Source organism: Bubalus kerabau, chromosome 23, assembly GCF_029407905.1.
Source record: "Bubalus kerabau isolate K-KA32 ecotype Philippines breed swamp buffalo chromosome 23, PCC_UOA_SB_1v2, whole genome shotgun sequence".
Taxonomy (NCBI): Eukaryota; Metazoa; Chordata; class Mammalia; order Artiodactyla; family Bovidae; genus Bubalus; species Bubalus kerabau.
Genome location: NC_073646.1, coordinates 40,089,979 through 40,155,223, shown reverse-complemented (window position 1 = coordinate 40,155,223; position 65,245 = coordinate 40,089,979). Strand labels below are relative to the sequence as shown.

General features: G+C 53.5%; 1 protein-coding gene and 1 pseudogene across 1 annotated transcript; both read right to left on the bottom strand.

Moving 5' to 3' along the window:
- Positions 1–14,681: 14,681 nt before the first annotated feature.
- Positions 14,682–36,873, bottom strand: MMD2 (monocyte to macrophage differentiation associated 2). The gene is made up of 7 exons (XM_055561901.1): positions 36,842–36,873; positions 29,570–29,651; positions 27,332–27,492; positions 23,744–23,818; positions 18,604–18,705; positions 17,439–17,508; positions 14,682–14,885 (listed from the first exon to the last, which is right to left on the bottom strand). The coding sequence occupies exons 1-7, from the start codon at positions 36,871–36,873 to the stop codon at positions 14,682–14,684; spliced, it is 726 nt and encodes a 241-aa protein (XP_055417876.1).
- A 20,373-nt stretch (positions 36,874–57,246) lies between these two features.
- Positions 57,247–58,112, bottom strand: LOC129638030 (FUN14 domain-containing protein 2-like; annotated as a pseudogene).
- Positions 58,113–65,245: the final 7,133 nt, after the last annotated feature.

Here is a 65,245-nt window from a genome sequence, read left to right as displayed (position 1 = left end):
CTGGGGGTTATAGCTTCAACATACGGATTTTTTTTTTTTTTTAATGTTTTTTTTTTCTTTGGCTGCACTGGGTCTTCATTGCCCTTGGGCGGGCTTTCTCTAGTTGTGTGAGCAGGAGTTACTCTCTAGTTGGAGTGTACAGGCTTCCCACTGTGGTGGCTTCTCTTGTTGCGGCGTGCGGAATCTTCCGGGACCTAGGATCAATCCAATCCACACACACAGGCGGATTCTTAACCACTGGGCCACCAGGGAAGTCCTCAACGTATGGATTTGAAAGGAACACAATTCAGTTCCTCAGACAGTCTTCATCATCTGGCTAATTTCTACTCATCCTTTAAGACTCAGAGTGGGTGTTACTTATGTAGTTGCTTCCCCCACGGTGGTCCCCAGTGACTCACACTTTCTGGTTTCACACCCCAGGGTAGTCCCCTCCCAGGCTGAAACAGATCGGAGCTGTGTAAACAGTAAGATGTTACCAAAGTGACAGTGTGACTTCCGGGGCTAAATTATAAAAGCTGTGGCTTCCGCCCTTGCTCTCTCCAGGATCATTCCCTCTGGAGGAAGAACATTCAAGCAACCCTGGAGGGGTCCACGTAGCGAGAAAACCAATGCCTCCCGTCAAGACAGCACCAACTTGCCACCCGCACGAGCCATCCTGGATGTGGGTCCCCCAGCCCCAGGAACCTCCATGGCTGCCACCCCAACCAACACCCTGACCGCATCTATTGAGGGACCCTCAGCCAGAAGTGGCTCAGACAGTAGAGAATCTGCCTGCAATGCAGGAGACTTGGGTTCGATCCCTGTGTTGGGAAGATCCCCTGGACGAGAAATTGGCTACCCACCCCGGTGTTCTTGCCTGGAGAATCCCATGGACAGAGGAGCCTGGTGGGCTGCAGTCCATGGGGTCGCAAAGAGTCGGACACGACTGAGGGACTAACACAGCCAGAATCACCCAGCAAAGCTGCTTCCAAATTCCCAGCCCTCAGAAACTACCTGAGATGAGGAATGTTTACTCCTGACTCATGCCCCTAAGTTTTGGGGCCATGGTTATGCAGCAATAGATCAATAGATCAATGAGTGCCCCTTATCCAGAAAGGCCTCCCTGCCCCCAGACCTGGCTGCACGCCCCTCCTCTGTGCCCCTACAGACTTTTTTTTTTGGCCTTGCCACTCGGCTGGTGGGATCCTAGTTCCCAACCAGGGATTGAATCTGGGCCCTCGGCAGTGAGAGCACGGAGTCCTAACCGCCGGACCCACGGGGGAATTCCCTCCCACAGACTTTTGTTTTCTACCTTTTTATTCACCAAGTCCATGTTATATCAAACCACGTTCCTTAAATGCAAATCAGAGATTTCTCCTCCCCGTGCTGCGGTCCTCGAATCACTTCCCTTCAAGCTTTAAGTCCACGCCCTCCTCCAGGGGGGCCCTGCTGACCGCTCCACCTGCTCTCTCCCTCCACCACGGAGCTCCAGCGACGCCAAGCTTCTGTCTTCAAACACACCAAGCTCACTCCCTCTTCTGAAGCCTTTCCCCTTGCTGCGTCCTCTTCCCCAAACGCTCTTCCTGCTCTGCTGGCACGATGCCATCTTTCTCTCCCCGAAACCCAGCTCTGGAACTTCTCCAGTGGTCCAGCGGTTACGACTCCTCACTTCCACTGCAGGGGCCATGGGTTCGAGCCCTGGTCAGGGAACTAAGACCCCACATACCACATGGTGCAGCCAAAGCAAACACATCTGTCATATCCTGACCATTCTCATAGTGGTCACCCCCATGCTCGTTCTCTGCCTCACAACCTGCTTAATTCATAGGCCTTTATCACCATTTGCTTGTGTATTGGACACACACTGGGATTTGAGTTCTGTAAAGGCCAGCTCCTCAGCTGTCTTCTTTACTGCTACACATGGCACAGAGTAAGTGAAAAAGTGCTGGTCGCTAAGTCACGTCTGACTCTTTGTGACCCCATGGACTGTAGCCCGCCAGGCTCCTCTGTCCATGGAATTTCCCAGGCAAGAATACTGGAGTGGGTTGTCATTTCCTTCTCCAGGGGATCTTCCACGGATTGAACTCACCTTTCTGGCATTGGCAGGTGGATTCTTTACCATCTGAGCCACCAGGGACATCCCAGATTTCGGGCCGCATGAATATTTGTTAAATGAATAAGCAAGGGAATGAACAGATTTCGACCCAGTCTCAACCTCTCACCCCCGCCCTCAACTGGAAGCTTCTCAAGGGCAAGTGCTGAATTTTATTCATCTTTGTATTCCTTCTGGGAAATTCACTCACCAATTCAGAATAAGGGCTTCCCAGGTGGTACAGTGGTAAAGAATCCACCTGCCAATGCAAGAGATGCAGGTTTGATCCCTGGGTCAGGAAGATCCCTTGGAGAAGGGAATGGCAACCCACTCCAGTATTCTTGGCTGGATAACTCCATGGGCAGAGGAGCCTGGCGGGCCACAGTCCATGGGGTCACAAAGAGTCAGATGCAACTAAGGGATTAACACTTGTATTCCTGCAACTGCCACCATGGGCCGGTGAACAAAATTTTGAACTGTAAGGTTAAACGGAGCGGTGAGCCGCCCTTTGTGGCCACCAGAGGGCAGCAGAGTCCTGGGACTCAATTTAGGAAAAACCAAAAGGTGCCCAAAGGAAAAAACATCTTGTTAAGGTCAAAGGGCAGGTTCAGGGGCCCAGAAAGACTGGGCTCTCTAGAGGCCAGGAGAGCGGGAAGGAGGCAGCAGGCCCAGGGAGGAAGTTACCTCTCCATCCCTAGAAGGGGCTGGAGAAACGAGCGATTTCGGGCTCAGGTTCCATCCCCCATGAGCTGAGCACCACGACCCGCAACTGCAGAGTTTGGGGCTCCCTGTAGACTCAGCAGCCGACAGCTCTGCAGTTATTTGTCTTCCCACATCCTCTGCTAAACAGCTTTCGGCTGACAACTAGTACCCCCGGCGCTGGTAAGGTACGGATGCCAGGACTTAGGCGCTGGGTCCTTGCTCCCTTTAATCAACAGAAGCTGGAAAGAGGCCAGACAAGCAGTTCAGGTGAGGGAGGCTATCCCGGGATCCGTGCACAAAGGAGAGAACACGAGTAACTGGGTGCCCTCGCTCGCTCCAGGGCGTGTGGGCTGCTTCCTTAAAGGGGGTGAGGGTCAGGGAGCATCAGCGCATCTGGCGGGAGGAGCCGCTTGGTGGTCTGCCCATCCCCTTGGTGGTGCTGCACGTGGGGATCAAGCCAAGGACCCTGCTTTTGCTCCCAGCACCTCAGATGTGGCAGTTGGTTTGTAGCCTTTTTGTATCTTATTGTTCCTAATTTGCCCCATCTCCACATGCCTGCAGTTATTTTTAGCCCCTTTTATTTTATTTTAATTTCCTCGCTTGAGGAGATGTTTGTCCAAGGGCAAGCACTGCAGTTAAGGGTCCCAGGTCCCAGTGGAGCTCAGCGGGCTGTCAGGAGTAGAGTAATGTCTGGAGTAACAGGACTACGAAAGTAAAAGACGCCTGCTCCTTGGAAGAAAGGCTATGACAAACCTAGACGTATTCAGATCAGATCAGATCAGTTGCTCAGTCGTGTCCGACTCTTTGTGACCCCATGAATCGCAGCACGCCAGGCCTCCCTGTCCATCACCAACTCCCGGAGTTCACTCAGACTCACGTCCATCGAGTCAGTGATGCCATCCAGCCATCTCATCCTCTGTCGTCCCCTTCTCCTCCTGCCCCCAATTCCTCCCAGCATCAGAGTCTTTTCCAATGAGTCAACTCTTCGCATGAGGTGGCCAAAGGACTGGAGTTTCAGCTTTAGCATCATTCCCTCCAAAGAAATCCCAGGGTTGATCTCCTTCAGAATGGACTGGTTGGATCTCCTTGCAGTCCAAGGGACTCTCAAGAGTCTTCTCCAACACCATAGTTCAAAAGCATCAATTCTTCGGCACTCAGCCTCTTCGAGACATCACTTTGCCAACAAAGGTCCATCTAATCAAAGCTATGGTTTTTCCAGTCATGTATGGATGTGAGAGTTGAACCATAAAGAAGGCTGAGCACCAAAGAATTGATACTTTCGAACTGTGCTGGAGAAGACTCTTTAGAGTCCCTTGGACTGCAAGGAGATCAAACCAGTCAATCCTAAGGGAAATCAATCCGAATATTCATTAGAAAGACTGATGCTGAAGCTGAAGCTCAATGCTTTGGCCACCTGATGGGAAGAACAGACTCACTGGGAAAAAAACCCTGATGCCGGGAAAGATTGAGGGCAGGAGAAGGGGGTGACAGAGAATGAGATGGTTGGATGGCATCACTGACTCAATGGACATAAAGTTTGAGCAAACTCTGGGAGAGAGTGAAGGACAGGGAAGTCTGGCATGCCACAGTCCATGGGTCACAAAGAATCAGACACGGCTGAGCGACCGAATGACACCCAGAGGCCTACAGAATAATGTGAGGGCACCACAGCTACAGAGGAATGTGTAGGGCACCAGGACCACAGAGATACAGTACTTGATGCTATTCAGTTTGAAGTCTGTGCATATGTTCTGATGTAGACATCCAACATTCGGTGCTAGGGATCTGTACCTCAGGTGAGCTATTTAGTTGGGAAATAGCACCTCAGAGTCATTAGCATAACCCACTGTATCGCACAGGGAATATCTTGTAATAACCTATAATAGAAGAGAATGTTAAACAGGGAAAAAAAAAAAAAATATATATATATATATATATGGGCTTCCCACGTGGTGCTGGTGGTAAAGAGCCTGCCTGCCAAGGTAGGAAACAAAAGAGACAGGGGTTTGATCCCTGGGTCGGGAAGATCCCCTGGAGGAGGGCACGGCAACCCACTCCAGTATTCTTGCCTGGAGAATCCCATGGACAGAGGAGCCTGGCAGATTATAGTCTACAGGGTGGAAGAGTCAGACCCCACTGGAGCGACTGAGCTCATGTGCGTGTGTATAAAATTATATCACTTTGCCATATAACTGCAACTAACACAACATTGTAAATCAACTATATTTCAATAAAAGTCTTTAATTAAAACAATAATAATAAATTTCAAAAGTCATTAGCATGCTGATAGGAAATGAAGCCTGGGCAGTGTTTATTTGGAACAAACAGTAACACGAAAATTCCAATTGCTAAATCGTGTCTGACTCTTTCAACCCCATGGACTGCAGCATGCCAGGCTTCCCTATCCTTCACTGTCATCCCAGAGCTTGCTCAAACTCATGTCCATTGAGTCAGTGATGCCATCCAACCATCTCAGCCTCTGTCGCCCCCTTCTCCTTCTGCCCTCAATCTTTCCTGGCATAAGGGTCTTTTCCAATGAGTTGGCTCTTCGCATCAGGTGGCCAAAGTATTGGAGCTGCACCCTAAGCATCAGTCCTTCCAAGTAAAGCAGATCACGTCAAATTACTTTGGAGTGTTGGGTCTGTCATAAAGAAACTGGAATCATACTAACTGTCAAAGATTTTAGGCTGGGGGGGTGCTTTAAGAAATCCTCTACCCCAGTGATTATTAAACTGCTCATGCAGTGACGTCTCTGGAAGTTCTAGCGCTCTTGGGACTGGGAGTATGTCTCAGACCACATAGGAATCAGGATTAATTTCCTTAGCCAAAAATGTGACCTCGTGATAAACACAAGACCTGAGCACCTGTGGCCTCTAGAGGGCATACTGTTGAGCCAAAATACTTGCTTGGGTCTGACATTTCCATGAAGATTAATTTTTTATTGCTTACTTGATTTGATGTTGCCTGGGAACATTTTGGGAGAGGTACCGTGACAGGCCTGGGACCCAAGACCCCTTTCTTGCACTTGGACCTACAATATACAAGAAAATCATAATGAACCAAAAATAACTGCGTGCATGCACAGTTGGGGCAAATTCTGGATGAAAGGTACGAAAAGACCAAGACAGCCTCGCTGCTTCCTTCCCAGGGAAATCACAGTGAAGGCTGTGGCCCACATTCTCCCGCTCCGTCTGCTTCCTGACCCGCCTGGTGCTTCCCACTGTAGGCCTGCCTGGCGGTGCACACCCCCTTCCCTTGGGGTCTGTGAATAACTGTCTTTTCAGTGGCAGTCATCTCCTGATCCGTTGGTCTCACCATCCCTGAATAATAATAAAATTTACTTTAAAAAATATATATTTTGGCCACACCACTCAGCATCTGGGATCTTAGTTCCCCGACCAGGGATTAAACCTGTCCCCCTCTGCCTCCCCCGGACTGCCAGGGAAGTCCCACAATCTACCTTTTAAAGCAAGGTGTTTGGCCAGCCTCCCCAGCTGACTCTCCCCACCAGCTGAAGCCGATTCTGAATTCCTGACCAACAGGAGCCAAAAGAGAGATTGATGCTTATTTGCTGTTTTAAGACTGCATCCCAGGATAACTTGTTATACAGCAATACACAGTTTTTCCTTTATATTTTTCTAAATATTCCAAGTTTACTACAATGAACAGCTTTTATATATATAAAAAAAAAAACCTTTTGACCAATGTTATTTTCAAAAAGACAACTGAGCAAGCATGAGGCATCTTGAATTTTTATTAAGTTCTTTCTACTCCACTGGAAACGACCACATTCGCCAGCAGGATGATTCTTCTTAATACAAATGTTTATCCAATAACGAGTTAATACAAAACGACAGTTTCACAACGACAGAAAAGGTCCAGAACCAGCAGGACTGTTGTTAAAAGTCACGCCACACATGCGCCAATCCCAAACACTGTAGACGTGACAGATCCATAAAACGAACAGGAAAGACCATCGGAGCTCCTGTTCACCGCTGCAGCCCCAACCCCACCCCCGAGAAAGCGCTCAACAAGCCGCAGGGTCTACACCTGCACACAAGTGGGCGGATTCCTCGTGAAACCTGGCGATATAAACACGACTGCTGGGCGAGCCATTCCCCAGAGTCAGAGCCCGAAATTTGAAATTGTTTCCAGAGGCAAAGCTGCTCCTCCAAAACTCTGGATCCCAAATCTCTGGATTCCCCCTCTCCCTCCCGCCTTCCCAACCCTTCCTGGTCTGCAACCACTCAGCTCCAAGGGCCCCTGAACGTGGGAACATCACCAGGACAAGAGACTCCCAAAGTCTGACGCTGTATTTCCCTCAAGGGGGTCAGGGTTGGCAGTAACCAGATCCTCAGAGCTTCCCACAGGGCCCTGGGACACCCAGGCTCCCGAGGCATGGCACCATGCTGACCCCTGCCAACCACAGCCAACTGGCACGAAGCCCCTAACACCAAGGCCCAGGGCTTTTCAGAGAGTGCGCCAAGAGCAGTTCCCAGAACTGAGGATGCAGGCCCACCGGTGGGCCACAGAATCATTCCAACTTGAAAACAATGCCATAGGGTAAGACACAGCCGGGGGTCGGAGTAGGTGAGGGGATGCCAGTGCGCCCCGCCGGCAGGTCCCGTTTCAGGGCGGGGTTACAGACAACCGGAGTCGCCGTGTAAAACGCATTTCTTATGGTGGGTATTAAGAAGGCTTGGAAAACACAAACGCCAGCTAATCCCTGCACCCTGCAGCCTGACTCCTCACCATCGCATGGGGCCAACCCCAGGATGCACAGGTCACCCTCCCGAAATGGGCTGCCGGACCACCGCTGGGATGGGCACCTCCCCTCTGACCAGCACGACGAGTGTAAACGTCGGTTCGAAAGCCCATCGTGAGGCCAGGTTTGCAGAGAGAAGGTGGGGGCGCGGTGTGGGCAGAGATTCCGAGAGGACCTGAAATGGATTCATCAGTCACGGCTGTGCTGGGCCCAGCAGACCCCAAACCCTCACCCCACAGGCCAGGTGGATGAGAGCAGTCGCTTCTCCACGCGTGGACCCATTCGAGTGTGTGTACTCGCTGCCTTTACCTTGTGGTGCTGGTGGGAAAGCCGTCGGCTGGACACGCGCGCCTTAAGAAGACAAGCACCACTCGGGAGCAGGAAATACCCGCGGTCTCACCCTCAGACCTGCCGAGGCGCGGGCAAAACTGATGGAATTCGGGGATTCAGCAGCCAGATCAGGAGCAGTGTGGCCCCAGAAGGACATCAAGAAGACGCCCTCACCTGCTGCCCAGAGCTCAGCCCTCGGCAGCAAGACAGCCCAGGCCCTCGGGAGGAGGAAGGAAGCCTTGGCCTGGGGCCACGCCCCGGATTCTGCCCGCTGGGCTGCCCCGGGCAAATCACTCGGCCTCTCTGAGGAGCCTCAGTCTCCCCAAGTAAGACGCACAAACAGCAGTTTTGTCTTGCCAGGCTTTGTGGGGAGAAATACCTGAGAACACGGATGAGAATAAGCACCGTCTGTAACTGTGTGTGACTGTGTGCTCAGATGCTCAGTCATGCCCCACTCTTGATGGCCTCCTGGGCTGTAGCCCACCGGGCTCCTCTGTCCATGGGATTCTTCCGGCAAGAATACCGGAGCAGGTTGCCTTTTCCTCCTCCAGCGGATCTTCCCAACCCAGGGATCGAATTGATGTCTCTTATGTCTCCTGCACTGGCAGGCGGGTTCTTTACCGCTGCAACACCTGGGAAGCCCCCCAGCTGTGTGTACCTGACCTGCTAATCATGAAGAGGGAATGGAACATGGAAGAGCCTGCCCGGGGTGCGGGGTGCGGGCTATGGCCCGCTGGTAAACAAGCTCCCCAAAAGGCAGAGCTCTGATGTGCGGGCTTTGCCAATTTCCACAGTTGTAGCTACTCCACTCTGGCCAGATTCACACTAGCCGTGGTTTAAGGCCTTTCCAAAGTTTCCTGAAAACTTGACAACTGGTCTCCATAGCACCACACATGTGCAGAGCACACCAGCAAGGGCTTCTCCCCTCCCACCAGCAGCTGACAGCGTCAGCCAGGGTCAGCACGCACGCCCAGCAACGTGCCCGCCACAGCCCGCCAGCCTCTCCCTCTCGTGAGCCTCCAGACCACCTGTTGTTGTTCAGTCTCTCAGTCGTGTCCCACTCCTTGCAACCCCATGGACTGCAGCACGCCAGGCTTCCCTGTTCTTCACTATCTCCCAAAGCTTGCTCAAACTCATGTCCATTTAGTCGGTGATGCCGTCCAACCATCTCAGCCTCCGTCGCCCCTTCTCCTCCCGCCCTCACTCTACAGGTCACCTGCAGGTGCTCCCCTCCCCCTCCATGCTCACACCTCACGCCTCACCGGCTGACTTTTCCAAACTGCCCAGATAATCCCGCTCTCTGGCAGCATCCAGGCAGGAGGTCCCCGGAAGCCCGGACTCCTTCAGGGGTGAGGACGGTGGCCAGTTGTAGGAACAATCCACCCAATGTCCATTGGAATGGTGGTGGCCAGGATGGGGCACCCACATAGCAGGAAGCAGATTCCACCTACCATCTGCATGGCCGACAGCAGACACACTACATACGAGGGAAAACTTGATGGCAAAAGATCCTCATTACAGATCAATCTATGCTTGTCTCCTGAATTAAAAGAATGATTAAAGAAACTGGTACATCCATTTAATGGAGGCCTTTAAAAGAATGTTTACAAGGCGCTTGAAATTAGGAGAAATAGAAGTCTTTTTTTTTTTTTTAAGTAGGCTGTAAAGGTGTCTATGGCAAAAGAAAGGGAAAGGGAAGTCGCTCAGTCGTGTCCGACTCTTAGCGACCCCATGGACTACAGCCTACCAGGCTCCTCCATCCATGGGCTTTTCCAGGCAAGAGTACTGGAGTGGGGTGCCATTGCCTTCTCCGATGGCAAGAGAAGAAAACGTCAAAATTTAAAAGTACGCATCAGGGGACTTGGTGGCGGTCCAAAGGTTAGGACTCCGCACTTTCACTGCAGAAGGGCCTGGGTTTAATTTCTTGTCAGGGAACCAAGATCCCGCAAGTCTCCCAGCCAAAATGAACAAAAAACAGTACCCACTGAGTGAGGAGAATAGAAAGAAAAAAATTAGGAGTGGTTATCTGAGGCGTGTGTGTGTGTGTGTGTGCATGTGTGTGTGTGTGTGTGTGTTAATTGCTTGGTAGTGTCCAACTCCTTGTGACCCAATGGACTGTAGGCTCCTCCGTCCATGGAATTCTCCAGGCAAGAATATTGGAGTGAGTTGCCATTCCCTTCTCCAGGGGATCTTTCTGACCCAGGGATTGAACCACAGTCTCCTGCATTGCAGGCAGGTTCTTTACGGTCTGAGCCACCGGGGTTATCTGAAGTAGATGCTGGCAAATATTTTCTACCTTTCTAGCATTTTCTGAACATGTTATAGTAAGCATTTATTATTATAATGAAAACATAAGAAAACAACCCCCCAAGGGAATTCCCTGGCGGTCCGGTGGTTAGGACTCCCAAGCTTCCACTGCCGTGGGCCCAGGCTTAATCCCTGATTGTGGAACTAAGATCCCACAAGCTCTGGTGCAGCCAAAAAAAAAGAAAGCAAGTCACCCCCTCCCAGTCACGAGGACACACCGTGCCTCCACCCACAGGCATCTCAGGGCCCCTCCAGATGCCATCCCGACACATGCAGACCTTGTTTCCTGTGGGGTCCTGTCTCCCTTATCCTGGGGTACCAGGGCCCCAGGCCGACTTGGGGCAGAGGCAAAGCTCGTCACAAACCTGAGTTGGAAAACAACAGCCCCGAGGTGTCTTCTGATGAGCAGAGACACGAGAGGAAAGGCAGGGCAGTGTCCCCGCAGACCCTGGTCATGAGCCTGCCCCATCCGGCCCCAGACACAAAGGGGCCAAGACTCACACAGAACTCCTTGCCCAGTCTTCCAGCTCAGGGAGGAAGAGGAGACCACACCAGACCACGCTCACCATCCCCCGTTCCTTCCGCACATTTGTCTGAGCGTTGGCAGGCGAGTTTTTTACCACCGAGCCATCAAGAAAGCCTTTCATAATGATACTATGACAGTATCTGCCTCTTTCCCTCACTTGTACCCACACCTGTAACCCGTGGGTGCTCCTGAGCCGCTCCGCCCGTGTGGGAGTGGCTGCTGGGGCTTCCCCGGGCTCCTTCCGCACCCCACAGAGCCGTCCCCAGAGCCTGCATCTCAGCATCTGATCACACAGTTTGCGGTGGCACGTCTGACAGGTCCTTTTCTGACCAGGTCACCAGGCCCAGCTCAGCCTCTGAGCTCCACCTGCCTGTCTCAGCACGTGCGGGGACTGTGGGCAGCCTGAGCACCACCCTGCCTTGTTCCTGACGGAGGCCTGGGTCCGGCTGCAGGGGCTCGAGCAGGGTTACAGGAAAACCTTCAGAGTGCTTCAGCTTTCGCAAATACAGAAAGCAGAGCTGGGAAGAGTTGAAACCCCCCCAGAAGTCCCGGGACTGCAACCTTCTAAATGACTCCTCTGTGCGGGGCATCCACCCACAGCCAAGGTGGCTTTAGGGCTTCAGATCCAGGCCCACTGACAAGTCCCATCTCTGTCGGCCCCCCTCCACTCCCGGTGCTTTCCTAGGATTCTTCCCCAGCCTGACCCAGAGGCTTATGGAAAGGCGGATACTCAGCCCTGCTCCCGCTGTACATGCAATTGTAACTGGAAATCAAGACAGAAAGGTAGCTCTGGTCTGTGACAATGACTGAAACCCTCCCCTGGGCTGAGGGGACAACCCTGGGTGAGCTCTGCTCTGGGTCTTCAGGGAAACCCCGCCAACCGGCGGCCAGGCCTCCACCAGCAAGCACACCTGCTCGGGTTTGTCGTGACGATCGCCAGTGGACTAACTGAGCAGGTGGTCAACAGCAGGCTGGTCCACCGGCGTGGGATGCCATGGGGGGCACGCTGTTGAAATGTGAGCCCCAGCACCCCCACCCGGCTCCTGCCTTCCTCCCTAACCTTCGCACCAGCTCCACCTCGCGCCCTGCTCTGGCAGTGCCCACCTAACTCAGGAGTGCTCACTGAAGTGCCCCGAATGCCCAACAGGCCACTCTGCTGCCAACTGCTCACTCTCCCGGCTCCTTGGGACACAATAGCTGTCTTGCTGGGTCATCCTGGCATAGGATGGCCTCAAAGGAGGACAGGATGAGGGAGCTGGCGGGCATCTGAATTTCCAGTGTCCTGACCACCCCGCCCTTCACCCCCGGGCACAGCCTAGGATGCTACCGGGACAGAGTCTTACCTCACGAGGGACTAAGGAATGTCTTTTCCCTGCCTTCAATGTTTGTGGTATATGTGAAGGAATGCCAGGGTCTTGGGTTAAATGGCATCCTGGGAAATTCACTCTCAGATTGATGCTGGGGAAGAAAGTTCACGGGAAGCCAGTCCTGAACGGGAGTTGGGGGTGGGGCAGCGTGGTCAAGGCTGCACAAACAGCCTCCATTGTGCTCACCAGCCCGTCCGTAGTCAGACATTCCGCCATTGGTGGGTCATTCCTTTGGGCGGCACAGGCTTTGCCACACCTCTCATTATCATCACTGGGGATTGCTTTCCAACTCAGGGAGCTAATGAGGATACCAGGCCGAAGTGTTTGACATTCAGCCTCCTGCTGAATCTTCAAACAACCCTGCGAGGTGTCACCTTACCACACTCATCGTACAGCAGAGGACACTGAGGCACAGAGAGGTTGAGGAGTTAGCCCAAGCCTTCCCAAAGAGGTGGGAGGATGCTGGAATTGGTCCTGAGTCTGGCAAGACACAGCCCCTCCCTCCAGGAGCATGTGTGTTGGGCAGCAGGCACAAGTACCAGGGGATGAAGGAACACGGGTGGGCAGGTGAGCATGAGGGGTGTTGGGAAGCAGAGTGGGGGGAGCCCCTAAATCAGAGGAGGATCAGAAGTTCTTCTGTGCTAATGCCCGAGTGGGGCTTTGAAGGATGTGTAGGAGTTGGGTGGGTGAGTGGGTAAACAGAGTCCCCATCAGAGGAACAGGCACCTCAAAAGGTGTGGAGATAAAGGAGCAGGCTGTCTAGGGAGAAATGTCATACCCAATACCCAGGAGAAGCATGAGGAAACGCAGGCATCACAAGAGCTCTGCAGGGGCTCGGGGACAGTACAGGGAGTCCCGGGTCAGCGTCTTGAGCACTCAGCACTGGCCCGGCCACCGGGCTTCAGTCCCCATCAGCCGCTCAATGACGGGACTGTCGTCTCGGCCTGCCATGGAGCCATGCTTCGGGAGTTTTCCTAAACAGCATCCCAGGACCCACGTGGTCCCTCCCCCACCTCAGACCCCAGCAGAGGTCGGGTCACAGGGTCCCTGCCCTCAACCAGGGCGAACCTGCCCTCCCCCTCAAAGTTTCTCCTCCCCTCATCTCCAACCGTGACCCCCAACTGATAGGAAATCCTTGGAGAGCTCACAGGGCAGGTTTGCACAAACACACACACACACACCCAGGCAAGAGGACAAAAATTCCCAAGCTCAGAAACCCGCCCGCCTGAAGATGTGTCAGAGGACTTAATATCGTCTCGAATGTGCGGTTCCAGATGCCAGAGCCCTGAAACACCCTGGAATGTGCGAGAACTCGGCGTAAGGCACCCTGTCGCTGCCCACTTGACCCTGGCTGGGAGTCTCAGAGTGAAGTCTGTCTAACGAGACGCAGATCCTGATGCAGTCTGAAACGCCAGGTCAGACCCCGCAGGCAGCCTGTCCCGAGCGCTGGCCCAGCCCTGCGAGAGGGCTGAGGACATTGGCTGAGGGTTGGTTAGTCAGGCTTCCGCCCCTGGAAGCCTCCTGGTCTTGGGACTGCTGTAGGCTTCGGAGGTTGGGGGTGTCCCGGACACCCTGCCCAGATCCTCATCAAACGACCAGAGGCCTTCCCTCCAGGACTCATCCAAGGAGCCTCCAAGGGCGGCTGACCGGCACTCATTGAGAATCTGAATCACAAACCCTAAATCTGGAGCGAGCAAACCGAGTTCCTGGGGTCTGCTTGCCCCCCACCACCCCACCACAATGAATGGCTCTCGTAATGTCTCTGGGTTTGTCAGCAAGAGAAGAAACGGCCAAGGGACAGGAGGCGCGTCCCCCGCCACTCGCCCTCTGTGCTGAGAACGCACTGCAGCGCAGTAGGATGGTGGGCTGCTCTGGGTGCACCTCAGTCTCCCCCCAATGGCCCCCAACTGCCCTTGCCAGGGAACCAAGCCTGGTCCCCAACATGGAGACGCTGAAGTGCTCTGGCCACAACCCCACTGCAGAGCGCACAGGGTTGGCAAGGCAAAGAGGGGGGCCCTCATAAGTACCAACTCAATTGGCAGTGGCTGCCCAGAGAAGTCGTGGAAAGAATTCTGAAACCGCACCGTGCGGCAGCTGATTGGGGATGCCTGCCACGGTCACAGATTCTCACCATTCCTGATCTACAAGCTGGGGGACGTCCCCCCGTGAGCAGGGGATAATTCCCCAGCCAGGACTTTGGTAGCAGAGGAGGCCCAGGCCACCCGGGGTATCAGTAACACCAGACTCCCTGATAGACTTCTCAGGGCCTTGAGAAGCACGTGTGGGCCCGTCATTCCTCAACTGGCCAGGATCTCGTCTGCCCCTTTTTCTGACGATGTGAATGTTGGTTGCTTTAGGAAATGTCTGTCTAGAATAGGAACGCACTGCAGGGTCCATTTCTCCTCTGAGAGAGTGACTAAATGCCTTCTCTCTCACCTAGAGCCCAAGGGATGGTCTGGCTTATTACCAGAAGTGATCTTAGACCCACTGAAAGCTCGACCCATGGGAGGGCAGACGGGCCTGGGCGCTGTGCTCTGGGCTCAGGGTTGCAGGAACACTCCCCATGATGCTCTGCTCCAAAGGCCTACATGTCCCCACGCAGGCTGGGCCGCCTCACTTGGACACCTTGGCCTGCAGGGTGCTGGGCAGATACAAGTACCTCCAGATGGCATAGTAGTGGGTGCCAGCACCGAATGCCACAAAGAGATGCCAGATGGCATGGGCAAAGGGGATCCTCCCGTCACTCTTGAAGAACACCATGCCCAAGCAGTAGAAGACCCCTCCGGTCACCAGCTCCCAGATGCCCTCGGTGTTGGGCTGTCGGCAAGGACAAGGGTGAGCACACGTCAGATGAGCGGCCAGCAAGACCAAAACCACCCAGCCACCCCCCACCACCCCGGACAAGAAGACACGTGGATGGCGGGGCCGCCCGGAGTCCCAGGAACGGCATCTCAACCCACCGATGTCATCAACTCTCCACCCCACCCCGCCCCACCGATTCATTCTCGTGTGTAACACATTTCTGTCACAATCTCAAAGGATATGTCGAAGCTTTTTATCTGTCCTAAAAAGCAAACATCAAAGAAGGGAAAGCGAGACACACGCAGATACTTGTACAACCAAGTTCACTGCAACAGTATTTACAGCAGCCAAAAGCGGGGAGGCCACCCAGGCGTCCGCCAGGAGGAGAACGCACACGCAAAATGGCATCTGTGTTAGTTTACACGATGGAGTATTACTCAGTCTTGAAAAAGGAGGAAACTCTGACGCATGATACAACACAGAAGAGACCTCAAGGACGCTGTGCAAAGTGAAATAAACCAGACACAGAAGGACAGCAACCATAGGCCTTGATGCCCTGAATGAGTCAAATTCATGGTTGGAAAGCACAGTGGCCATCTGGCTGCCAGGGGCTGGGTTGGGGGGAACAGGTAGGGAGTGAGGTTTAGTGGGGACAGTGTGGGAAGACGAGACAGTCCCGTGGGTGGACGGTGGTGATGCTCCACAACAAGACGCGTGAACTTCATGCCCGTGAACTGTGCACTTAAAGACGGCTAAAACCATAAACTGCATGTGTATTTTATCACAGTTCTTAAAAAGTAGTATGCATCCATGGGATGGATGTGAGAGTGGACTATAAAGAAAGCTGAGCGCCGAAGAACTGACGCTTTTGAACTGTGGTGTTGGAGAAGACTCTCGAGAGTCCCTTGGACTGCAAGGAGATCCAACCAGTCCATCCTAAAGGAGATCAGTCCTGGGTGTTCCTTGGAAGGACTGATGCTGAAACTCCAATCCTTTGGCCACCTGATGCAAAGAACTGACTCACTGCAAAAGACCCTGATGCTGGGAAAGATTGAACGCGGGAGGAGAAGGGGACAACAGAGGATGAGATGGTTGGACAGCATCACCAACACAATGGACATGAGTTTGAGTGAACTCCGGGAGTTGGTGATGGACAGGGAAGCCTAGCGTGCTGCAGTCCATGGGGTCACAAAGAGTCGGACATGACTGAGCAACTGAACTGAACTGAACTGATCCATGGTGGATTGCGGCATTCACGGCCCTCGGAGGCGAGCACAAGTGACACCTGGGTGGTTGTTACAGGGGCTCAAGGGGAACAGGAGGGACGGGGAGTAAGAACTTACCGCCCCGTCTCATGGGCCCCCTTCCCACAGGTCTCACTGCTCACCACCAATAACCATGTCTGATGGTATCCTTCCAGACTCGTCTATATGCACGCAATACACGGTATGCACTTCATAAGCATGTACGTGCCCAGAGCGACGGGTCACTTAAGATAAGGGGGCTCGGGCCACGCCTGTCATCCTGATACATCACTTCCACGATGCAGTCTCATGGGGATTCATCTACCTCCCCATGTGGGGACCCACCTCAGTCTTCGGAACAGCTGGGGAGCTTTTCACTGGAGGTATGTACAAGCACGCACCCAGCCTTCCAGAGGGTGACGCCTGACTATTAAAGATGTAGCACAGTAACACTTCTCAGCACAGACTGCTTGCCATATCCCGTCCTAAGGGCCTTACGTGAGTTATCCAATGCCATCTTCAGAACAATCTCCAGAGGCAGGTGCGGCTCTATGGCACAGGCCCTCGACATCACGCCAAGTGAGACAAGCGTGTTATAGAACAGTTTGTACAGCGTGATCCCATTTTTTTGTAAAAGATGAACAAACAAGGCATCATGTCTGCAGACCCACAGAGACTTGCCTGTTAGCCATCCTTAATGGTTTGCTGTGTATCTTTTCCGTTTCTCATGAAGAGGCATTAGATAACTCACGTTACGGACTCAATGGACATAAATTACCAACTCAATGGACATGAATTTGAGCAAACTCCGGGAGACAGTGAAGAACTGGGAAGTCTGGTGTGCTGCAATCCATGGGGGTCACTTAGCGACTGAACAACAACAAACTCACGTTTTCACAGGGAAAATGTTGAGTAGGAACGCTAAGGGGGCTGTCACAAGCTGGAGACTCGGCTCCGCCTCCATGGCCACCTGCGTTATTATTATTATAGATTTAATTTAGCCAGCAGGTACTTACTCTGTTGCGGGCACCCTTCTAGTCCCTGTCCCTGAGTTTTCTTACCTGATCCCTAAATAAGCAGGAAAACCTGGAGCCCAGAGGGACTAATGAACCCGCTGAGGTGAAGCAGAGAGAGGAGGCGCCCTGGAACCGAGGAGCTGAGCCCAGGGTGACCTGCACGTCTCCTGCCTTGGCGGGAGAGTCACGTGGACCCCCGGCCTGAGATCACCATCTGCCGGAGCAGAAGCCTCAGCCTCACCATCTCTAGTACCACTCTGGGCCCCCTCCAGCCAGACGTGAGACCCACACCTGGTGGGGTGACTTACCATGGAAAGGACGACCAGGGCGGGGAAGAAGCCCATGATGACATAGCAGAGCAGCTCCACGAGCTTGTACCTGCCAGGAAGACAGGGCGTCAAGGCCTTGGGACGGCCTCCCCCTGAGCATCACCTCCCCCATTCGGGTTGGGGGGGGCACCCCCAGCCGGAAGAGTAACGGAAGGGAACTCTGCCCTCTGCCCAGCACCCCTGAGCTCGGATTTGACCCAGCTGCACCCAGCAAGTGCTAGCAGAGCTGGGTGGCCGTGGGCGGGTCCCTTTCCCTCTCTGAGGCTAGGTTTCCACACCTGTGAACTGACATTCGAGGGTGGCAAATGCTGGGTGGGCATAGCATGCCTGGGTGCTCCTCCCTTGCTCAACCCAGGGCAGGCATTACTGTTCCATCCCAGCACCTTTCACCACAAGGCTCGAGCAATCGCTCTCCATCCATCCGAGCGGCGGCACCAACTGATACCCGTCCGCTGTCCTCGGACAGTCCGGGGTCTGTGGCTGCCTCTGACTTCTCCAGCTCTGTTTCCTTCCCCCTCGTCCTCACTTCCCTGCTGTCTCTCAGCAGGATGGAAGCGGGTGGGCGGCCCTGAGACCCTCTCCTTCTCACCTGCTGACCCAGCTTAAAGAAGACCCCATTCACCGGGTCGAAGCACCAACAATGGCCTTTTTTTTTTTAACTCCTCACATTGACCCTATGGACCGTGCATGTGGTGACTGCCGATGGGCCTGGACACAGGGGTGCCAGGCGCGGCTGTGCCCACATGCTTCGGGGGACATGCTGAGGGCTCGTCCTGCCAGGGGCAGGGCGGAGGCCCTGATGGAGGCACCCCGCCCCCTGAGACCCCGCCCCCTCCCCACCCCGCCCCTGAGACCCCGCCCCCTCCCCACCCCGCCCCTGAGACCCCGCCCCCTCCCCACCCCGCCCCTGAGACCCCGCCCCCTGAGACCCCGCCCCCTCCCCACCCCGCCCCCTGAGACCCCGCCCCCTCCCCACCCCGCCCCGGAGACTCCGCCCCCTCCCCACCCCGCCCCCCTGAGACCCCGCCCCCTCCCCACCCCGCCCCTGAGACTCCGCCCCCTCCCCACCCCGCCCCCTGAGACCCCGCCCCCTCCCCACCCCGCCCCCTGAGACCCCGCCCCCTCTCCCCCAGCCCCGGCTTACCGCTCATGAAAGAAGAAGACATAGATTGTGCCGACCGAGGCCATGATCCAGACCAGCCATCGCATATGGGAGGCCCAGGGGCCCAGCTCGCGGAGGTTCAGCCTGGGAGGCAGGACGGGAGGGCACAGGGGCCTGAGGGGGTGGGGGCGGGCCTGGGACCTCGCCTTCCACGGCCAGCCCCTCCCAGGGACACGGACCCCACAGAAGCCCTGTCCCCTGTGGCTCCACGTCTGGGATGTGGCCTCTCACGGAGGACACGTGAAGAGACAGAAAGAGAAACCGAAACTGTATGCAATTATTCGAGCCAAGTCAGCAAAACTGAGGATGTCCCAGCATGAAGGAAAAGGGCATCTCAAACCAGTGGGCTTTTCCTGGCGCCCGGGCTTAGTTGCCCCAGGGCAAGCGGTATCTTCCCGGAGCAGGGATCGAACCCATGTCCCCTGCACTGGCAGGCGGACTCCTACCCACCGAACCACCAGGGGGGTCCTGCCTGCTGGGTGACAGCTGAGCTGGGACTTGTGAACTCCTCCCTCCGCAGCCAGCACAGCGTGGGGTTCAGCAGTAGATGGGACTTTGCAGGAGGAACTCCTTCCTTCCTTCCCCACTCCTGAGACTCTCTCCCCAGGCTCCCAGAAAAGTGGGTTTTTCTCTCCGCTGCTCGAGCCAGGTGGTGTCTCCTGGGCCACGTGCCTGCAGGACCCAGCCTTTGGTTCCAGCTGTTGGCTTGGGTCAGCAGCCCCCCACCTTTGAGGGACCAGGGGCAGGTCTCATGGAGGACAGTTTTTCCATGCGCTGGGGAGGGGATGGTTTCGTGATGATTCAAGCACATTACCTTCATTATACACTTTATTTTTTATTATTATTATTACATCAGCTTCACCTCAGGTCATCAGGCATTAGAGCTCGGAGGTTGGGGACCCCTGGCCTGGGAAACGGCTGTGGAGCCAGGGGCCCCGGACAATGCAGGCCTGTGCCCCAGGCCAGGGGGCTGGTCCTGCACCCTCTCTCCAGCCCCACATGCATGCATTCCGGCCTCCAGCCTGTGCCGCTGTCTGTACAACCTGACTGCACAGAAACACGCCAGATTCCTGCAGAAGGGGCTCTGGTTCCGGAAGACGGTGACTTTTCTTTTGTCCTCCTCAATATTTATGACTCGATTATTAACGGTTTTCTGAAGCACTGGGGAAAGGAAAGTTCTGTGTCACCCCGACCCAGCCAGTTTTCTCGATCATTCATGACACGGTCCTCCCTGCCTGGTTAATCGCATGAATGGCGTCTGTGTGCGGGTCACCGTCATCCCTCTTCACGACAGCTGGGGGAGGGGGTACTATCGCTGCCTCCCTTTTAAAGGCCAGGAGACTGAGGCTCGGACAAACTCGGGAGTTATCCCAGGATCCGTGGCTCCGGAAAGGCTGATCAGGACCAGGGCCTCGTGCGGTCTGATGCCACGACTGTTCTCTTTCAGCAATGCCGGAGCCTTGCAACCACCTTTTAGACCCTTTCTTTAAGTAAAGGTGACATGCTGGAATCTTATATGTAAGCTTAATCTATCAAAAATGAAAATAAAGGGGCTTCCCTGGTGGCTCAGCGGTAAAGACGCTGCCTGCCAGTGCGGAAGACGCGGGTTCGATCCCTGGTCTGGGAAGATAGCACGTGTCTCGGAGCAACTAAGCCTGTGTGCCGCAACTACTGAGCCTGTGCTCGAGAGCCCGGGAGCTGCACCCGCTGAAGCCTGAGCACCCTCGAGCCCGTGCTCCACAAGAGGAGCCGCTGCGAGAAGGAGCCCCGCACGCAGCAACCAGAGAAAACCTGCACAGCAACCAAGACCCACCACAGCCAAAAGTAAATAAAAAGGAGCTTTTAAAGAACGAAAATAAAAACCAAAACACGGAGTTTTTTCAGATTGAGGCAGGGATGGGGTCATTCCCATCCCCAGAGTCATTCACGCCTCCACCCCCTCAACCAACGCACCACGAAGAAAAATACCCACAAATCACTCCACAAACCCTTGTCTCCTGTCTCCCTTCACCCATGCACCCGGGTGTCCAGGTAGAATACTGTCATCACCTCTGATCCTCTCTCAACCCCACATCCAGTCCACCGCCAAGTTCTGCTGACCCTTCCCCGCGGACACAGCTCGCAAACCTGGCTTCACAGCTTAGACCACAGTGGTGGTTCCATCTCTGTGTCTGTGTCGGGACAAAGTCCACATCCTCCGGGAGACGCTAAGTCCCACAAGGACAGAGAGCCTGTGTCTCTGTTCACAGCCACATCCTCAGACACCAGCACTCGATGGGCACAGAGCCGGTGCCCAGACCGTCAGCATCAGGGATAAAGAACAGAAACCCAGGCACTGAATCAGCCAAGGCAGGGGGACATTCAGAGGGCGGTTCCAGAAATCTAAGTCAAGGATAGTTACTGCAGCTGAGCACAAAACCTAGCTTTACTCTAATTGGCAACATCCAAAAAAGAAACTAGAGATCACCCTACTCCTGAGAACTGCAGGTGGTGCCTGGGGGTGACCTGGGGCCAGTGGGAGGCACCCTCCCATCGTTTCTGCCTTCTCTCCCCTGCTCTCTGCATCTCCAGGGGCCCCCACCTACCCACTCGAACAGCAGCCCCTCACCCAGGACTGACTGTTCTTTTCAGGGTCTCCCTACACCAGCCCACCGGGCACCTGATGACCAGAAGCATCCTGGTTTACACGTCCCCTCCTCCCACAAAGCTCAGCTGGGCATGGGCTGCCTCTGATTACGTCCCCAGGCTGATAGCAGTGAGGGCCAATTTCCTGGAGGAAGCCAGAAACCCTGGTATTCCTCCCCACCTTCAGTCACTCAGTTTCCACTTCGTTTCCTGTAAATACATCTTCCATCCATCCATCCATCCTCTCAACTCCAAGGCCAGTGCCAGGGCCCCGGCCACAACCATCTCTCTCCCAGCTCCTTGCATCAGCCTCCTAGCACCTCCTTGCTCCCAAGGCATCATCCTTCGGTCCAAAAGATAAAACCAACGACTTCCCTGATGGTCCAGTGGTTAAGACTTTGCCTTCCGATGTAGGGGGGAGCAGATTCAATCCCTGATCAGGGAGCTGAGAAACCAAATGACTCACAGCCAAAAAAACAAAAGGTGAAACAAAAGCAATGTTGTAACAAATTCAATAAAGACTTTTAAAATGGTCCACAGAAAAAAAAAACAAAAATAAAACCAAGTGAATATCCTGCTTCAAGCCCCACCCACCCCTCAGTTCACTGCAACACCCACAAGAGAACGACCAGAGGACCCACCGTGGAGCCATAATCTCCCCAAACTTGGAAACCCTGCAAAGTGCCTGTCACAGGAGATGGACGCCTCTGGTTCATTCATCTAGAACGCTGTCCAGCAAGGAGACTGGACTGCGACTCCTGCAACCATGACTCCGTGACCCTCACCACACAATGCTGCGCAAAAGCGTGACCCGAAAGAATGATGATTCCATTCACGTGAAAGAAGACATCGGGCAAAGCTGCCCCAAGACGGCCAACCACGGGATGTGGACACCACCCCCAGGAGCCGCAGACTGGGGAGGGGCTGGACACGCGGCTTCTCCACCCAGGGGGCCGGCTGTGGGATGTAGGAATTCCCTGTGTGGACCCCCCAGGCACGTCTCAACAAAACATGTTCCAAAGGCAGTTGCCTTCGTGTGCACCAACTAAACCCACTTATTAGCTGACATAATGAAAAAGAACACTCCATTTACAATAGCCAAAGATTGGAATTCCCTGGGCAAGACTGGGACAAAGCTTTCTGTGGCTCCCACGCCTTGGAGGCCAACGCGCACAGGCTCCAGGGCGGGCCGGCTTCCGTAGTTGTGGCTCCTGGGCTCCAGAGAGCGGGTTCAGCAGCTGTAGTGCATGAGCGCAGCCACACTGCAAAATATGAGACCTGCCCGGACCAGGGATTGAACCCACATCCCCTGCACTGGCAGGCGGCTTCTCAACCACCTAGACCACCAGGGAGGTCCCTGCCGGGGGGTTTAAACCAGTACAATCTGTGCAAGGTGCCTCGGCAACAGTTAGCCAAAGAACTAAGGCCCACTCCTGCCACCGAGCCTCCAAGTTTGGCGTTTACCCCACAAAGATCAGGCTTGGCTTAAGAACCTAGGGCTTCTGTAGCTCAAAACAGGTTGGCTCAGCGGTTTCACCTGTTTCCAGCAACCAAACCAGGCACAAGGTGATGCATGATCCGTCAGCAAGGACCCTCACTGCAGGCCTGTGCGTTACAGCAAAGGAAGGGGAGGCCTGACGTCGTAAACACTCATAAATAGGGGCGGCCAGGGAATGTTATGCTGCTGTAAAAACGGAATGGGGACATCCTCAAGGTACTAATATGAAAAGAGGTCCCCCAGAACATGACTAAGAGAATGAAGGCTGACTTCAGCGTCTATACACTATCCTTCCTTTTCTACTCAAGTAGGAAAGGTGGCTCAGACGGTAAAGAATCCACCCCCAACGTGGGAGACCCGGGCTCGATCCCTGGGTGGGGAAGATCCCCTGGAGGAGGGCATGGCTACCCACTCCAGTATCTTGCCTGGAGAATCCCCATGGACAGCGGAGCCTGGTGGGCTGCAGTCTGTGGGGTCACAAAGAGTCAGACACAGCTGAGCAACTGAGCATGAACGCAGCAAAGTATAGGGACTTCCCTGGCGGTCCACTGGTTAAGATGTCACCTTCTGATGCAGGGGATGTCGGTTGGATCCCGGGTCTGAAAGCTAGGATCCCACATGCCTCGTGGCCAAAAAAACAAAAGGTAAAACAGAAGCAATACTGTAACAAGATCAATAAAGGCTTTAGGAAAGTGTAAGTGCGAATATATGTGTATTTGCATATATGCATATGCATATATGCAAATGCATGTCTATACATATACACATACATACACATTTGCTCTTTTCTACACAAAATCACCCTGGAAGGATACACAGGAAGCTGGCGCTAAGTCATTGCTTCTAGGAAGGAGAATGCGTGGAGGGTGTCCTTTTACCTACATTCTTGTGCTGAGGTCACAGATCACCCAGCCAAACATGCAGGGAAATTCAAAGAAGGGAAGGAGAGGAAGCCAGCCCCAGCCCCCACCTCGCTCGGGGACCCTCAGCGACACTCACCAGGGCGCGTAGGAGGCCGCTATGAAGAAATAGATGACCATGCGGTCCGACATGTGCAGACAATGCTCTACCGTCCTGCAGCAGAGAAGGCGGGTTACAGGGCCCAACCTGGACAAATGGGCTTTGGGGACGGGGGCTTGGGCACAGGGCTAATGAGCCTCCATCCAGCCACGACCCCTCGGGCCTCAGTGTCTCCCCATCTGTGAGTGACCAAGGCAGTGGTTTTCCAGCCAGGCTCCCTGTCAGCCCCGGGGCTGAATGGAGAAACCTCGGGGCTCCCGTCAAGGACCCTCCTCCCCCTGACATCCTACTTCTCTAACCAAAGCAACTCTGCATTCTGTTTTACATTCTGGGCTTTTCGAAAGATTTCAAATGATAAAAAATTCAGTAGCTTAAAAAAACACAGACTCACAATAGACAGAGAGAATCACAGTCTGCAAAATACAGACTCAGATACAGAGAAGAAATGAGCGGTCACCAGTGGGGAGAGGGAAGAGGAGGGGGCAAGACAGGGAAGGCGATGAAGAGATACAAACTGTTACGTTTAAAACAAGCTACAAGGGGAGTTCCCCCTTGGTCCAGTGGGTAGGACTGGGTGCTTTCACTGCGGTGGCCTGGGTTCAATCCCTGGTCAGGGAACTAAGATCCCGCATGCCTTGAGATGCGGCTAAATAAATAAATATCGAGTAATAAAACACAATAAAATAAGCTACAAGGACGTATTATACAATACGGGGAATATAGCCAGTGTTTTGCAGTAACTATAAATGGAATATAATCTTTAAAAAATTGTGAGTCACTAATTGTACACTTGTAACTTATGTGGTACATCAATTATACTTCAATTAAACAGTGAAAAAAATTCAACTATACTCAATATTTTTAATAACCTAGATGGGAAAAGAATCTGAAAAAGTATATGTCTGTGTGTGTGTGTGTGTAACTGAATCACTTTGCCGTACATCTGAAACTACACAAGATTGTAAACCAACTACACTTCAGTTAGAAAAAATAAAAGTGAACTAAAAAATACATACTCAATAGAAGCACAGCAAGCAGAAGAAAACATGGAAAATTAAACATGTATTAATTTTATTTCAGTCTCTTTTCATTCATCCAGCAAACCTAGGTGCCCCTGAAGACCCTCTAGGTTCTGGTATTCCGGTTCAGGTCCAAGTTCTGGAGCCAGAAGGCCAAGGTTCAGAACCCAACCCTACCACGGAGGAACGATGACCCTGAGCAAGAACTTGCCCTCCCGGGTCTCAGCTCCCTCATCTGTGAAACAGGGAGGAGTACTGGCATCCTACCACGGGGTGAGGGTGAAGAGGGTCAGGACTCAGCACCACGCAAAACAGGAAGTGCTCATAGACGTCACCTGCTTCCATTATGGCCTCACCTTCAAGAGCAGGCTACACTCCTTAACACGTCTGGCCAGCGTGCTGCAGCCTCCAAAACGGTCCCCAAGGAGCCCCGCCTCCTGGTCCCCACACCCTCGTGCGGCCCTTCCCACAACGAGCACAGCAAACGCGTGGAGCCGACACGAGGTTGCTGACCACCTCCCCCTTGTTCTCTTGGATCATTAACTACGGAATCACAGGGCCGTGGAGAGGTCCCTGCTGCTGCTAAGTCACTTCAGTCGTGTCCGACTCTGCAACCCCAGAGACGGCAGCCTACCAGGCTCCCCTGTCCCTGTGATTCTCCAGGCAAGAACACTGGAGTGGGTTGCCATTTCCTTCTCCAGTGCATGAAAGTGAAAAATGAAAGAAGTCGCTCAGTTGTGTCTGACTCGTAGCAACCCCATGAACTGCAGCCTACCAGGCTCCTCCATCTATGGGATTTTCCAGGCAAGAGTACTGGAGTGGGGTGCCATTGCCTTCTCCGGAGAGGTCCCAGTAGGTAACTAATACAAACTGTGATTCAGTGTGGCCACTGCGGCCCTCATTAAACGTGGCCAGCGTTTCTATCTGACACTGGGCTAACTGCATGTCTCCCTAGAAATACAGGGAGTAACAACAGCTGACAGGTACAGAGCACATTCTGTAATCAGAGCCGTGCAAAGCTCTTAAGCATGGCCTCTTTAACCCCACCTAGGGGGGCAGGGGCCGCGATTTCATCCACCACGTCACACTGTAGGGCAGCACGGTCCCACCGCTGACAAGTGGGCCCCCACCCAGGGACTGGTGTCTTTAGAAGGAAAAGGAGAGGGGGCCTGGGACACACAGAGGCACAGAAGGAGGCCTATGGAGAGAGGCGGAGACTGGAGTGACGCTGCCACAAGCCGGGGAACCGGGGAGCCACCAGAAGCTGGAGGAGGAAACACAGGGTCCTCCCCTGGAGACGTGGCCCCACTGACTCGCTCATCTCAGACTCTGGCCTCCTAGACGTGGGCGGCTAAGCTCCTGTTGTTTCAGGATGCTCCGTGCGTGGGAGTTTGTTACAGCAGCCACAGGACTCTCATACAGTGGGGTCCACCAGGACCCACGGAAAGAATGGGGACAGGACCGGTGGGATACAGCGGAGTCGCAGGGCTTCTGGGGGGCGGGAGGGGCACGGGCCATGGGGCCCAGCGATCACTGCAGCTGCTGCAACAGACCGGAGAGCCCCCTCGCTCTGTGGGGGCCCTGGAGTCCTGCAATCAGTTCTGGTTCGGCCACGACCAGCGAGGTAACCTTAAGCATGTCCCGTCACCTTCCAAATTCAGAGTCGTTGTCCACAAAAACCGGGATTCTGTAAGCTGCCCCGTGGATGAGCCCCGGGATGTCTCAAAGAAGCCGGTGACAAAGGGCAGAAGCACCCCAAGTGTCCGTAACAGCTGAATGGATCAACAAAGTGCAGTCCAACCGCACAATGAGACATGCTTCAGCCTTGAGAAGGAAGGCCATTCTGACACGTGCTGTGGCGAGGGTGAGCTCTAGGACGCTGTGCTCACAAAGGGCAAGCAGTATATGACCCACTTACACGGGGTGCACAGAGCAGACAACTCATAGAGACAGAAAGTAGAAGGGCGGTGCCGGGGGCGGGAGGAGATGGGGCGTTAGTCTTTAATGGAGACAGGGCCTCGGTTTGGGAAGATGAAAATATTCAGCAGATGGATGGTGGTGATGTTCGTAGAGCAGCGTTAATGTGCTTAATGCCACTGGAGGTGCGCTTGGAAACGGTCAAGATGCTAGACTTTACACCGTGCTTATTTACCACAAACCAAACCAAAATTAAAATCCAGGATGCTAATGCCTACACTGCAGAATTCTTGAAGAGATCCAAAGTGGCAGCTGCAGAGAGCCCGGAACCTAGGGGTGCCCAGAAACGGGCGTTACGCGACAGTTACAGGCCAACCTGGGAGTGAGGGGCTTGCTCTTCCGGCTGCTCATAGTGCAGCAAACGAGTATTCTGAGGGCGAGGGGGTCCCCCGGGGGGACTCAACCCCGCCGCCCTGAAGCAAAGGTGGCACTAGGCCTTCCATCCTGGGCCCCCTCTCTGCTCAGCCAAGCACAGCCCGAGGCATCTTGCCCCACCTCGGCCCGCCGTGGGCCCCAGCCCTGGTGACCCCGCCGCGCGCATGCCCCCACCCGTGGGCTGGGCAGCAGACACCTGAGGTGGCTCTTCTTCCAGGAGATGGTGTGGAACATGGTGGACACCACGAAGAGCCCGCAGAGCCCGAGGCCGTAGATCCAGGCGGAGATGGCCTCCCAGTCGTCGTCCGACAGGAAGTAGAGGTTGGAGCTGCCGAGAATGCTGGGGATGATCCAGAGCTGGAGGCAGGGAGGGGGCGGTGCTGCAAGGCCGGCCTCTGGAACAGGGGCCAGGCAAGTGCAGAGCCCCCGGGAGACCCCCATGCGTCTTCTCCAGACCTGCACTGCCCGACAGAACTCCCCGTGGTGGAGGGAAGGTTCCAGACCTGCGCTGCCCGATGGAACTCCCTACAGTGGTGGAAACATTCTAGACCTGTGCTGCCCCACAGAACTCCCGTGGTGGAGGGAAGGTTCCAGACCTGCACTGCCCGATGGAACTCCCATGGTGGAGGGAAGGGTCTAGACCTGCGCTGCCCCACAGAATTCCCATGGTGGAGGGAAGGGTCTAGACTTGTGCTGCCCCACAGAACTCCTGTGGTGGAGGGAAGGGTCTAGACCTGCGCTGCCCCACAGAACTCCTGTGGTGGAGGGAAGGGTCTAGACCTGCGCCATCCAGGATGGAAGCCTCCAAGCCCACACAGCTACCGAGCACATGAAATGTGGCTTATACCACTAAGGACTTGCCGTTTTCATTTTCTGTCACCTTAACTGGCTTCAACTTTGAATCCAACAGCCACACCAGGACAGTGGCAACCATACTGGATAGCATAGCTCTAGACAATGTAGCGGTAAAACAGGAAGCCAAGATCTCCTGTCTTCAGGACGCGTCTCTGGCCGCTGCCCCCATCCTGCATGTCTGCTGCTAACCCAGCCTTGAGCACCCTAGGCTCCCATGATGCTTCACACTGCCACATTGATGCCCACGGGGTTCTCCCTGAAGACATCCCTCCCCACAATGTCTGCCTGGAAAACTTACTCTTCAAATCTTGGTTTATCCATTGGTTCCTCTGAGAAATCTCAGAGTTCTCCAAAGCACTGGGCAGGCGGTGGGGAGTACAGGGTCTCCAAAAGAGTTTGTCTGATTCTGTGTGTTAGGAGCACTTATTTTGGAGACAGACTCTACAGCAGCTCCAGCCGACAAAACTACTTAATACAATGCAGGTGGCACAGCAAATTTTATTTTTAATTATTTTTTAACTTATTTATGTGGTGTGCAGAGTCTTAGTCATGGCCCTTGGTGTCTTCAGTCCTCATTGCAGTGCGCAGGATCTGTAGCTGCAGCCTGCAAACTCTGAGTGGTGGCATGTGGGACCTTGTTCCCTGACCAGGGATCGAGCCCGGGGCCCCCTGTGCTGGGAGCACACAGTCTTAGCCACCAGACCACCAGGGAAGTCCCAGCACAGGTAATTTTAGATTCTCCAGTAGCCACATTTTAAAAATGAAAAAATACATTTATTAATATATTTGCTTTATTAATATATTAATTGATATATTTATTAATAAATACATAATTTATGTAAATTATATTTAAATATATTTTAATATATTATTAATGTATTAATTATTACTATGTTTGACTTTATTAATATATTTTGCTTAGTCTGATATATCCAAAGTATCCTTTCAACACATCATTAATATAAAAAGAACTAAGATATCTTGCATTCTTTTTTTCACACTGAATCTTCAAAATGTGCCATGTAGTCTGCACTCCCAGCACACCTCAGTTCAGACGTGCCGTATTTCAGCTGCACGAGGCCAGTGGCTACGAAGCTGGACAGCGTAGGTCCGGATCTTCATAAGATCCTCAAAGGGGCCCAAAGGCTTAAGGACCACTGCCCAGAGCAGGATTTCGTGGGGGAGATGGCAAGTATTCCAGGCCCCGGGAACAGCATGTGCAAAGACACTGGGTCATGCCTTCTAGTTTGGAAACAGTGGGTGGAATTCAGGGTGCTGGCGCCTGGGGGCAAGATCACGGCACGGGGAGGTGGGCCGACATTCAGGCTAAGACCTGTATCTGGGAGCTTCTACCGAGCCCGGACGGTGCACCAGGTACTACTAGGGAGCCACTGAAGGTTCTTAAGGCCAACGAGAGGCACGCTCAGAGCCACAGTCCCATTTACCCACATGACCTTCCCTCGGGATCCCCCTGAGGGGCAGGCCCCTCAGGTCACCGCCGCGGGATGAGAACACTGACTCCAAGGGCAACAGGCTGCCTCCCGGCCCCTCCTGTGCCGCTCAGCCCCCCGAGACTCACAGCGTGGGTGGCACAGTTGGCAGCATGCTCATACTCCGTGGGCTGGTACCTCTTGTGGGCGGGAACCCGGTGGTTCATGAACCTGGGGGGAGACACACAATCCCCGGCAGCTGGGTGGAGGCAGCCGGCAGCAGCCCTGGTCACAGAGCCCAGGGGCCCTCGGCCCTGCTGGTGGGAGGGCCCGCCTCCGCTCCGCTCCCCTCCCCTCCCCTCACTCTCTCTATTACACCTTTTTTGGACTATCCAGCATTTTGAGCCAAATCCCCAAAGTTACATTTGCTAAATGTCAGGTTGCAGGGAATCCCCTGACAGTCCAGTGATTAGAACTCTGCTCTCACTGCCAACAGCCCAGGTTCAATCCATGGTCAGGGAACTAAGACCCTGCAAGTTGTGAAGTATGGCTAAAATATTAATAAATAAGTAAATCCTGAGGCGTAGCATGCTCTTTCATTTCCTATTTTTAATTTTCTTTATGTGTCACAGATACACGGTCTATAGCTCCCCAGGGTGCAGTTCCATGGATTTTACACAGACACACACCCACGTGACCACCACCCAGAGCACCCAGAGCTCCTTTCCCAGGCCCTAGAAAGTGCCTTCAGGCCCCTTCCCCGGGGCACCCCCCTCAAGGAGCCCGCCCCCGACACACACACTGCCACTGTAGACTAGTCTCGTGGGTCCTGATTTTCCCATCGTGGGATCCCACAGCACACTCCCTGTGGGTCTGGCTCCTTGCGCTCAGCGAGACTTTTGTCAGATGCAATAATTGGTTGCTTTCATTGCAATAGACTATTTTGCCAGGTGAGCAAACCACAATTCATTTATCCCATCTACTGGAGGTGGACGTTCCAACTTGAGGCTGTTATGGTAACTCTGCTGTGAGTGTTCATGGTAGGGAACATATGCACTCATTTCTGCTGGGCATTGATCCACAGGTGGAACGGCCAGGTGACTTTATCTTGACAGTAAACATTCCTTTTTAAAAAACTTTTTTTTGGCCACATGCGGGATCTTACTTCCCCAACCAGGGATCAAACCCGTGGCCCCTGCAGTGACCGTGCAGAGTCCTAATCATCGCACCACCAGGAAAAGTGAAAGTGAAAGTCACTCAGTCCTGTCCGACTCTTTGCGACCCCATGGACTACACAGTCTGTGGAATTCTCCAGGCCAGAATACTGGAGTGGGTAGCCATTCCCTTCTCCAGGGGATCTTCCTAACCCAGGGATAGAACCCAGGTCTCCCAGAAGTTCCAACGAGAAACATTCCTGATGTTCTGGTGTCTTTAGAGAATCTTCCAAGCCCCAGCCCCGCCTCTGCCCCAGTCTCTCTCCTCCTCCTCACAGGAGCTCCACCGGCCCACAGAGCCATCACGACCCCTGCTTTCCGGAGGGGACGCCCCAGGGCAGAGTCAGGAAGCGACATCACCCAGGTGGACGGGACGGTGCACCTGAGCGACAGGACTCCCTGCAGGCGTCTCCAGGCCAGGCTGGCCGGGGGGTGGGGACTGGGGGATGAGAGCTGCTGGCAGGACCTCACCGGCTCAGAGTCGGGCAAGTGGGCGGTTCCCCTTGGACTCTGCCAAGAATCATCCACCAGGGGGGTTAAACTCCACTTAAACACTGAAAACAACCCCCCGCCCCAGGAACCCGATTATTACTAGAAAGAGCCACCAACATGAGAAACGAGGGTATGGTTCAGAACAAAGGGCTCAGTGCAGAAAGGTGCACAGAGCATTTATAAAGCACTACTGTGCGCTGTGTCCACGCTAGGTGTGGGACACTGCCCTGGGTCCAGCGGTTAAGACTGTGCTCCCAATGCGTGCTGCGTGCGGTCCACTTAGCATTTGCTGAGTACCTCCTGTATGCTGGATCTACACCACTAAAGCAAATAAAACAACAAAAAAGAGCGTTATAACAGCTGAATTGAGTCCTCCCAAAATTCCTGTGCTAAAGTCCTGACCCCCCAGGACCTCGGAATCTGACTTATTTGTAAAGAGCTGCAGATGTAATCAGCTGAGATGAGGTCACACTGAGGGGGGTGAGCCCCTCATCCAACATGACAGGTGTCCTTGTAAGCAGAGGAGAGCCACAGAGAGCAGACAGGGCGGAGACAGGCCTGGGGCAGCGTCACGCTGAACGCGCCGGCAGCCGGCAGCAGCTGGGAGGGAGGCCCGGAGCAGGTGCATCCGCAAGCCTCCAGAGGGAGCCAAACCGGGGCCCGATTCCCATTGCTTTAAGCCATTAACTGTGTGGACTTCCCTGGCGGCCCACTGGTTAAGACTCTGCTTCCGCTGCAGGAGGCACAGGTTCGATGCCTGGTTGGGGAACTAAGATCACGGATATAGCGCAACGTGGCAAAAAAAATAATAAAACAATTAAGCCACAAAGTGTGTGTTCATCCGTTCCCAGAGACACGAACCCAGGGACACACGGTGTTCCCTTTGACAGATTCTGCCCCAGAGCCCCCCAGAGAGGCGGTGATAGTCTACACCCCGCTCTGATTGGGCTGGGGGCCGGGACTCCGAGGCGAGCCCTGAAGGGGAGAGCTGACACCTTTCTCCTGAGCGGGAAACCAAGTCTCCCCCACCTATAGCCGGGACTGCCCTCTCCCCTGCCCCTTTAACAAACACCGAGCCCCCCGCGGTGCCAGCCACTTGGTCCGAGGGTGATGTCACGGTTGCCAGGGCGACCAGGATGGGGCAGTTTATTTATTTATTTCTGGGCTCCACAAAACTTTCCTTGTCTTTCACCCGGGGCTGCCGCTATTGAATGCGGTCGGGAGAGTGGAGAGGGGCCAGGGGCAAAGACCCAAGAAACAGAGTTCCCACAGCCCGCAAGAATCAAGAACGTTTCTTTAACTCCTTGTGGCATTCTTTTTCTTCCTTCATAAACCTCCAGGCAGGCATTTTGAAGAGGACAATGCACTCACTGTTTCTTTTTAATTTTCCTTTCCATTTATGTTCAGTAAAATTTCCCCTTTTCGCAGCACGTCTTTATATAAGTTTAGGTAAATGGAGAGAGTTGTATAACCACTACCATAACGAAGAGAAATCAAGAGAAAGAAAAGGTCCATCACCCATCCCCCCGAACGCCCTCCTGCCTCCGGTTGCCCCGTCCCTTTCTGCAGCCCTGTAGCCGCTGCTCTGCTCTCTGACCCCTCATAGCTTTCCCATTTCCAGAACCTCATACACATGGGATCGTACAGAAGCCCTGCAGACATTTATTTATTTATTTTACTGTCTAAAAAGAATTGATTGCCTAAAGTCAAGTGTATTCTTAGATGAAAAGAAACTGTGCTTGGAATGCCAAACAGAGATTTACTTCTTTTCTGCTTAAACTGTATCTAAGACAAAGTTGTTTCCTATGAAGAGCAAATGGTCCCTCTAACACTATTATTCTCGGCCATCCCCTTCCAGCCTCTCTTCCTCTTTTCCCCTGGACCCTCCTAACATTACTATTCTCGGCCACCCCTTCCAGCCTCTCTTCCTCTTTCCCCAGCACAGTCTTTTGAGTTTGGCTTTCTTCACTCAGCTTAAAGCAGGTTGGCTTCATCCATGCTGTTGCCTGGGTCAGTGGTTCCTTCCTTTTCATTGCTGAGAACTAGTCCTTCGCATGGACGTGCCATGGCTTGTCTGTTTCCCCAGTACGGGGACGAGGGAGTCATTTTTAACAGCTGAAATGCAGAGAGAAAATTTAGAATGCTCTGGAACAGAGCTGGCAGCCTTCAAGACTGTAGGAAATTTCAGAGTCAGCATTTCTAGCTAGTTGCTGCTGGTTCAAATAAAGGAGGGAAATGGACCTTCTGCCTCCTTTCTGGAGAACAGAGTCCACATTCTGGGGCCAGCCCGGCCACTTAGATGACCACGTGGCCACAGCATTTCATGGGAGTAGGGAGCCTACCTCCTTGTGGAGGGCTCCCAAACTGAGCTGCCAGGAGACCGGGACAGAGGTCAACTCCCACCCTGAGCCGGTGGGAGCGGGGCTTTGGAGCCAGATACACAGCTGGGTGGAAAGTCCCTGCATGGTCACGTCGCTGCCATTTGACACGGGAAACATCTTAGCATCTCTGGGCTGCCACACAACCTCCTCATGTGTCCATAGCACACCACCGCAGGCCCCTCAAATGTACGTTCTTCTTGAATGTAAAATACCTTCGTTCCATCCCAACAACCCCAAAAGTATCAACTCAACCCAGCATTACCTCTAAAGCCCAAAATTCAAAGTTTCATCGAAACGTCATCTAGGGGCTTCCCTGACGGCTCAGTGGTAGAGAAAACGCCTGCAATGCAGGAGAGGCGAGTTCAATCCCTGCATCCGTCCACTGCATCGGGAAGATCCCCTGGAGGAAGAAATGCAACCTGCTCCAGTATTCTTGCCTGGAGAATCCCATGGACAGAGGAGCCTGGAGGCCTACAGTCCACAGGGTCGCAAAGAGTCAGACACGACTGAGAGGGTGAGCAAGTCAAGTGGAGCGGAACATCTAAGGCAGACATGGGTGAGACACGGAAGTACAATTCATTCCAAGGCAAAATCCCTGTCCAGCTGTGAGTCTGGGAAACCAAATACAGTGGTGGGACAGATGCGGGACAGACACTCCCATTAATAAAAAAAAGATACCAAAAAGAAGGAAGGGATTCCAAGCTCTGCAACAAGAGCTGCTGCTGCTGAGTCACTTCAGTCGTGTCCGACTCTGTGAGACCACATAGACGGCAGCCCACCAGGCTCCTCTGTCCCTGGGATTCTCCAGGCAAGAACACTGGAGTGGGTTGCCATTTCCTTCTCCAATGCATGCATGCTAAGTCACTTCAGTCATGTCCGACTCTGTGTGACCCCATGGACAGCAGCCCACCAGACTCCCCTGTCCACGGGATTCTCCAGAAGCCCCCATAATGAGAAGCCCAAGCACTGCAACTAGAGAAAGCCCTCGTGCAGCAATGAAGACTCAGCGCAGCCAAGACCAAATAAATGAAAGCAAGGGATATGTTAAGAGTTGGGAAAAAAGAAGGAAGAAGGGGTGACGGGGCCCAAGCAAGTCCAAAGGGGAGCAAGGCAAGCTCCTTGAGATCGTCAGGCTCAATGTCTTCTCTGGTGCCACGCTCTGCCCTCTAGGGCCCCGGGGGTGATAGCATCACCCCCACAGCTCAGCAGGTCACCCCACCCCTGAGACGCCCCCACCCTTGGAAACGGGAGCAGCCAGTCCCGCCCCGAGATCTCTGAGCCGCCTCTGCTCGTGGCTGTTCCCTCTTACCAAGCAACAGCACCCACGTGCAGCCCTCCTTCACGCCTTCGCCCCGGCTGGGAGGACTCTGCCCCTGGCTTCAGGGCAGAGGCAGACAGGCCCACAGTCCCCATCAATACTAACCCCCTCACAAATGGTCCGCGGGCCACATCCGCAGCGTTCCCTTCTGAACATGTGCCCGCTATTTAACTAACATGGACAGGCGGAGAACTCTCCAAATATCTACGTCCCGGCTGCTTTTTGCTTCTTCGATTCATTTCTCTCCTCCCGTATCTCACTATAAGCAGCTGGGAGGACCGAGCCACTCCATCAACACGGGGCTCGGGGACCGCCTCTGCTCGATGTCCAGGGACACCACATGCGAGTCCCGCCCTACCCAGAACACAAACACAAGACAACTCGGACAAAGGTCTCAGCTGCTTTACAATGAGGACCTTCTGTCTGTTATCCAGTAACATGCCCCTCACCCCACCTGAGACCACGCCACACTGGCCTCAGAATCCCCCAGGAGCGGGGAGGGTGCTGATAACATCCCCATTGCTCAGGTGGAAAAAGTGAGGGCGCGAATTTCTGCCAACATCCTGGTCACGACTGTCATGAATTCTCCCAGAAGATGGAGGCTTTCTCTACCGTTCTCTTTTCTTGCTGGGTTCACACCGGAATTACTTTTAAAAGTCCCTTCTCAGGGGACTTCCCTGGTGGTCCAGTGATTAAGAACCTGCCTTGCAATGCATGGGATGCAGGTGTGATCCCTGGTTGAGGAACTAAGATCCCACATGCTGCGGAGCAACTAAGCCCGAGAGCCCCAACTAGAGAGTCCGTGCCCCACGACGAAAGATCTCACATGATGCAACTAAGACCCACCACAGCAAATAAGTAAATACATTTCTTTAAAAAGTCCCTTCTTGCCTTTTACTTCCATGAACTTCAAAACCCTTGCAGTCCCTACTCCTTCAACCCCAGCCCCATCCCTTATCAGCCCGTGCATCCATGGACAAGTTACTAAAGCTCTCTGGGCCTCACCTTTCTCATCTGAGCAATGGGGGTGTTATCAGCACCCACCTGGGGATCCCAAAGGGATAGAATGGGTTAATCTGTGCACAGCACTCAGTACACATCGACCCATGACTGACACTGATGATTCTCTTACTATAAATCCTCCATGGTATTACTGAACCCACTTTACAGCTGAGAAAACAGAAATTCAAAGGGGTTTTGAGGCCCAGAAAATCAAATCACCTTTCTGACGCAATACTCTGGCCACCTGATGTGGAGAACTGACTCATTGGGAAAGACCCTGAAGCTGAGAAAGATTGAAAGCAGGAGAAGAAGGAGACAACAGAGAATGAGATGGTTGGATGGCATCACCGACTCGATGGACATGAGTTTGAGCAAGCTCCGGGACTTGGTGATGGACAGGGAAGCCTGGCGTGCTGCAGTCCGTGGGATCACAAACAGTCAGACACGACTGAGCGACTGAACTGAACTGAAGTGATTCAAGACAGCTAGGAAAGGATGGAGCCAGGATTTCAGCCTGGGATTGTCCAACCTCAAGACCTGGGCTACAGGAGGGTAGCGAGACACAGTGTGTGAAGTGACCCGCGCACAGGAGGCACGTATACACACGGACCCCTCTCTGCCTCCTCCATCAGCTCTGGAAGAGGTGCTCTAATGTGTCTAAGTAAGGAAAGAAGAAGCTTTGCATGGACGAAGACCCTCTGTTAACACGCCAGCATGGAGGTGACATGAGCTGAATCTCCGCTGAGCCATCACGGCTCCCCTCCCCGGAATCCGACACCACCCAGGACAACAGCGTCATCATCCGTCACCTAGCAGGCTGGAGGAAGGGGCCAGGGCTAGCATTGCTGCCCTTAACAATCACGGGGGAGATCTGAAAAGTCCCTGACAAAACAGAATCAATGGGGTGGGGGGGGAGTTTTTTTTAAACTTCCCATGCGATTCCAGTGCAGGGGCAAGGCTGAGGAGCAGTGGGCTGGAGGAAGAGGCCAGCAGGCAGGGGGTGAGGGGCCCCACCTGGACAGTGCCAGGTGCCACACCGCAGCCATGGCCCGGACCCCAGCACCACAGAATGAACGCCGGGCCCAGCAGAGGCTGCGCAAGGACTTCAGAAACGCCAGTTCTGATCAACGGGTAAGAGCCTGCCTGGAGCGCTGCGCTGAAAGAGTTCTGAGAACGAACCTAAGTGATGAATTAGCAATGTCTGCCACGGGCACCGGGCAGGCGAGAGGCAGCCGTGGCTGGTGTTAAGAGTTCCCCGCAAAGCTTCCGCTCCCTCCCCCTCTCCCAGCCTCACAAGCACGCTGTAAACTGAGCAGGGCCGAGATGATGCTTGTCATTTTATACAGGGATTCTGAGACACAACTCAGAAGTGGTGCGGCTGACTGCAAACAGACAGGTGTAGACAATCCACTCACCGCCGCTTTCAGCCCTGTCCATGGTCCTGATGGGAGAGTTTCTGCCATCAGTCTTTCACACCGTAGGATGAAGCATCTGGTCATCCCCTCCTGGATGGAAGACTGGCCGTGGAGCCAGAGGTGAAGGGAGAGGAGGAACAGAGCCCTTTCTTAGCTCCTGAAAGCCCCACCTCACTGGCCAGGGGTCAGAGCAGCCCTGGCCACAAGTCATCCATGATCCCCAGGCCTCCTAAACTCTGGCTGTGTCAATCCCTCCCATGCTGGACTGGCCTCACCAAGACTCCCTCCCAGGCCCCACTGGCCAAGGTAAAGCCCTGGAGGACCCAGAGCATAAACACCTGTGCCAAGGCCAAGAACAGAAACCACCAGGCAGCTCCTGCATGGGCTAGAAGACCCTGTGTTCCAGGGCATCTGCTTCCCTCGTTTTCTATCCCTGACTCACTCCCTGTAATTTCTCCTCACCCCAGGAAAGCTCTCTCCGTAGTCCACAGTCATCACATCTCTTGGTCTTGCACACATTGTTCCTTCTGCTTAAAAGTCCCTTTCCCTCTTTTCTAGCTGGTGAACTCCTATTCAGCCCTCAGAACCCAGGTCAAAAGGCCCTTCTCCTGAAAAAGCCTTGCTTGAGCCCTACTATCACACCCCATCCAGATTGGATTGTAAACTGCCCCCTCTCACCTCAAGGCCACTGCTTAGGTTGCCTGTGTGGAATCTCCTTCCCCCTCTAGTCTTCCTGGAGCTTTCCCAGGAAGAAGGTGGCTCTTTCCTCAGGACTCCCACAGCAGCCTGTGTGACCCCTGTTGTGGCACAGATGATCCGTATTTGGGTGCTTCTGGGTCTGCCTCGGCCCCAAGACTGCAAACCAGGGGACTGGCCCTGATTCCTCTTCACCTACCTGGACCCAGTGCAGAGCCTGAATGCAATAGGTGATGCTCGCAAGCAACCAAATAACCAATCATCTTTGAGCGTTTACTACGTTGTTCAGACTCAACGTAAGCAGTCAGAAACAGTCACTGTCTTTTAAAAAACCTTCAGAGCTTTTGGATTAGATGGATTCCAGAGACATGGGTTAATCCAGTCAGGACCTTGGCTACCCAAAGGTCACACGATTCCAGGGGTGGGAGACAATTTGCTGGTTTAGAAAAGCAGGAGGTAAGAAAGGAAACTCCAGTGAGGGCCTGGGGAGAAGAGGGGAAATACTGCTTATTTTCTTTCTATTTCTGGGCTGCTTGACTGGCTACAATGTTCATTCACTAAAAAAAAAAAATTGTTAAAATCTAATAAAATATTTTAAATATGGAAGTCTATGTCTGAAATCAATATTGAAACTCTATGTTCTCCAACCTACAGCATTAGAGTTGGAAGAGAAGAGAGGCTGGTCCCAAAGAGAGTTCTGGAAACCATCCAACTGCCCATCCAGACTACCTTGGAAATACAAGGTAGAGGGTCCCAAACAGAACTAGACTGCAGAGAGAACCAGTCAGAGAATACCTTGCACTCAGAGACACGGGCGCATCACAATCATGGCACCAAACAGGACGGGCTCTCTTACATAAACTTCAAGAACCGGCAACAGTAGTCTTTGAAGATAAAAACCAGGACAGTGGCTACCCTTGGAATCATTAAGGGATCTGATCCAGGTACTGGTCCCATGGGTGTGCTCAGTCTTCCAGCCCCAATGGAAAGGCGCACAATTTCCAGTAGTTGCTGTTATTCAGTTGCTAAGTTGTGTCTGACTCTTTGCGGCCGCATGGACTGCAGCATGCCAGGCTTCCCTGTTCTTCACTATTTTCTGGAGTTCGCTCAGATTCATGTCCATTGAATCAGTGATGTTACCTAACCATCTCATCTGCTGCCATGCCCTTTGCCTTTTGCCTTCAATCTTTCCCAGCATCAGGGTCTTTTCCAATGAGTCAGTTCTTTGCATCAGGTGGCCAAAGTATTGGAGCTTCAGCCTCAGCATCAGTCCTTCCAATGAATATTTAAGGTTGATTTCCTTTAGGATCGACTGGTTTGATCTCCTTGCAATCGGAGAGACTCTCAAGAGTCTTCTCCAGCACCACAGTTCAAAACCATCAGTTCTCTGGAACTCAGCCTTCTATATGGTCCAACTCCCACATCCATACATGACTACTGAAAAAAAACATAGCTTTGCCTATATGGACTTCTATCAGCAAAACGATGTCTCTGCTTTTTAATATGCTGTCTGGATTTATCATAGCTTTCCTTCCAAGGAGCAAGTGTCCTTTAATTTCATGGCTGCAGTCACCATCCGCAGTGATTTAGGAGCCCTAGAAAATAAAATCTGTCACTGTTCCCATTTTTTCCCCTTCTTTTTGCCATGAAATGATGGGACTGGATGCCATGATCTTAGTTTCTTTAATGTTGAGTTATAAGCCAGGTTTTTCACTCTCCCCTTTCACCGTCATCAAGAGGCTCTTTAGTTCCTCTTCACTTTCCTCCATTAGAGTGGTATCTTCTATATATCTGAGGTTATTGATATTTCTCCCAGCAATCTTGATTCCAGCTTGTGATTCATCCAGCCCAGCATTCTGCATGATGTACTCTGCATGTAAGTTAAACAAGCAGGATGACAAGATACAGCCTTGTCATACTCCTTTCTCAATTTTGATCTGGTAGTTACACTCTAATAAAGGGTTAAAGATGGAGTAGTCTCAGGCTCCTACCAGCCAGGTCTGGGCGGGGTGTGCTTTCTAAACCACCACCCTGGGATCTCTTCAGGTAGCCCCGGGCAGGGGGCCTAAGCTTGCTGACTACCTGCCCTGTGCCCACCACCTGGGCCCCCCTCCAGGCCTGGGCACGCCAGTGACTGGCTCTCCCCTTCTGCCCCCTCCCCGCCTGCAGTCTGAAGCAGCCAGGCCCAGGTTCAGAGTTCCACAATGTCTTCCTCCCCTCCTGGCCTGGGCCCAGCTGGGGTCCGCAGCCCCAAGAGAGAAGCGGGCCTCTTCCTCCAAATGAGCCCGGGGCCCAGGGAAACCGCTGCAGCCGCCCCTTCCGGGCCAGGCTGGTGCCTGGCGATAGCAGCCTTGAATCCCCAGGACAGAGGACTAAAGGGAATTGTCTAGGAGACAAAGCGGGGTCTGTCTGTCCGTCCCTCTGGCCCCGGGCCCTCTGGGCTGCTCCCTTTCTCCAGCTGGGTCTCAGGCTACTTCTTTGTGTCCATTCAGGAATTCACAGCTCCTCCTGGATGGCAGATGGCAGCTTGGCTTGGTCTCTGGGAAACGGAGTTTGGGAGATCAGACCATGGGCTGCCGCCAGCTCAGAACAGTTTTGAGATGGAAACCCCAGCAAGGAAAGAGCGGGACCAGCAGGGCAAGCCGAGGAAAAGGGGGAAAGGGCCGGAGTTTCTGGAAGGCCTGCAGCAGAGAAAATGTGGCATTCCACGTGAACGGTGCCCCCTGGAGGCGTGCAGCTGGAGGTCCTGACCTAACACAGCGGCGGCCAGAGCCCAGCCCCGCACCCTCCCCGGGGCTCCCTTCAGAATCTGGCTTAATGAGGGTCCATGCCTCTGAAGCAGGGACCACCCCATCCTCCTGGCCTCACCGGAAGCTCCCAGAAGATAACAGACAAGCAGGTGCCACAGGAACCCAGACATTCTGGACCAGAAACTCAGGGTGGCCCTTCATCCTCCGGAATCTCCATAACAGAGAGCTGATACAAGCCGAGGGGTCGACTCTCCACCTCGAAGCTGAGGATGCCCATCCCCCTCCCCACAGCGTCCAGACCCCAGGCCAAGAGCTCTGAAATTTGCACCAAAGTTTCAGGAGCCCAGGAACTAATGTTCAGAGGAATCAGCCTCCCCAGGGACTCCTCGGGCTGACGAAGACCCCACTCCTCTGCCCTCAGTGGAGACAACTCCCAGCCTCGCTTCCCACGGTCTCCGGTGCAGGACCAAGCTCTGGGTGCCTACAGGGCAACCTGCTTCCTTTTTGTGGCTGCGTGCCCTCCCATCCTCACTTCCGCTCCCTCCTGCTGCTGCATCTTGGGGTCACCTCCCAAATACACCCTTTGCCCCTGTATCCTCGTTCCTGGGTTTAGCTTCTGGGGAAGCTCACATGAAGGCAGATTCTTGGCAGCTAAGAGTAAAACCCAAAAAATATAGCCACAGGCGCTCTGGGCAAGAAGCAAGACTGCAGACGTCCCTGGCGGTCCAGTGGTTAGGACTCCTTGTTTCCACTGCAGGGGGGGACCCAAGCTCCATCCCCTGCTGGGGAACGAAGATTCCACATGCTGCACAGCGCTGCCTGCAGCCAATAAGCAACAAGTAAGAAGCAGCGCCGCCTCTGACGGATTCCAGTCCCGGCTGCTGCTGCTGCTGATCCCAGGAGGCTTGTCTGCACAGCACTGCACAGTCCGCAAGGCTCACTCACACCCTCTGGGTTCCACCGCCTCAGGAAGGGACAGGCCACCACCCCGCCCATCCCTGCTCCCCTAGACCCACCACATCCCATCTCTGCCGCTTTCCCTCCCAGAAGCCAGGATGGGATCGCAACCACCTCCCTTCTCCTCACAGGGGCCACACCTGAAACACACCTCCTAAGAGGCACATCCCAAACCAGAATCCACTGGGAGGAACTTGGAGAAACTCAGTAAGGGACTTCCCTGGTGGTCCAGTGGCTAAGACTGCAGGCTCCCAATGCAGGGGGCCCAGGTGTGATCCCTAGTCAGGGAACGAGATCCCACATGCTGCAATTGAGACCCAGCACAGCCAAAATAAGTAAATAAATATTTACATAAAAAGAAACTCAACAAATATCTCCCCCTACTCCACCCCCATCAGCCTCAGGGGACCTGTCGCCGTCCTGGGCTCACCTTAAGTGGCAAAAGCAGCCCTAACTCCAGAGATGGGGGCAGCCACCTTCCAACGGGTAGGCTGCACCAGCCTCCCACCAGAACCACAGGGGCATCCTGGGATGGCGGATCCTGTCACAGAAAATCGTTTTCTCCCCGCTCATACTAGTCCCCGTGAAAGGAGGGGCCACTCCCGGGCCTGTGGAACAGGCAGAGGCCTGGGCACGCCCCATCCCCGCCAACACAGCACCACTGGCCCTGGCTTAGCCCAGCCCTACCCATGCCCAAGTGTCCAGGATACCATTCTGTGTGGAGCCATGGAAATTCCAAAGCAGAGGGCCCTGGGCTGTCCCCTCCCCCTGAAGCTGGTTCCCAGCCAACTCCATCCCTTACGACCAGGATTCAGGCACCAACTGCTGAGCAAAGCAGCTGCCTTCAGGGAGAAACAGCTTCCCCCAGAGACCTCCACCTTTCTGGAGCAAAATGCACCTATGTGCGTGCGCACACACCCACATGCAGACAGGTATGGGCACACGACCTGCATACACACACACACACACTGCACACAAGCCCAGGGGCTTCACAGAGCCTGCAATATCATCCACACAGCCTGAGAACGTCTCCACTTCAGAAAGGGACTGATTCATTCCTTCCCCCCGAGGCCTTTCTTCAAAAGAAATGAAGGCTCGGTTTTGTCTTAGATAATAACAAAGATCTCACCACTTTGATACACTTTGAGTGCAGAGGTGTTTGAAGTGAGGGTCTTTTTTCCTGAAGAGAGGCTCCTGAAAAATCACAAAACTGCAACCCCTAATGAAAGCATTGATTCAGGCAAGGGTGACCAACATATGCAGAGAAGGTTGATGAGAGGTTGCTAAGCAATGGGATGGTCCAATCCGGGGAACCCAGCATCACCTCGCTGGCCCCGAGATAAACCCCAGCATCCCCAGAGACAGGGCAGCCAGGCATCCCCTGCCTCCTTGGGAGACGCAAAGCGACGTTTCTCGCCTGTCTTGCCAAGAACGTTGATCCTGAATATAATAAGCCTCTACAGCTGTGTGGGCCACTGTGCAGCCACAGGCCATGTGTGGCCAAGTCAACAAGAACTCACTCAAACTAAATAAAAGGTACAGTTCAGTTCCTCAGCTGTGCTAGGGCTCAACAGTGCCAGGGGGCAGTGCCCACGCTGTCGGTGTGCTGGGGGCCTTGTGGTCACGGAAGTAACCCTCACCAGTTAGAGACATGGACTGAAACAGTAACATCACCAGGGGTTTGCCTTCAACTGTCCACAGAGAAAAAGGAAAGCGATGCAGCAAGGGTGGCGAGTCGTCCGTTAATTAGTAAATTTTAGTTAGGCTATGGGGTCCATCATAACTATTCTCTCTACTTTTTGAATGGAAGTTTTCATAATAGGAGGAACGGAATGTGTGCAGACTCTCAAGCACTCCCCCTCCCTCTGCAATGGTATTCATCATGGAAGGAAATGGTAACTCTACAGAGAGCAACCTGGTGGATTCCAGCTGAACCAAGGGTCAAGGTTGCGTGTGTGCTCAGGCGCAAGGGTCAAGGTTAAAACACCACAATGGGAGGACGGGCATCCTGCTGCTGGGAAGCGGTCACTGAAACACTGATGTGCAACCGGGGAAGTCTGTGGGCCTCACTAAACAATACTGCGTCAGGGACTTCCTGGGACTTCGCCTTCCAGGGCAGGGATTGTGGGTTCCATCCCTGGTGGGGGAGCTAAGATACTGCATGCCTCCAGGCCGAAAAAACCAAGACAGAAAACTGAAGCAACACTGTAACAAATTCAACATCGATTTTTTTGAAAAATAAATAAATGATACTGCATTAAGGCCAATGTTCCTTTTTTTCTTCTCACATTTAATAAACGACCTGCATATGACACCATTTTCAACTGAGCTTTACTTTTCATAAATTTTCTAACTGTGGTAAGACACAACAGAAAATTCACCATTTTAACCATTTTGAAGGGCGTCCTTCTGCAGCATAAGCATGTTCATATTGCTGCACGAACATCACAGCAGTCCACCTCCAGAACCTTTCCATCCTCCCAAACTAAGGTTCTGACTGCACGAACCACTGACTGCCCTCCCACTCCCTGCCCCTGTCGCCCTGCCTTCCACTTCCTGTCTCCGTGACGCTTATGACTCTAAGGACCTCGTGTGGGTGGAATCGCACAGGGCGTGTCTTTTTGTTTGTCAGCTTATTAGCAGAAGGCAACAACAGTGTCCTGTTCATTCCGTTTAGTAGCAGAGTGACCTCAAGGTTCATTCATGGCACAGCCTGTATCAGAATGCCCTTCCTTTTCAAGGCCAGGGTTCATTTTTTAAAATCTCATTTCATAAGACAGTGCCCTGGGACTGAGCAAATACACACTGCAGGCTTTGGGGCCAAGGAGGGATATCAGCAAGGAACCCTCCTGTAGCCAGTCGAGTAGCCCTTCTCAGTGAGCTTCGGCAGCCCTGGTCCCTTGGGGGTCCCAAGAAGCCCCCCACTTTTCATCAGCGACAGGTCCGAGAATGGGCGTGAAATCCAAGCCAGGACAAGAAGACTCAGTTGCAGGGCCGTGGTGCTCCTGGAGGAGTCTGCAGGATGCTCTCCACCCACAAGGGCTGTGAGCAGTCCAGAGAATAAGAGGCCAGCGGGGACAGACCCCAGGGACGGACAGAGGCAGCCCGGTCCCCTTGGAGACTCTGGATCCAGCTGGACCTGAACCTACAACCTTTTCGTTTCCGAAGATCAACCTGCTTTCCCTTCTTTTCCCTCCTCCTTTTTCTCCTTCCTCCTCCCTCCCTCCTCACCCTCCACCACTTTCTTTCTCTCTCTTAAGCCAGTTTAAACTGAGACTTCTCTTACTTATAACCAAAAGGCCCGAAGTCACCCTCAAACCCCTGCTCACCCAGGCACTCAAGCAGAAACCATACCTACATTTCCAGCATATATATCAATATCTCAATTATGCATTTGTTCACATACTATGAGCAGACCAAGCCCTCCCCTAAACTATGAGCTTCAGAAGGGGAGGGGGCAAGCTTTGCACGGGGTTCATTTTCCTGCCCCAGCCTTGGTCCTCAAACAAGGTTTCAGGTGAGTCAGTGAACCAACTAGCGCACTGTGGGTGCCCAACCAGTGGACAAGTCAGTCACGCCCACCACACGCCAGACCGTGCTGGCCCCTCACGGGACAAAACGGAGGATCTGAATAGCCCCCAACCCACCCCTGCTCCAACGAGTTTGCGGTCTGGCTGGGGAATGGTGGCCAAAGACACAAGACCTGCCATGCTGTCCCCTGCCTGAGACGAGGGCTTGGGAGAAACCTGGAGGTGCAGGGGGGCTGCGTCCGGATGAATCTGAGGTGCGAGTCTGCACTGCCGCTGGCGTGGAGTCTCCAGACAACTGTCACTTCCCAGGACCCCGTGCACGTCTGTCAGCTCAGGTCTGCAGGCACAGGGCACCGAGCTGAGACCTGCTGGTGCTGAAAGGACAGCTCCCCGGGGCGCCCGGCCCCGCAGCAAGCACCCCGTCCCTGCGGAACCAGTCCAGCGCTTAACGCGCACCCCCTGTATGCAGGTTTACATACATTTACTCCAAACAGTCCTACGAGGGAAGCATCATTAGGTCCATTTTAATTTCAATGCACCCTGCACCTCACATCCTTGTCTGGCGAAATCCCATCACATAGTTATCCGTCTGCTGTCTGTTTCTCACACCAGGACGTGAGCTCCACGAGGTCAGGGAGTTTGTCTTGGTCAGTCCTGTATCCCTAGCAACCAGGACAGCGCCCAGCACCTCGCCACGCACCGCGATTATTGCTGAATTTATGAACAAATGAAACACAGGTGCAGCTGTGTGGTGCAGCTACGTGTCCACGTTGAGGGCAGGGAACATGTTCCTGGTTGTCCTCTCCATGGTCCGCCAACACACGTGGCAGACCCACCCTCTCGCCCCTCCGTCTCCTGCCCCGCCCCCAACTAAAGACTTCAACCCCAGCAGTAATTATCAAAGTCAGAGGGACTTCCCTGGCAGTCCAGTGGTTAAGACTCTGAGCTTCTAATGCAGGGGGCACAAGTTCAATCCCTGGTCAGGGAACAAGGATCCCACACGCTGCACAGATGATTGATTGATAGATTAAAAAAACAGCCGCAGAATCCCCAGGGCTCCTGCCTTCTGGGTGGTGATATCTGCTATCTGCTCACATGGCAGAGACTCAGAGGCATCCTGACAACCCCCAGTCCAGATGCCCTCACGCCCCTGATGACTCCTTCAGCTGGACATTCTGGGAGGACGGGGAACTTCACCATCGGGTGGAAGAAGGGAGCCCAAAGGCAGAGCCCCCTACCCAGGCCTGAGGATCACAGCTTTGCAGCTCAGGTTCCCTGAAAAGCAGGACCTGAGGGTGCAGGGACCTGGTCCAAAGACGAGTCACTCCTGGAGTGACTCTAAGGACTCTACTTCATTCAGGGTTGTTCACTGTCCAGTCTGTGGCCAGAGGGACACACTCCACCTGCTGATAAGTGTATGTGCCAGGCCCACACCTCATGCAGTGATGGAGGACCTGAGTCTCGGGGAAGCTAAGGGACCAGCCCAAGAGCCCTCAGCAGGGGAGCGATGGGACCAAGACGGACGACACACCACGAGAGCATTCACTGCATGCCGGATGCGGGCCAAGCACGGGCCAAGGGCGGCATTTAGTCTTCCAAACGTCTCAATGAGGCTTGATTATTTTGTTCATTTTACAGATGAGGACACTGATGTTCAGAGACTCAATTGACCCTATGAGATTAGTACTACCATTATTCCCCATCTCTCAGAAGAGGAAACCAAGGCACAGAGAGGCCAGGTGCACATGCCCAAGATCACACAGCCATTCACTGGAGGGGCCCCCCGAGGCACACGCAGGAGGTCTGAGGCCAGAAGCCACCAAGGTGAAATTCTACTTTCTGTTTCTCAAGTACAGTAAGTCCCAAGTTGCAAACTTCCAAAGATGCAAACGTGCTACTTCCCAGACATCACTGGATCTTTCTTTTTTTCAAGAGGGTAGATAAAATTAATCCAGCAAGGAACCGGAGTATGCCATCAACGTCAGGTGTGAGGGAACCTGCAGCACGCCCCACGTCTCCTACTGCGGGCGATCCTTCAGCTCTACCATCTCTCACCTCCTCTCACTTCTCCGGTCAGTAACTCTTCTTGCCTGTTGACCCGACGCCCGCCCCTGTATGCCAGCTGTTGTACTGGACTGCTGGACTTTTCAAGTTACTGTTCTATAACATTTAAAATGTTTTCTTTTTGTGTGTGTGTTTATGTATTATCTGTGTGAAAAGTATTATAAACCTACTACAGTACAGTACTGTGTTAGCTGGGTACCTAGGCTAACTTTGTCAGACTTACAAACAAATTGGACTCATGAATGCATTCTTGGAACAGAACTCAATCTGCTGGGGACTTGCTGCACTTACTGTGTGCCATTCACTCCCAGGTAACGAGAGGACACAACGACATTCTCCACCTCCCCCAAGCTCGTGGGGAGACAGCCGAGGGAGCAAGTCCAATACATAACAGGATGGAGGCTGCAAGCAGCGAGGTGGAGAGCTGAGGTTACGAGAGAGCACAAACTGTGAGGAGGCGGGGGGACCAACAGAGTCTAGGGTGACGGAGGGAGACGGTGGGAAAGTGGAGAACAGGGAAAACCCCTGGAGAGGGGCCGAGGCCTCTGTGGGCACCGGGCCTCCAGCTCCAGGCCCCACGGAGCCCTGAACGCACCAAAGTCTGCAGCAAGCTCAGATGCTCTGCTGTTTAAGAAGTGACTTCACTTAGTCAAGGATTCCCTGGTGGCTCAGATGGTAAAGAATCTGCCTGCAATTCTGGAGGCTCAGGTTCGATCCCTGGGTTGGGAAGCTCCCCTGGAGAAGGGAATGGCAACCCACACCAGTATTCTTGTCTGGAGAATCCCACTGACAGAGGGGCCTGACGGGCTACAGGCCATGGGGTCACAAAGAGCGGGACACGACTGAGCAACTAACACTTTCACTCTTGCATTTTCACTTAGTCACAGAGAACACTGTCCACAGTGACACTGAACCAAGCCAGCACTCTGGGCTCAACTCCAGTGGCCCTTCTACTCATCTGCCTAGGGGTCCCCAGGACCCCCAGGGAGGGGGCCGCAGGGGTCTGGGCCTCAGCCGGGAGCTCTGGCGGCTTGGGGATCCCTGGAGGGAGGGCTTGGCAAAAGCTCAGACTTGAGTTTAGACGGAGCTGGGTTAGAGCTGGCCGCCCCTCTCCCTGGCCACCGGCCCAGCCTCCCCGGCACCTCATCTGTAAGTCGGCCAAGGACACTGATCTGGCAGGGTCCGGGATGGGTAAGAATCAATCCACACAGTACTGGAAGCAGAGCCTGGAACATACAAAACGCTTGGGAAATGGTGCAGGTCTTTACTGTGGCGGCAATTAACATGAAAAAAACAGAGGCAGAGAGGCAGTCTGGGACACTGGGAATTAATTTACCCAAATCTCAATCCACTTTTTTTTTTTTTTTTTGGCTGTACTGGGTCTTCGCTGTTGCACAGGCTTTCTCTAGTTGCGGAGAGCGGGGCTACTTTTGGTTGCGATCCACAGGCTCCTCACTGGGGTGGCTTCTCCTGTCTCGTTGCGGAGCACGGGCTCTAGCGCTCACCAGTCGGTAGTTGTGGTTCCCGTACTCGAGAGCGCAGGCTCAATAGCTGTGACGCATGGCTTACTTGCTCTGTGACTGGTGGGATCTTCCCAGACCAGGAAATCCATATCTCCTGCCCTGGCAGGTGGGTTCTTAACCACGGAGCCACCAGGGAAGCCCTCGATCCACACTTCCTCTTGCACCTACCTGGCCACGTCCCTGATCTGCTTCTCTGTTGGTCAAGGGCGCTGGGTTGAGGAACCTGAAGCTCCCTCTGCTCAGTGGGAAGGACAATTTTGAATTCCATGATCGATTAGTGATGTCTGTCCTGGGCACAAGGGAAGGATGGCAGTAAGGGCTCTACCGTCCTACTCTAACAATCCTATCAGGATGTGAGAGCTGGACCATAAAAAAGGCTGAGCGCCGAAGAATTGATGCTTTTGAACTGTGGTGTTGGAGAAGACTCTTGAGAGTCCCTCCGACTGCAAGGAGATCAAATGAGTCCATCCTAAAGGAAATCAACCCTGAATATTCATTGGAAGGACTGATGTTGAAGCTGAAAGTCCAATACTTTGGTCACCTGATGCAAAGAGCTGACTCATTGGAAAAGACCCTGATGCTGGGAAAAATTGAAGGCGGGAGGAGAAGGGGACAACAGAGGATGAGATGGTTGGATGGCATCACCGATTTGATGGACACAACTTGAGCAAACTCCGGGAGATGGAAGACATGAAGCCTGGCGTGCTGCAGATCATGGGGTTGCAAAGTCAGACGTGACTCAGAGACTGAACAACAGTAACAATAATCCCATTAGAGCTGTGTTCAGGCAGCACCACCCTTGAACAGGAGGGCCTCTGTCCCTAACCATGTCCTTTAGATCTGTTGCTTCTCCAACTTTCATGCACACCTGACCACTGAAGGATCTTATGACGATGAAGATTCTGATTCCACAGGCTTGCAGTGGATTTCTAACGAGTTCTAGCTGACGCCAAGGCAATGGATCTCTGGAGTGTGCTGCAGGTCAGGGTTAAGGGGGCCCTGCTCACACAAACACAGGCTACTCTGTTAACGAGACATCAAGCGCCTTGGTCATGGGGGATCCAGCACTCATCGTCAGCAGTGTGAGCTGTGACCCTGGACGTCCGCTTTGTGAACAATACTGGCAGGCCTCAGACAAGTACGTCGTCACATCTCCCGTCCTGTGTCCTTTGCGCAAAACATGGGTACAGATCCACACAATGGAATGTCATTCAGCCTTAGAAAGGAAGATACTACGATGAGATACCACCTCACACCAGTCAGAACTGCTATCATAAAAGAGTCTGCAAATGACAGGGACTTCCCTGGTGATCCTGTGGCTAAGAGTCCAAGCTCCCAGTGCAGGGGGCCCAGGTTTGATCCCTGGTCAGGGAGCTAGATTCCACATGCTGCAACTAAGACCCAGCACAGCCAAATAAGTAAAATACACATTTTTGAAATGGCTGAAATGGTAAACTTTACATTATGCATATTTTACCACAATAACAAAAAACGATTACATCCAAATGCCGTGGAGCTTTGTGGATGACGCCACGTGTGGCCCTGGGAACAAGGAGGATGTGAGCAGCAGGAAGATCTGGGTAAGAGAAAGACAAACCCCAGTCGGCCCTCCCCACCAGAGGTTACACATCTCAGGGATCCACCAGCCGCAGGCGGAAACCACTAGCAACCGGCAGCTGGTTCAATCTACAGATGCGGAGCCCAAGGATAGAGGCGCATCCGTGGACGCTGGGAGTCGAGGGAGTCCTGGAACTAACCCACCACCCGGGTGGGTACCGAGGGAGGACCTCGATTCATCCTCGGAAGCCTTCCTCTCAAGGCAGCAGCCTCCAGCATCCAGTTTGCCCCTCTTCCCGTTTCGGTTCCAGGTTTCAAAGACACTCGTGAATCACCCTGGAATTCCCAGGAGGTGTGTGTGGCAGCTGATGGACCCACGAAATGCTAATGCGTTCGTATCACTCCTGAACTTCCACGTGAGCAGGACCAGAGGCAACTGGCATAAGACACAAGTCCTGTTCTTTTTTTCATGGAAGCACAGTTGATTTACAACGCTGTGCCCATCTCTGCTGTGCAGCAAAGTGATTTGGTTTTATACATATTAATATACACATTATTTTTTAATATTCCTTTCTGACTTCCCTGGTGGGCCAGTGGTTCAGAATCCACCTGCCAGGGCAGGGGACGGGTTCGACCCCGGTCTGTGAAGCTTGCTTCCACGTGTCACGGGGCAACTGAGCCCGTGGGCCACTGAGCCTGAGCTCCAGAGCCCATGAGAGGCCCTCGGACAGCAACTCGAGTAGCCCCTGCTGGCCGCAAATACAGAAAGCCCACAGGGAGCAATGAAGACTCAGCACTGCCAAAACACACAAATAAAATTCTTTTCCATGGTGGTCCAGGGGCTTCCCTGCTGGCTCAGATGGTAAAGAATCCACCTGCAGTGCAGGAGACCCTGGTTCAATCCCTGGGTTGGGAAGATCCCCTGGAGAAGGGAAAGGCTACCCACGCCAATATTCTGGCCTGGAGAATTCCATGGACTGTACAGTCCCCGGGGTCACAAAGAGTCGGACACGACTGAGCGACTTTCACTCTGACATTCACATGACGGTTTATCCCTGGATCCTGGATAGTTTCCTGTGCTACACGATGGGACCTTTTTATCCATTCTCTGTATGGTAGTTGGCGTCTACCAGCCCCAAATTCTCAGCCCACTCCTCTCCTTCCTGCTACCCTTGGCAACCATAAGCCTGATCCCCATCTAGTCCTCATGTTGGCAACGAGCTGGACATTGGACTTGAGGCGTGAGCAGTCTCATTTTCATGAGATGGGTTTCAATTACATTTTCCAAAAACTCAAATGAAATATCTCAGCTTTAACTTAAATACTGTTTGACTTTAAAATGTTATACTCACCCATCTTAATTGAATTTTGCCTTTTCAATTTAATAGGAATTTCTGAATACTTTAGAATTGAGTCATATAAACTGTTTCAGTTTCTGACATTTGCTTTAATTTACATTTGTGGAGTCTTTTAATTACATTTTCCACTTGAGCCTTTTAGGCCAGTGTTCTCCCAGAGGAATTTCTGCAGTGATGGAAATGTTAAATGTCCGTGTTGTCCCCTAGAGCGGCTGCTGGCCCCTTGTGACTATGGAGCGTTTGAAATGTGGCTGGTGCGACTAAGGAACTAGCTTGTTAACTTTGTTTTACCTTAATGAATTTAGATTTACTTTTTGTCTTTGGCCACAAAGCATGTGGGGTCTTAGTTCGATCTGGTGCCCCATGCACTGGGAGCATGGAGTTTTAACCAATGGATGGCCAGGGAAGTCCCAAGATTTACTTCTAAATAAGCCACATGTGGCTAGGCCTACAGCCCTGAACAGAGCACCTTTAGATTATTACTGTTAATAAAACCCCAAAATAAGTGAAAATCTTGACTATAAAAAATGCTTCTGCTGTGATGAAGTCAATAAAAATAAATCATGTGACATACATAATAAACTGTGCGTGTCTTCGTTACTCATCCGAGCAAGGCTGCCCAGCAACGAATGCCAAAAATGCGTGTGCAAGTTAACTACATTCAGCTGTCTTTCTGTGTATTTTCTTGGCCATGCCCCATGGGACCTCAGTTCCCAGCCCAAGGATCAAACCTGTGCCCCTGCACTGGGAGCAGGCATTCTTAGCCCCTGGGCCACCAGGCAAGTCCCCCACCTTAAGCTGTCTTTGAAACTAGCCAGTCTTCAATCATATGAAGGCCACCGTTTTACAGTGGTCAGTTCTGTCTCTATAGAAGTACAGCTGTTGAAAGGAGGACAGAACCCGTTTTGTCGAGACGCTTGTCAGCTTGACTCTTAACTTGAGATATCCAGACACAGAGCAAGTGGGCTTCTCGGGGACACTGCTCCGGCTCCACAGCGCTGGGGGCAGGCCCGTCAGTGAATGAATGAAGGAGGCCAACAATGGTGTGTTCTGGGAGCCCTGCCAGGTCCTGCCAGGGTGTGGGCAGTGGGGAGGACTCGGAATTCTATTCCCTGCATCCGGCAGGGAGCAGATGATCCTGTAAAATCCCACGTGAGATGCTCACCCTGCAGCTGTTGGTGCTGGCGACTGCTCTCCCCCCTCAGGCTTGCACAGGAGGCAGAAGGGCAGAGCAGAGGCCAGGCGAACCCAGGCGTGAACCCCACTGCCCGCGCTACGACCTCAGGCAACTCAGGCAGGTATGAAAACTGCGGCCACTCCCAGGACGGCCAAGGGTCAGAGGAGATGATGTACAGAAACCGAGGGTCGGGACTTCCTTGGTGCTCCCAACACAGGGGGCCTGGGTTCGACCCCTGGTCAGGAAACTAGATTCCACTTGCCAAAACTAAGAGTTTAGGAGTTCGAATGCTACAACTAAAAAGGTTCTGCTTACCGCGACTAAGGTCAAAGATCTTGAGTGTTGCGACTAAAACCTGGAGCAGGACTTCCCTGGTGGTCCAGTGGATAAGAATCAGCCTGCCAGCACAGGGGATCCGGGTTCGATCTCTGGGCTGGAAAGATTTCACATGCATCGCACCTACGAAGCCCTTGGGCCACAACTGCTGAAGCCCTCGAGCCTAGAGCCCATGCTCCGCAGCAAGAGACGCCCCTGCTCAACACAACTAAGAAAGCCCGCTCGCAGCGATTAAGACCCAGTGCAGTCGAAAATAAAGAAATAAAATTTAAACAAGCAACCTGGTGCAGCCAAATAAATAAATCATTTTTTTTTTAAGTATGGGTCACCTCCCTCTACTCCATGAAGCCCTGTCCCCAGGTTAGTCCAGCAAGACAGAAGCAACCATGAACCTCCCCTCCCCACCCACCTCTTCTCCATCCACCCAGACAACTGCTGAAGTCACAGAAAGCTTTGCCAAGATGGAAGGGTTTCTCTGACAGCCCCTGGATCTTCAGAAACTTGTTTTGTACAAACTGCCTCAGAGCTTCTCTGGAAAGAGACACCCTGGATCAGAGTAACCATGACATAAATAGCCATGCTCCAGAGCACCAACTGTAGGCCAGGTACCTCGTCACCAGCTGCGTCACGTACCTCATCTTAATCACCTTAAGGACCGCCAAGGTTTAGGAAACCTGTGACCTCCACAATTCAGAGTCCCGGCTGGAGCAGGACTAAGTAGCTTTGAAGGGACTTCAGGCAGCAAGATGGAGAAGGCAATGGCACCCCACTCCAGTACTCTTGCCTGGAAAATCCCATGGACGGAGGAGCCTGGTAGGCTGCAGTCCATGGGGTCGCGAAGAGTCGGACACGACTGAGCAACTTCCCTTTCACTTTTCACTTTCCTGCATTGGAGAAGGAAATGGCAACCCACTCCAGTGTTCTTGCCTGGAGAATCCCAGGGATGGGGGAGCCTGGTGGGCTGCCGTCTATGGGGTCGCACACGACTGAAGTGACTTAGCAGTAGCAGCAGCAGGCAGCAAGACAGGACTAAACCTACAGAAGGCCTCCCACGGCCAGCACGAGCATCACCACCACCTCCGGTCAACCTCCCTTACAAAGGGGAAAGCGGGACTCAGGAAAAAGCCCCCTGCCCGTGAGAAGGAGCAGAGAGGAGGGCAGGGTCACAGCACCGGCCCCTGGCCCCTCCTCCTTCCCCAGGATGCAGCCGTGGAATGAGTGAGAACCTGTCTCTGACCTTAGGAGCAACTCCAAACACCACGGCAGGACCTGCACTGTGAAGGGGGTGGGGGTCCCCAGCCTGGTCACTGTCGTCTGGGCAGTCGGCGATCCTCACATTGACCTGGTGACCAGGGCAACACCCTGAATGGACAAAGGATCGAGTGTGCACTGCAGAGACGCTCCCGGAGCGTGACTGCCCAGAAGCAGAACTCAGAAAACAACCTGAGTGTCCCACAGAGGGAAATAATGAAATAAAGCAGGGTGTGATAGCGAGCTGGGACACACGCAAAAGCCCACGTCGAACTGCGGCTGCAAGCAGTTAGGAAAGACGAAGAAGGGAGTATAGCAAGTCAATTTTTAAAAATCAGGATACAGTGCTAGCTGTAGGCTATCTATAGAAGAAAAATCAACACATTTAAAAGTGATTATCTCGGGACCATGGGATTGAGGGTCTGCTGCTTTCATTTTTATACCTACTTCCCAGGATTTAAAAACTTTTCTCCAAGGAGCATGAGCTACATCTATAACTATACTGCTATTTTATAATGACCCCCGCCCCCGCCCCATTTAAGGTCACACTGCATTAAGCCAAAGAGGACACTGGTGTCTGCACAGCTTGATTCAATCAACTAAAGTCACACAGCCAGGATCCATGCGACAGATTCTGACTGGTAACTACTCAGGTGCCAGGTGTTGTTCTGGGCACAGACAGACAGATGGGACTTCACTCCCCAGTCTCCCGGCAGTGAGGTGTGGCCTCATGGGGCTCGCCCAGGAAATGTGAGACCTTGTTGCCTTCCAGGACACAGAACCGAATTTATTTTTATTCTCAAGACCCTGGACTTCCCTGGTGGTCCAACAATTAAGAAGCCACCTGCCAATGCAGGGGTCACAGGTTCAAACCTGGTCTGGGAAGATCTCACAAGCTGTGGAGCAACTAAGCCCACACACCACAATGACTGAGCCCTAGAGCCCATGCTCTACAACAAGAGAAGCCATCACGATGAGAGGCCCATACACAACTAGAGAGAAGCCCCCACTTGGCAACGAAGACCAGCGCAGCCAAAAATAAATAAATAAAAATATTTTTAAAAAAGAATTACCAAGACCCAGAAGCACCCTGTGTATCTTTCCTTCCCTCCCTTAGAGATGACCACTAACCTGACCTTGTAATCATCACTTTCTCACTTTTTGCATGCCTTTCTCTGCATTCCTAAACCACACAGCTGGTTTGCAGAGTTTCAAGTGTTACATGATTGGATTCATGCTTTCTTCCAAGTTTTGCTATTGTTCAACACATCCGTGCGATCTATCCATACACTCTTTGGAACTGGAGTTCGTTTTCATTGCAGGATTACTATTCCAGTGTACAAGGCCACCCTGTTCAATCAGCACGGACCTCTGGGCTGCCTCCAGGTCTTGCTTACCACGAACAATGCTGCTGAGAAGTTTCTGGGCCACCTTCCCCGGTGCACACGCGCGCAGAGTTTCTCTAGGGCAGACACCCAGACGAGAATGGCTGTGCCCAGGTTCACATAATAATTTCTGTTTTCCAAAGCAATTATAATAGTTTCATCAGACTTTCAACATACTGAATACGAGCACAGCATCCCGAGGATTCTTACTTTGCATTTCCTTGATCACCAACACAAGTGAGCAGTTTTTCACCTGCTTGCTGCTCATCTGTGTTCTCCCTTCCGGAAATGACTCTCTTTTCCCGTTTTGTATTGGGTTGTCTTTTCCTTATTGCAGTTCTTTATAGATTCTGGATATTAAACTTTTTTGGTCATGCTGTGTGGCTTGTGGGATTTTAGCTCCAAACAGGAACTGCACCCAGGCCACGACAGTGAAAGCGTGTAGTCCTACTCACTGCGGTGGTGGTGGTTTTCGTCGCTAACACGTGTTTGACTCTTTTGCGACCCCATGGACAGTGGCCCGCCAGGCTCCTCTGTCCACGGGATTTCCCAGGCAAGAATATTGGAGTGTGTTGTCATTTCTTTCTCCAGGGGACCTTTCTGACCCAGGATCAAACCCAAGTCTCCTGTGTCTCCTGCAGTGGCAGGTGGATTCTCTACCACTGAGCCACCAGGGAAGCCCTTGAACCACTGGACCACCATGGAATTCCTGATTCTGGTATTAATTACTTGTTGGTTAAACGTGCTGCTAATAAGTCCTCCAAGTGTGTGGCTTGTCTTCTCTTCTTTTCTTGGCTTTTTTGTTTGTTTGTTTTTGGCGAATAAACATGTAAACTTTTCTATTGTAGTTGAGTTTATCCACCTTTTATAGTTTGGGCACCTCTGTGCCTTCAGAAATCTCTCCCTAGCATGATGGCCCAAAGATACTGTTTTAAGTTTTCAAAAGGTTCAATGTTTTTAAAAAATTATTCATTTGTAAATGTTTTTTCATGCTTAAAGGCAAATGCATTCAGTTCCTTTCCACGCAGAACATACAGTATCTTACAAGCTTGTTCTTTCTTTTCCAAATCAAGTTTGGGACAGCCTTTGAGGGCCCACTCATCCTCCACAGAGGGCCACCTTGTACCATGTTCTGGTCAGTGTCTTCCGTAGGGGAGAAAGGAATATTCTTGCTGACCTACAGACTAGTCCAGGGGAAGTGAGCTAGAGAAGGTCATGTGTACTGTCTGTCCAGCTGTGGTCAAGCTCACAGTAGGGTCATTATCCAGGTGAACCAACAGATGCCTACGGAAGCCATTCAGATACACCGTGGCAGGTAGGAAGCCACAGGAGAAGAGAAGGAGAGATGTGCTAGACTAGGGTGGAGTCAAGAGGCTGCTGGCACGAAAAAACAGGAAAAATGGAAGTGAAGTCATCCTCTTTAGGACGCCCTGCCAAGCAGAAAGCCTCCAAAAAATCCACCAGTCGCTAGAACACTCTTCTTCACAAACAACACCAGCTCCTCTGCTTTGCTCTTGACCTGCAGCTTCCCTGGTGGCTCAGTCGGTAAAGTCCACCCGCGACATGGGAGGCCTAGGTTCTATCCCTGGGTTGGGAAGATACCCCGGCAAAGGAAATGGCAACCACTGCAGTATTCTTGCCTGGAAATTTTCATGGACAGAGGAGCCTGGTGGACTACAGTCTATGGGGTCACAAAGAGTCCGACACAACTAAGTGACTTTCTTTCTTCTCTCTTTCTGTGTAGGTGTCCCGTTGTTCTTGCAGATCTGCAGCTGCTCCTTGGCTTTTTCCCGTGTCCTTCTCTACCTGCTGCCAGTCCACTCTGATGGACCCAGTATGGTTCACAAGCTGAAAAGGAAGAAACCCACCTCCCAAAGCCGTCGCAGCCAACTTTCCCACCTTCTGGAATATGAAAACCACACACTATCCAGTTGTTGTTCAGTCGCTCAGTCGTGTCCAACTCTTTGTGACCCCATGGACCGCAGCACACATGGCTTCCTTGTCCTTCACCAAATGACATCTCCAATTAACAGCTGGGTTGCCACACTCTACATTTTTGGCTGAAGGTTCAGATTCCTGCCCAAACAGCATTTGCCACCATGGCTGCTTTTTAGCAAGTTCTTAGAGGTCCAGGGACTCAAAATTTTCCCCACAGTTTCCTTGACTGGTTGCCACCATTCAGGCGAGCTCATCTCACGATGACACCTGCCTCGACTCCGAGAAGGAAGGCGCGCGGTGGAGCGCAGGCGCGAGCTGGCTTGCGGCACGTGGGGTAGACGTTTCCATTCCCACCGGGAGACAGAAAGGACCAGGCAGGGCTGGGGCGTGCACTCCTCTTCCGCCCGCAGCCAAGTCCTATATATATTTTTGGAGGGAGGATCGGGGCTGTGCTAGATCGTCATTCGGAGAAGGCGATGGCACCCCACTCTAGTACTCTTGCCTGGAAAATCCCATGGACGGAGGAGCCTGGTAGGCCGCAGTCCATGGGGTCGCAAAGGGTCGGACAGGACTGAGCGACTTCACTTTCACTTTTCACTTTCCTGCATTGGAGAAGGAAATGGCAACCCACTCCAGTGTTCTTGCCTGGAGAATCCCAGGGACAGGGGAGCCTGGTAGGCTGCCATCTATGGGGTCGCACAGAGTCGGGCACAACTGAAGCGACTTATCAGCAGCAGCAGATCGTCATTGCGGCACCAAACTTTTGTTTTTGGCACGTGGGATCTAGTTCCCTGACCAGCAATGGAACCCCCATCCCCTGCATTGGGAGTGTAGAGTCTCAGCTTGGGCCACCAGGGAAATCCTCCACTTGTTAATCTGTAATCCATCTACAAATGCTTTTTCTGTAAGGTGTGAGGTAGGGCTCCAGTTTTCTTGTTTCCATCTGGTTAACTGTCTCAGTACCATTGATTCACTAAACCATCCCTGCCTGATCAGCAATGCTGCCTCTGTCAAAAGCCAAATGCCTTTATATGCATGAATCTGCTTCTGGGCTCTCTGTTCTGCTTCATTGGTCAATTCACCGAGCTCTGCGCCCTGTCTTTAATTCCTATAGCTCTGTAATAAGTGTGTTTCTGGATGTAGATAAATCATTCAAGGACTTGAGTTTAGAACCTTAAAGATCAACTGGTCCAACCAGCCACTGAGAAACAGAGGCTCAGAGAGGGAAAGCATCTTTTGCAATGTCACACAGCATTTAACTAAAAGCACTGTTAAGAACTGGATGTTTGTGTTCCTGCCTCCAAAAAAATTCACATGTTGAAATCCAAGCCCCCATGTAATGGCATTTGGAGGTAGAACACTTGAGACATGATTAGATCATGAGGGTGGAACCTTCATGAATGGAATTAGTGCCCTTATCTGAAGAGGCCAAAGAGCTGGCCCCGTGTCTTTCTAACATATGAAGAGATCAGTAGTCTGAAACTTGGAAGAGGGCCTTCACCAGACCCAGACCATGCTGGCACCATGACCTCAGACCTCCAACCTCTAGAACTGTGAGGAATAATTTTCTGCTGTTTATAAGGCACCCAATATATGGTACTTTATTATGGCAGCCTGAATGGATTAACATCCATATCTTACCCTGGAGGATGGTCTTGTCCTGTTCAATATGGTAGTCAATGACCACCTGTGTGTGGTTACTGAGCACTTGAATAATTTGTTTATATTGATTACATATTGAACGTCCTTTGGATAGAGTTAACTAAAATATATTCTCATAATTAACTTCACCTGTTTCTTTTTACCTTTTTATGACACTGAGTTGGGACATAAGCTACATATTAAACTGAATGACCACTAGGAAATTTAAAACTACCTCTATGATTTGTACGATATCTCTACTGGAGAGAACTCGGTTATACTTATAAATTCACTCGATCACAAAGCCTTGATTATGACCCTAATATGTGGACTGGACGGTAAAAAGGGCCGCACCAGGAGGAAAAGAACAGAAATAATCGATGCACTCTGTCTCCTCACTGGGCTCATTACCCAGAGAAGAGTCATCAGTCCCAGCATGAAAGAAAGAGCTCACGGTCCAGCCCTCAGCCCAGCTGGAGCTCTATTCCAGTAAGAGAGAGGGCAGCACCAGTGCCTAAATCTAGCCATCATTTACACCAACCCCCTTGTCTTACAGATTAACCAGCAGAGGTCCAGAGAGGTTGAGACACCTACCCAAGATCACACAGTGGGTGTGGGACAGAGCTCCTTCCCCCAGTGTCTGCATGTGTAGCCTCCAGTTCTGGGCATCCCCCTTCCCTTTGAGTGAACACTCCACCAACTTACATCTCATACGAGCACACCGGACCCTTGAGAAAAGCCTAAGAAAGTCCGAGTGTCCACACCGGAGGAGACCTCACAGATCTGTGCAGCCAGCCCCTCTCACCTTCGTCCCAAGAGAAACTCCACAGGAATTCCCACTAGTATCCCCTTCCCAGCGAGACTCCCCAACTTTATGAAGGAGACACAACATGTCTCCCTCCAGGGGAAACCTAGATGAGACTGAGGGGGAAAGGGCCCACTGTCCCTGCCCCCAGCCCTGCTCAGGCCGGCCTCTAGGGCCAAGTTATGCTCCCTCTGACGGGAACTCGCGGAGCCGTCGTGGACCAGGGGCCCTCAACACCTGCTGGGAGACAATGAGCCGTGCTGTGCCGCAGCAAAAATGACGCCCACCCAGCTCAACTCACCGCCTGCCTCCTCCACCCCCGGAGGCGGGGGGCGTGGGGGGAGGGCGGGGGCAGGGCAGGCCGCGTGTCCTCTCCCACATCAGGCTCCCCCCGGGCAGGAGGAAGAAGCCGGGGCTGCATGCCCAGAGCGGCCTGTCTTCCCCCGAGACCCCTGCGGGCCAAGGGGCAACCCTAGAAAAGGGTTTCCATCCAGCTTGCAGGCAAGCCCACCCTCCCAAAATCTTAGAGCCATTTAATATTCCCTCCCCTCCCCCGGCCCCTTAATTGGGAATCTGAGCCACAGGACCTTGGCTTCCACTCAGCAATCTGAAATCACCACTTTAGAAGAGGAAACCAAGGCTCAGGAGGGACCACGGATTTCATATTATGAAAAGGCCAAGATGCACAGGTCCTGGCCCTGAGCCTCAGTTTACCCACCTGAAAAGAGCACTTACCCATTCGTCCGGCTTGCTGTGAGGACGGTCAGGGGTGGTGAGGGGACAGGGCCAGTCAGGGGGGACAGTGGTGGTCAAGGAGGACAGGGTGATCGGGGGGACAGGGGTGGTCAGGGGAGACAGGGGTGGCTGGGGGGAAGGGGTGGCGCGGGGACAGTGTGGGCAGGGGGGACAGGGGCGATACTGGCCAATGCCTTTTATCATTAACAAAAGCTCCAGGTAGCGACTGAGCCCGTGCAAAGTGCTTTCAAGGGATCGGCTCACTTAACCATCGCGGGGGGGCCCCAGGGGTGGGGACGCTCGTTATCCCCGCCTTGCAGAACTGGAAATCAAGGTTCCGAGAGGTGAAGCGACTGGCCCCAGGGCATCCCGCTAAGTGTGTCTGAGGCGCTGGGAACCCGCGCGCCTCCCGAGTCCAGGGCGCGGAGCTCACAAAGACCGCGACGTCTCGCGTCCGGGTTCTTCCGGCCCGGGGACAGGGTCCATTGGTCACCCCGAATTCTCGAGGCGGCGGGGGGCGCGCTGGCCGTGCGGGTAGCCGGACCCGCGCCCCCGCGCCCGCGCGCCCCCGCCACTCACCTCGCGTACTTGGTCTTCTGAAAATCCAGGAGCCGCGGGGCGAACATCGCGGCGGTTCCATCGGCCTCCAGCCGGGGGCTCCGACCGCGGCAACTCGGAGAGGCCGCGGGGCAGGAGCAGCAGGTCGGCGGGCGCGGGGCGGGGGCGGCCGGGGGCGCGCGGAGCCGAGCTGGAGCTGAGCCGGGAGCCGCCGACGCCAAATCCCGAGCAGATGGTGGCGGGCGGGGCGGGGGGGCTCCGGGCCAATCGCCTGAGTCCCCGCGGCCCCGGCCCCCTCCCCGCGCGGGGCGGCCCCCTCCCGGCCTCGCTGTGGGGCGGGGGCCCTGGAGGAGGGGTGGGGGGCCCTGGGGGGCTTCCGAATGCAGCCCCTTCCCCCTCACTCCCCGGGCCCCCTCCTCCCGTAGTTCTTCCAGCCAGAAGACGGCCTGTTAGACGGAGCCACGCTGCCCTCGCCTTACTGTTTCCCGCCCCCCGCCCCGGCCGGGGCTGGGCTGCAAGGCGTGTGGAGCCTGCAGGCGAGCCTGCCCTGCAGCCCCTCGCGAGCCCGACCCCAGAGGGTACTTGTAGCTCGCGACCCCCCACCGCCTTGACGCCCGTTCGAGGCTTGACGGCCCCAAGGGGATGGCCGCAGTCTCTGGGGAACCCCCTCAACTCCCAGAGGCTATGATTCTGGGGACCCTCGTGATCCCGAGACAGGGGCGCAAGCATCTGGACATTTGGTCTCCAGATTCCAGGTACCCAGGATCTGCCCACCTCCACCTCTAGTCTGTACAAAATGCAGCTTTCTCCTTTAGAGGCCCTTAACTTGGGTGATGGGCTCTATGAAACCCCCTACTGGAAGAGGTGACACCCTGAGGGGCTGCTGGAGGGCAGGCCAGCCTTCGACAGGGAAGGACAAGTCCCCAAATAGAAGGACAGGCCATCCCTTCGCACCCACACACCTCTCCCTCCTCCCCTCCCTTCCCAAGCCCCAGCTCCTTGCTACTTTTTATAACCAGCTTTATTTGAGACCTTACTACACCGTCAGAGAATAATCCTACCCACGTCCTCTGCCCCAAGGTAGCTGGAACAAGAAGGAGAAAGACAAAGGGACTCCATCAAATTCATTTCTGGGTTCCAGACGCTGAGCACACACCTGGAATGGGTAAGGACCAAAAGGTTGCAGGTATATGCGTTCAGAGGCCACAGCGGGGCTGGTGGGGCGGGATGGACAAGGGAAGGGATCTGGGAGTGCTGATGAGGTCAAATCCACCAGACCCTGCTGATGGAGGATTAGAAGTGGGGGATGGCCCCTGGGTTTCTGGCTGGCCCTGATGGGTGGGTATTGATGCCACCTAGCTTCCCTGTTGGCTCAGGTGGTAAAGAATCCGCCTGCCATGTGGGAGACCTGGGTTCTGTCCATGGGTTGGGAGGATCCCCTGGAGGAGGGCATGGCAACCCACTCCAGTATTCTTGTCTGGAAAATCCCCATGGACAGAGGAGCCTGGTGGGCTGCAGTCCATGGGGTCGCAAAGAGTCGGATACGACTGAGCGACTAAGCACAGCACAGCACAGGGAGGGGGGCGGGGAAAGGAGTTGGAGGAGACCAGAGGGGGAGCGACAGGAAGCCCGGAGATCATGAATGGGGTTTTGGCCAGGTGAGCTTGAGGTCAAGGTTGGCACGAGTGCCAAGGGATGAAGCCAAGCATGCCAAGCATGAAGGCCAAGGGACAGATGTGCGGGCCACAGGGTCTGGCAGGGCTGAGGGTCCAGCCGGTAAGGAGGGTCCAGGAGGGCTGGGCTGGGAGGAGCCCCGTGGGTTTGACTTGCTCTCTGGACCTGCTAAGGCTGTGACTTCCAATACAGCGGCCACCAGCCTCATGCAGCTGTTTACATCTTACACTGTGTGAAAATCAAATAAAATTGAAAATGCGGTTCCCAGATTACAGTCGTATTTCAAGGGGCTACCATATCAGACCACTGCCAACATCATGGAAGGTTCCGTGGGACCACACAACACGAGATGATCATGGAGTCAACCTCAGGATGGTGAGCAGCAATTAAAAAGAAAGCGAAGTTTAAGAGACACAATAGGAACAGGCAACGTTCAAGAAGGGCCTTCCCCGATGGTTCAGCGGTAAAGAATCCATCTGCCAAAGCAGGAGACACAGGTTCGATCCCTGAGTTGGGAGATCCCCCTGGAGGAGGATCTTGTATTCTTGCCAGGAAACTCTCACGTACAGAGGATCAAGGTGGGCTATGATCCATAGGGTTGCAAAGAGTCAGACAGGACTGAGCCTGCACACACGTTCAAAAAACTTTTGTTTGTACACATCTGGGTCCCCATTGGGATGGGAAATGTGTTTTTACGGGGTCTCATGGTTAAGAAGGGCGGGGCTCACGGTGGTGGTGGCCAGCGCCTCTTCCCCTTGTATACAGCAGAGAAAGTGAGGCTGAAAGGGACCAGGGGACCCTCCCCAGGTCACACAGCCTGAGGAGCCCCGCTCTGCAGACTCCGAGCTCACTGCCCACACAGAACCTCTCATTCCAAGGAGTTATTAGACCTCCAGGAGCTCAAAGTCAAACTGAGGCAGGTAAGGCCAAACCCTGCACATCGTGGCTATTTTTCGCTGACGACCTCCATCGCCATTGCTCTGACCCCCAACCTCTGCCCCCAGCCTGTCAGCTGCACCAGGACACACCTGTCCCCAGGCACCAGCCAGACCTCCTCCTCCAATGCCCTCCACCTCAATTTCCAAAAAAAAAAAAACGCCCCTGCTGGCTTTTCAAGGTGAGAGTCCCCCACTTTCTGGAACAGCCAGGCCGGGCTCAGGGTGTCTGCTGCTAACCACAACCCCAGAGGCCCAGCAGAGTTGCTCAGAGAGAGGGGCTTGGGCCTCCCCCGGCTCCAGGTCCACTCGCCTCCTTCCGGCCCCCAGTATGGTTGACCTTCAAACAGGTCTTGCCAGTGGGCTAAGCAGGGCCCCAGAGAAGACCCCCGGTAAGGAAACACGAGCCTAGAAATGGATTTTCTTTTCCTCTAAGAGCAAGAGAAGTTGAATAAAAAATAAGTTACTATTTTTACCACCGGGATCCAGTTGTTATAGCAACCGAGGCCCTGACTCCTGCACAGGAGTCAGGGCTGGGCCGCACGTGAGAAAGAAGATAGGTGGGCTCCGGGGGCAGCAGGGGCTGGTGGATAAGCCTCAGGCCCCGCCCTCGGGGCAAAGGGCCCAGGTCTGCCCCACCCCCGCCCCGAAGGGAAGTCCAGCCCTGCTCGCTGCTGACCCTTTGGTGCAAGCCCATGCGTGTGCGCGCATGCGCACACGCACATGTGTGCTAAGTTGCTTCAGTCATGTGCAACTCCGTGCAACCCCATGGACTCTAGGCTCCTCTGTCCATGGGATTCTCCAGGCAAGAATACTGGAGTGGGTTGCCATTTCCTTCTGCAGGGGATCTTCCCGACCCGGGGATCAAACCGGCGTCTCTTACGTCTCCTGTGTTGGCAGGCCGGCTCTTTATCACTAGCGCCACCTGGGAAGTCCCACCTCCCGCTAGCTCTGCGGTCCCAGGCTCGGCCCGGCCTTGTCACCAAAGCCTGGTTCACCTCTCCTGGGACTGGGCGACACGCCTCATCTCCAGATGGGACCTGGGCCCCGCCACGGTGGCAGCTCACGGACCGAGACGGCCAGCCGCTCAGCCTCGCCTGGCCGCAGCCCCGCTCGCGAGGTCCCCTCCCTCA

Coding starts and splice junctions, on each gene's coding strand:
- MMD2 (XM_055561901.1), bottom strand. CDS start 36,873: ATGGCTGCGGTGTGGCACCTGGCACTGTCCAG. Junction 29,652..36,841: donor TGGCACCTGGCACTGTCCAG/GTGGGGCCCCTC, acceptor GTCTCCCCCCAG/GTTCATGAACCACCGGGTTC. Junction 23,819..27,331: donor TGGAAGAAGAGCCACCTCAG/GTGTCTGCTGCC, acceptor TCTCTGCTGCAG/GACGGTAGAGCATTGTCTGC.